The following is a 70,102-nucleotide window of genomic DNA, read 5'->3' on the forward strand; positions in this document are numbered from 1 at the left end:
TCAAGCCATTGGCTATAGGGATAGATAGCCACAAGGAAAGAACAGCTTGAAAAGCCACAGTTTCAGGAACAATGCCAGCGCACAAAAGCCAGACTTTTCCAAGGGACACGAAACCTCAGAAAAATCAGGCATATTCAATACTTCTGTAATGTGCAATACCTGATATTTTCTTTTTCGCCGGACTCTCGTCACCATCGTCCACAGGTATCCAAACGCTGAGGAAAGAACACACACAACAGTGTTTTACAGCCCTAGGGAAGCTCCCAGCAGGCTGACTTCCCTTCACAGGGCCCAAACTTTCAAAGTTACTTTTCCTATCCCGAAGGCCTCCCCCTCCAAGCGCCCCTGTGATCATCTCAGGCACATACACCTAACTGCAGCCCTCCTCAACACCCCCCAACCTCTCCCAGCCAACGACCGCTCGCAGAGAGCTAATTATCCCGCTGCAGCACATTAGGCCTCTTTTTCTCATTCTGTTAATGCTTCCCAACATTTTACATTTGTTCCTATCGCCAAAAAATTGAGTTTATATGTAATGTTTTCCTCTTTGCTCAGGGAAAGCAGCACACCAGAGATTACTACACCATCTCATTTCGTAAATCACTACACTGATTTGCAAAGAAAGGTCTAAGGAGGACAGGAAATAAAAGGTGGGAAAGCAACTCATGCATACACCCACTTCAATCACTTTTTCCTTTGGGAATGGAGCACAAAGGATGGTCCGAGGTGGGTTTTTGCCTCTATTTGCCCCCCCAAATGTCATGACAGACGGCAAGGATTCTTTGAAGAATTCTTTGGTCTTTCTTACACAAAGGAATTTCTTTTAAAATGTTATGCCCCCGAACCCTGATGATAGCATTGCTTCTGGACTATCTTCTCTCTGTATCAGGAGCACAAAGAAGTCCCTAACGGCACCTTTCATACAATGTCAAGAGTATTGGCTATTACTATGCTATTAAAGTCAGGCAGAAAATATCGGGGGGTAGGCATTAGAGGTAAATATCTTCCCATGAAAATGCATTCTTACTCAGCATATTTGATACTTCAGAAGGCAAAAGTAGAGAAGGCAAAATCTTTGTATCCTCCTGCTCAATTGTTCGCAGGAGCTAACTCCTTCTGAGCTGCTCTCCAGGCTCAAGGCTACGTCCTGAGAGAAGCGCAGTTTCAATACCTGACGGCACTTACGGCAACTGCCTGTGAACAGAAATGCCGCTTTCTCCAGCTTTACCAGAGCACCCGGCACCTGGGAGAGCCTTGTTTTGTCCTTTTTTACTTTACCAGCCACTTGGAGGTTTAGGATCAGTTTGAGGGCGAGAAAAGAGGAATTCTCTCCTGGGAAGTTGTACTAAGCTGCTCCCCGCTCCTTCACCACTCCAAGTCTCCACCCCCTCTTTTTCCCTTTTCAAGCCCCCGCTGTGCAGACGGAAAGCCAACGAGGGGGTGGCTTTGCCCACGGATTTGGGGGGAACATCTGGAAGCCACAGTCATCTCGGCATCACAGGGGAACGACTCTGACTGCGGCCCGGGGCGAGCCCACAGCGGCAGGAGCCACAGCCGCCGCACAGGGCCGGAAGGACGGGGCTGCCGGGCTGGGAGACGGCGGGGGGGGCACGGGGCTGCCGGGGCCCACCACGAGCCCCACCGCCCCGGAGGGGGGGCTCTGGGCGGGCAGAGGGGCCGAGGCCAGAGCCAGGGGAGCCCCAGAGCAAGACCCCGCCCTGCACCCGAGCCCACAGAGCGACTAACGCCGCTCCCGGCCGAGGCGCCGGGCGGGCTCCCGCCAGGGAGGCCCCGGGGGTCCCGCAGGCCCCAGGCGGGGGGGGGGCAGAGGGGGGAGTGGGCGCCGGGGCGATGCCCGGGGGCGGCCCTGAGGCGGCGGGGCGGCTCGCTGCCCTGGGGGGCGGCCTCTTGCGCGGCGGCGGGGCCGGGGGCGGCGAGGAGGGCGCCGAGGGCCCCCCGCAGCCATTAGTGGAGGGGAGGCTGAGGGGGGAGAGAGGGGCGGGGCGGTGGGTGCGCGCAGGCGCGCCGCCGTCTGTGCTCTGCCTGAGGGAGCCGTTAGCGGCCGCCCGGCCCGCTTCTGCCCCTGCCCTGCGGTGGGGCCGGGCCGGCGCCGTCCCGCCTCGCCCTCCTGTGTCTGGGGGAGGCGCTGGCCCTTCTCCGGAAGCCCCGAGCCGGGCCCCGGCTGGCAGCTGGGCGCCGGGAGGCGGGGGGTGCTCGGAGGCGGGGGAGACGCCTGTCTGCCCTCGGGGAGAGGCCCCCCCAGAGGCCGGAGGGGGCCCCCCAGAAGCCCTCCAGAGGCGGAGGGGCCCCCCAGAAGCCTCCCAGAGAGCGGAGGGCCCCCCCCCCCGAGAGCGGAGAAGCTTTCCGGCGTCCCGCAGGACTGAGGCGAGCGGCACCGCTCGGTGGCGCGGGCTCTTGCGCGCCCCCTCCTGCCTCCTCTGCCCTCGGTGGGTGAGGGAATGCCAGTCCCGGGCTTACCGAGCCCTTTCCTCCGCGCTCGCACGGCGCTTTGCGCCCCTCTGGCGCGGAGCTCCGGTGGCCGCATCCGGCTGCGCCATGGCTGCGGCGCGACTGGAAGGACGCGGACTGCGTTCGGCGTTCCACCATGGTGAGCGGCTGTGACGGAGCGGCGCCCGACCGCCGGCCGCGGGCAGCCCCGCTCGAGCCGCTGCTGCGGGGGCCGGCGAGCGTGTGGTGAGTGCTGAGCTGTGTGCGGGGGGTTGGCTGGCTCTTGGGGCACTGCCTCGCCCTGCCCTTGCTCCTAAGGAGGCTCTTCAATGCGGTGCTCGCCCGTCGTTAACGGGGGGTGGACATGTGCAGGTGTTGCTGCAGCCCCGTGGCGGAGAGGCTTTTCCAGAGGCGTTTTTAAGTGTAAGAGGAGCAAATGTCCTGAGCAGGAGCTGGTGTCTTGGGCTGTAGCTTCATCTGTGGAGCTGTAGAGTCGTGGGAAGGATGGAGGAGAAGGAACGAGCCTCCTGGTGAAGGGAAGGAAGTGAGGAGGTGCAGTGTCCAGCCCGGCGTCGAGGAGTGTCTGGGCAGGAGGGGACACGTTGGTGTAGGAGCCATGGAGCAGCCCGTGGCCCGAAGCAGAGGGTGGACACGGGGAGTGTGAGCTCAATGCGAGGAGGAGCACAAAACCTCGGCGTGGTGGGTTTAAATGGAGGGCTGGGAGCGAGAGCGGCGTCTAGGCTGGGCAGGGGAGCTGGGTCTGCTCGTCCTCCATGTGAGCAATGGTGGTTTGCAGGTAGCATCTGGTTGCACTTGCTGGAATGCAGAGCAGGAGAGAGTTGTGTCCTGGTTTTCCCCTACAAAGGCAGGACACAGACGAAAACATGGCAGTGGGGGGGGTGTGGGGGTAACTGGGAGCCCCTGTCTGCCTCCCAGCCCCATCGCGCTGGGTCGGGGCTGCAGCTCACCCCAATGCACCCTCGGGTGCACCCACGCTCTGTGAGGGGGGGTTTCAGGGCCTGAAGGGTTGTCCCCGTGTCCCTGCTGGGCTCACAGTGGTGGCACACTGCTCTGCGTGGGACTGGGAGTGGCCGGGAAGGGTCTGGCACGCTGGGGCTGTTGCTGACCCTCGTTTTCTCTCCAACCATAGGGCTCCTCGATGTACCTCTTGGGTGTGTATGGAGCCCCCCCCGGCCGGTGCCTTCCGCCATCAGCACCCAGTAAGTGCCTGGTACCCCTTTCCAGGAGATCTTCACTTGGGCACCTTGGGAGGGTGAGCAGCTACTACCATGGGATGGTAACAAGGGGACAGCCACCTCCCTTGTCCCTTGTCCGTCCGGTCCCCTGACCCTCTCGCTCTTCTGTGCCCCTTCAGCTGCCGGAGCAAGAGTTTGTGAACCTGTTCATCGGGATGCAGGCGGTGGGGGCCATCATCGGGAAGAAGGGGCAGCACATCAAGCAGCTGGTGCGGTTTTTGGGTGCCTCCATCAAGGTGAGGAAGGGGCCGCGGGGCTGGTCCTGTGTTTTGTGCCTCAGTTTCCCCTCCCCACTGCCGAGGGCAGGGAATGGGAGTCTGCGGGTTACAGTGTTGCTCCCCAAATTATCATAGAATGGTTTCGGTTGACAGAGACCTTGAAGACCATCCAGTCCACCCTGCTGCCCTGGTCAGGGACACCTCCCACCCGCCCAGGTTGCTCCAAACCCTGACCAACCTGGCCTTGAACACCTCCAGGAATGGGGCAGCCACAGCTTCTCTTGCCATCTCATGTTGAGCTTCTCATCAATCAGCACCCCCAGGTCCTTCTCCTCAGGGCTGCTCTCCATCCATTCTCCGCCCAGCCTGGATTTTTGCTGGGGATTGCCCCGACCCATGTGTAGGACCTTGCACTTGGCCTCCTTGAACTTCATGAGGTTGGCATGTGCCCACCTCTCCAGCCTGTCATTAGTAGAAGGCCAGGCCTGCAGCACCCTGGTTATCAGCCCAGCTCAGGTGGGAGGGGATGCTCCTGCATGGGGCGGTTGCCCTGCGTTGGGGGGGTACATCCCACCAAGGGAAGGTCTTGCTGAAGTGGGGGCTGCGCTCATGCTCCCTCTCCCTCATTGCTCCCCAGCTCGCCCCGGCAGAAGGTCCCGAGGCCAGCGAGCGGATGGTCATCATGGGGCTTCCCAAGGCTCAGTTCAAGGTGCGCTGGGTGGGGGCTATGGGGGGGGCGACAGTAAGGGACAAGTCGAGAGCATCCCTGTGGTCACCACTGTGCTGGCAGCCTGCCTTGGCCTCCCCCAGCGCCAGGGGAGCTCTTTGCTGGGTACAGTGGTTTTGATGCTGCTGGACATGGGGACATCGTCAGCTTTGGGGATGGAGAGGCACAGTGGGTGCTGCCTGATGGTTTTCCTTTCTGTCCGTCTCCTCCCCAGGCCCAGGGGTGAATATTTTGGGAAGATGAAAGAGGAAAACGCGAAAGACATGAAGCTTGAAGCCCACATCAAGGTGCCTTCTTTCGCCACCGGCCATGTTATAGGCAAAGGTGGCAAGATGGTAGGTGGTGGTGCCCCGGGGACGCAGAGTTGGGCATCAGCCGTCACCCCTGCCCACCCCAGGGGGACAAATCCTGGGTGCACAGTGGTTTCGGCAATGTCTTGACCCTCAGCCCCTATGTCCTGGTGGTGGTTCTTGTTGGTCCCAAGGAAGGGGGAGACACACAGGGTGCCTGGTGCCGTGGTGACACCGGCAGCAGAGCATTTTGGCTCTTCCACAACAAAACCCTCTTGTGGTTCGCTCCAGGTGAATGAACTGCAAATTTTAACCAGTGTGGAAGTCCTTGTGCCACGAGACCAAACCCTGGACAAGAACGAGGAGGTCATCATTAAAATCATTGGGCACTTCTTTGCCAGTCAAGTACGGTTTGGCCGTGGCTTTACCCAATATTCCCCGGCTGCTTCCGTCCACCGAGGAAAGGCGCAGTGTGTGCTGAGCCCAGCACCACCCGAGCGTCCTGCCACTCTTCTTTCAGGTGGTCCCTGTCCCCCCAAGAGGCACTGAAGGTGTTTCAGTAGCTCCCCCCGGCTGTGGGAGTGCAGAAATTGAAGATTGGCTCGATTGAGCTAAAAATGGGTGTTTTGAATGCTGTGCAGAGCGGCACCCAGGGTGTGAATGGACTCCTCGGTGCGGGCAAAGCCACGCGCATCCCACCTGGGTGCATCTTCCATAACCTTGTCTCCTGTCCACTCGAGAGGGATGGTGGCCCCCCAGAAAAATTCAGGTGGTCTTGAGGAGCGATGGAGGAAGCACAAGTTTAAAAAAAAAAAAAAAAAAAAACAAAAAACAAAAAACAAACAAACAAAAAACAAACAAACAAACAAAAAAACCCTTGAAATTACTTACAGCTTGTCCAGAGTGACAAGTTGGGAGTGGCGAGATGCTCGGTGGGGGCTTGGGGGTGGGTGGTAGGGGGAGAAACAGTGCCCTGACCCCCACCTCTTGCTTTTCCCTTCTCCTCCCCAAGACTGCACAGCACAAGATGAGGGAAATGCTCCAGCAGGTGAAGCATCAGGAGCAGAAACACGCTCCGGGAGCCCCGGCCTCGCAGCACAGCAAGGGAGGCTCCCGCAATGATGCCCAGCACTGCCCAATGAATGTAACCCCACTGCCAGACTTTGCCCCCCCTCCCCCACCCCCAGCAGGTCAGGGGAGCAAACCAAAGAGCCCTCCCAAACACACCTCCCCCCCACCCCCCCATTCCACGTGTCACTGTGAGGATGCGCAACCGAGGGGTGTGGGGAAGGCTCTCTCCATCACCTCCCGACACTATCCCTTTAGTTGGACTAACATAGGCAGAGAGAGAGAGAAAGAGAGTTGTTATTATTCTTTTTTAAAATTTTTTTTATTTCCTAAAAGCCACCCGGTTTTCATCCCAGGCATGGCCAGAGGAGCTCACCCAGTGTTCAGGGGGGGAGGTTGGGCTGCGTCACGCAGCGCAGCGGCTCATCAGTTTTTAGAATTAATGTAACAATAACGAAACTAACGGCGATTTTTAAGTTTTTTAAGGATTTTAATTCTTTATTTATTTCATTTCAGAGGGGGTGGGGGCAGGAGGGGGATGTTTGTTTTTTAGCACAAGCCGGCTTTTCTAGAGGTTAAAGGAAAGGCCGTGCTCGGCCGTAAACACTTTGGGGAATGATCCCGGTTGTAAGGAGAGAAGGGGGAAAGAGGGGCAGGGGTGGAAAGCCAGATTTCCAAGAGGTTGTCAGCCCAGGGCTGGGGGAAAAAAAAAAACACACTAGCAAAATAATATTTTTTTTTTAATTTCAAAAATAAAACGCATACAACCCTCAACCCCAGATGACACACACACAACCACACACAAAAACTACCTCAGGGTTTACCTCAGCACATTGCGCTTCTGTTTCCCTTTTAGAGATTTTGTGTGCCTTACAAAACTGATAGCTGGCACATTATTTTTGTTTCTTTTCTTAATAAAAAAAAAAAAAGAGTTGGAAAACACGCTCTACTGAGTGCGAGGCGGGAGAAGGAAAGCAATCCCACGGGTGCCAGAGCTCTTCCATAGTCTCCTTCTGCTGGCTGAGAGCCAGGGGCTGTTCCTTCGGAGAAAGCTTGAGAGATGTTTAAAAAGAGAAAAAGAAAAAAAAATAAAAGAAAAAAAGGGGGGGAGGAAAAAAACGAGGGGAAAGAAGAAAAAAGGGAAAAAGAGATAAAAAGGGGGGAAAAGAAAAAAAAAAAAGGGAAAAAAACCAACAACCCCAAATAAAAAAAAAGAAAGGTAGAAAGGAAAAAAAACCCTAAAAAAACCAAGCAAAGTAAGTGGTGAAAGCCGTTGGGCAAGAGGAGGGACGAGAGCCAGCGGTGAGGTGGCGCTGCCAGCTCCGGCCCCGGGGGCTGTGACACCACACTGCAAAGTGTTCTGTGAAAAAAAAACAAACAAATCCCATCCAAAGACAACAACATCAAAAAACAAAGAGGAATCTCTCCAGCTCACACGAGCCTGAGCTTGCTCTCCGCTGCTCTCTTTCCAGTGACTCGGGGGGGGGGGGGAGGGGGGAGGGGGGGTGGGTCATAGCTGAGCTGAGAGTGGGGTGGTGGTGGGAGTTTGCCCCATGGCTGTGATGGGGGGAGAAGGGGTGGGTGGGGAGTGGGGGATGTGGTGTGGGGTTTTTGAGGGTGGTGTGGGTTTTTTTGCCAGGTGTCGCTTTACCCAGTGGCTCGGGGAGCGTGACGAAACGGGAAAAAGGACTTCACTGAGAGGTTCAAATTAACAATTTCTTTGGACTTCACTCACAGGTCCAATACATCACTATTGCAAGTTCTGTGTGTGCGATGGCGATTGCACTATTGCGGTTTAAAAGAAATCAGCGGGATCCACTATTGCGAGCTACAAATGCCCCCGACAAGTAGCAACACAAACCACGAGGGCGCTAGATATTAATGCCTTAGAAGAGTGCACCAGTCACAAACTCAATCGCATGCCCTATACCGTACGGATGTTTCTTAGTCACTTACCCTCTCTCTCTCAGGTGAGGTCGCTCCATCCCGGGGAAGTTACCCTGTACAGCATCCTGGATGGGGGGGACAGATCTCCTAGGGGCCAGCTGTATCCTTGGAGGATTCCCCATTTGTCTCCCCAGACCCTGCGGTTTATATTTCCTGACTCGGTGAGGGTGCAGGATTATGCCCGAGTGGATTACACTGTCTGGGATATTTCCCTCTGGTGGTGCCATAGCGAAGTCTCTGTTGCCAGTTTGTGATGTCCGGCGCTCAATGTCACGGGAAGAGTGGTGGGATGGGACTCGGGGCATTTTGATTGTTAAGGGCCATTTGGTTTTGGTTGTTCTGTGCCATCTGGAGATAAGCCCGGGCTGAGCTGTTTTGCAGCTCCCCCCAAGTTCTCTCTGCACAGCCAAGGCACGGCGGGGATGGAGCTGAGTGGGATGGCAGCTCCCTGCCCCTCACCTCTGGTGCTCCGAAACCGGCTTGGCTGGCTGCTCCCACACAGGGAGGCGTGTGCATCACGAAGCCTGTGCTAAAGCGGGGTGGGGGCAGTTGGTTAGCAAAGCCAAAGTGGTTATTAATGGTGGTTAATGGCACACTAATTACGCCCGTGTAATGCGGAAGCTCAGATGCCCCCTAACCACCCCACCCCCCTGGTGCTTCTCTAGCCAGGCGAGCGCTGGGCGTCCCCCCCGCAGGAGAGGAGCGCACCTCCGGGATGGGTGGAAGGGCGTCACCCTCTTGTGGTTCGCTCCAGGTAAACGAACTGCAAAACTTAACCAGCGCGGCAGTCACTGTGCCACGAGACCAAACCCCAGACGAGAACGAGGAGGTCATCGTTAAAATCATTGGGCATTTCTTTGCCAGGCAGGTACGGTTTGGCCGTGGCTTTACCTGATCTTCCCCGGCCGCTTTCATCCACCGAGGAAAGGCGTGGGGCTTGCTGAGCCCAGCAGCACCCGAGCACCCTGCCACTCTTCTTTTGGGTGGTCCCTGTGCCCCCAAGAGGCACTGAAGGTGTTTCGGTAGCTTCCCCCCCGGCTGTGCAAGTGCTGAAATTGAAGATTGGCTCGATTGAGCTAAAAATGTGTGTTCTGGAGGCCGTGCAGAGCAGCGCCCAGGGTGTGAATGGACTCCTCTGTGCAGGCAAAGCCACCCGCATCCCACCTGGGTGCATCTTCCATAACTGCACAGCGCCAGATGAGGGAAATGCTCCAGCAGGTGAAGCAGCAGGAGCAGAAACACGCTCCGGGAGCCCCGGCCTCGCAGCACAGCAAAGGAGGCTCCCGCCGTGCCGCCCAGCACCGCCCGATGACTGTAACCCCACCGCCAGACATCCCCTCCCCCCCAGCAGGTCAGGGGAGCAAACCAAAGACCCCCCCAAACACACAGCCCCCCATTCCCCGCGGCGCTGCGAGGATGCACAGCCGAGGGGTACGGGGAGGGCTCTCTCCATCCCACAGCCTCCCCCTTCCTCCTCCGTCGCCTCCCGACGCTGTCCCTTTAGTTGGACTAACGTGGGCAGGTTTGGGTACCTCAGCACCTCACGCTTGTGTCTCCCTTTTAGAGATTCTGTGTGCCTTGGAAACCTGAGAGTTGGAGCATATATTTTTTTTTTTAATTTTTTAATAAAAAAAGAACCGAGTTGGAAAAGCGATGGGGAGAGGCAGCACTGTGGTCATTCTCTCCGGGGCGTTGTGGAGGAAGGCTGCCAGTCTTCCTCCCAGTGTACTTTTCCCCGTTGGCTCCAGACTGCTGCTGGGGCTGAGCTCTGAGCCGCCAGAGCGGTTCTCAGCAGACGGTCACTCGGCGCAGACAATGAGGCCCTGAATAGCCCTTCCTGTGCTCTTGATGGCTCCGGACGGCTCTGCTCCTCTGCTGCTTCTAAGGTGGGGCTGCCCCAGTGCCCTCACTCAGGAGCCTTTTGTCTGTGCAGGTCTCACTTGTGACAGGGGGTGGGGGTGTTGCCAAACTAACTGCTGTGCTGCGATGTGTGAGTGGGTGTTCCTGCCCGTGTCAGTGCCAGAGCTCTTCCGTAGGCTCCTTCTGCCAGCGGAGAGCCCGGGGCCGCTCCTTCGGGAGAGAGCTTGTTTAAAAAGAGGAAAAAAAAAAAGGGGGGGGGGGAGTGGGAAAAGAAAAAAGGGGAAAAAGAAAAAAAGGGGGAAAAATGAAAAAGAAAAACAGGGGAAAAAGGGGGGGGAGAGAAAAAAAAAGAGGGGGGGAAGGGGAAACAGAAAAAAGGGGGAAAAAGCAAAAAGGGGAAAAAGAGGAAAAAGGAGGGGGAAGCAAAAAAACAAAAGGGAGAAAAAAGAAAAAGGGAAAACGGAAAAAACCCCACATATTAAAAAACAAAGGTAGAAAAGAAAAAAAACCAAACAAACCAAGGAAGGAAAGTGGGAACAGCCGCCGGGCAGGAGGAGGGACAGGAGCCGGGGGAGGGGGGGGCGTGGGGGGAGGTGGCGGTGCCAGCGCCGGCCCCGGGGGCTGCGACACCACGTTTTTGTCCTCTACTGCAAAGTGTTCTGTGAAAAACAACCAACCAAATCCCACTCACCGACAACATCAAAACCCAAAGAGAAATCTCTGCAGCTCACAGGAGCCTGAGCTCGCTCTCCGTTGCTCTCTTTCCAGTGTCTCGGGGGGGGTCACGGCTGAGCTGAGATTGGGGGGGGGGGGGGTTGGGAGTTTGCCCCATGGCTGTGATGGGGGGAGAAGGGGTGGGTGGGGAGTGGGGGATGTGGTGTGGGGGTTTTTTGGGGGGTGGTGTTTTTTTGCCAGGCGCAGCTTTACCCAGTGGCTCGGGGAGCTGTTGGCATCAGGAAGCCTGTGCTAAAGCGGGGTGGGGGCCTCGCCGCAGTTGGTTAGCAGAGCCAAAGTCGTTATTAATGGTTATTAACAGCACAGTAATTAGGCCCGTGTAATGGGGAAACTCAGATGCCCCCTAACCAACCCCCCCGGTGCTTCTCTAGCCAGGCGAGCGCTGGGCGTCCCCCCCGCAGGAGAGGAGCGCACCTCTGGGGTGGGTGGAAGGGCATCACCCAACGGGGAGAGGACCAAGATGGGGCTTGGGTGTCCTTGCGGTGGCCGTGTGGCGGGGTAGGGCTGCTGGGGGCTGCCACGAGGAGGGACACCCCCACGCCTTTCTCCATGGCTCCCACAGCTCTGCTCCCTCCCTCCCTCCCTCCCACCCATCCAGTGCCACCAGAGAGGTGGTGTCCCCCCTCCCGGGGCGGGCAGGGGCTGTGCCACCCCATCTAACACATCAACGCACCAAAGCACCTCACTGGGGGAGGGACTCTGCGCCTGGTAGCCCCGTGCGCCCCAGCACTGTAAGGATGGGGCTGAGCCCCCACCACGGCCACCCTGTGCAAACCAAAGACCCCCCAAACACACCCCACCCGATTCCCCGCGGCGCTGTGAGGATGCACAGCCGAGGGGTACGGGGAGGGCTCTCTCCATCCCACAGCCTCCCCCTCCCTCGCCTCCCGACGCTACCCCTTTAGTTGGACTAACATAGGTAGAGAGACAGAGAAAGAGAGTTTTTATTATTCTTTTTTTTTAAATTTTTTATTTCCTAAAAGCCACCGGTTTTTCATCCCAGGCATGGCCAGAGGAGCTCGCCCAGCATTGAGGGGGGGAGGTTGGGCTGCGTCGCGCAGCACAGCGGCTCATCAGTTTTTAGAATTAATGTAACGCTAACGAAACTAACGGAGATTTTTAAGTTTTGTAAGGAATTTATTTATTTATTTATTTATTTCATTTCAGAGGGGGTGGGGGCAGGGGCAGAGGGGGTGTTTGTTTTTTAGCACAAGCCGGCTTTTCTAGAGGTTAAAGGAATGGCCGTGCTTGGATATAAATGCTTTGGGGAAAGATCCCGGTTGCAAAGAGAGAAGGGGGGAAGAGCCAGATTTCCAACAGGTTGTCAGCCCAGGGCTGGGGGAAAAAAAAAAAAACAACCCCAGATGACACACACACATCCACACACAAAAACTACCTCAGGTTTTCGTACCTCAGCACATTGCGCTTCTGTTTCCCTTTTAGAGATTTTGTGTGCCTTGTAAAACTGATAGCTGGAGCATTATTTTTGTTTATTTTCTTAATAAAAAAAAAAAAAAAGAGTTGGAAAACACGCTCTCTACTGAGTTCGAGGCGGGAGAAGGAAAGCAATCCCACGGGTGCCAGAGCTCTTCCATAGTCTCCTTCTGCTGGCTGAGAGCCAGGGGCCGTTCCTTCGGAGAAAGCTTGAGAGATGTTTAAAAAGAGAAAAAGAAAAAAAAAACAAAAGAAAAAAATGGGGGGAGAAAAAAAAAGAGGGGAAAGAAGAACAAAGAGAAAAAGAGATAAAAGGGGGGGAAGAAAAAAGGGGGAAACGGAAAAAAAGGGAAAATGAAAAAAGGGGGGAGGAAGAGAAAAAAAAAGGAAAAGGAAACAAAAACCCCAAATATAAAAAAAGAAAGGTAGAAAGGAAAAAAACAAACAACCAAACCAAGCAAGGAACGGGGTGAAAGCCATCGGGAAGAGGAGGGACAAGAGCCGGGGGTGAGGTGGCGGTGCCAGTGCCGGCCCCGGGGGCTGCGACACCACACTGCAAAGTGTTCTGTAAAAAAACCCAACCAAAACCCACCCAACGACAACAACATCAAAAACCAAAGAGAAATCTCTCCAGCTCACACGAGCCTGAGCTCGCTCTCCGTTGCTCTCTTTCAGTGTTTCGGGGGGGTCACGGCCAAGCTGGGATTGGGGGGTGGTGGTGGGAGTTTGCCCCATGGCTGTGATGGGGGGAGAAGGGGTGGGTGGGGAGTGGGGGATGTGGTGTGGGGTTTTTTTGGGGTTGCGGAGGGTTTTTTGCCAGGTGTTGCTTTACGCAGTGGCTCAGGGACTGTGAGAAAACGGGAAAAAGGGCTTCACTGAGAGGTTCAAATTAACAATTTCTTTGGACTTCGCTCACGGGTCCAATACATCACTATTGCAAGTTCTGTGTGAGCGATGGCGATTACACTATTGCGGTTTAGAAGCAATTAGCGGGATCCACTATTGCGAGCTACAAATGCCCCCGACAAGTAGCAACACAAACCACAAGGGCGCTAGATATTAATGCCTTAAAAGAGTGCACCAGTCACAAACTCAATCGCATGCCCTATACCGTACGGATGTTTCTTAGTCACTTACCCTCTCTCTCTCAGGTGAGGTCGCTCCATCCCGGGGAAGTTACCCTGTACAGCGTCCTGGATGGGGGGGACGGATCTCCGAGGGGCCAGCTGTATCCTTGGAGGATTCCCCATTTGTCTCCCCAGACCCTGCGGTTTATATTTCCTGACTCGGTGAGGGTGCAGGATTATGCCCAAGTGGATTACACTGTCTGGGATATTTCCCTCTGGTGGTGCCATAGAGAAGTCTCTGTTGCCAATTTGTGATGTCCAGCGCTCAACATCACGGGAAGAGTGGTGGGATGGGACTCGGGGCATTTTGATTGTTAAGGGCCATTTGGTTTTGGTTGTTCTGTGCCATCTTGAGATAAGCCCGGGCTGAGCTGTTTTGCAGCTCCCCCCAAGTTCTCTCTGCACAGCCAAGGCACCGCGGGGATGGAGCTGAGTGGGATGGCAGCTCCCTGCCTCTCACCTCTGGTGCTCTGAAACCGGCTTGGCTGGCTGCTCCCACACAGTGTGTTACTGGCTTGCCCAGCAGGTAAAGAACCCAGATTTGGGACGCCACTGGGGTGTCCGTAAGAGGTCCTGGGGGGGACTCTTGCAGGCCAGAGGGAGTCTGGGGCAGCCCTTCAAGGATCTGGGGGTCCCCTCTGGTGCCTCTGGGGAGGGTTTTGTGTCTGGAGAGGGCCGAGCTGGTTGCAAGAGATGCTTCCTCCCTTTCTCCAGCCCACCCAGCTCCCCCGACACCACCACCCCCCCAGGTTGGTGGGTGCCAGCAGTGCCAGCCTGTCCCACTGGGTCGGGCACTGAGGGGGGCACAGCCCCAGCCGCGGGATGGGAGGATGAACCACAGCACCAGGGATAGAGACCAACATTTTATTTCTTTAACATTTCCCATGGGGGGCACCCCAGGGTTGCGCGGCTGCACCGCAGCTGGTGCCAGGAGGGACTCCAACGTCCCCCCCGCAGCTCACCTGGCTCCGCTCGTGATGCTTTTGATGGGGCTCAGCGCGGTCTCTTCTGTGCTACGGACCAAGCGGCTCCAGGTAGGCGACTGCTGCACCGCACTGTGCCGCAGCGTGGGGTTGTGTGGGGGGCTGCGGCGTGGGGCTGGGAGCTGTTCCCGTCTCACCCAGCTCCCGGGGTCCTGCAGAGGGACTGGAAGAAGCCAAAGCAAGGGACGACGGACGCGAGAGCCCGCCCAGAGGAGCAGAGCAGTGAGTGGCCCTGGCACCGAGCACCATGCAAACAGCCCACACCCCACGGCAGCCCTGAGCCGGGGCTGTGCCGGGGGCTGCCGGCCGCTCACTCCGTCCCCTCCCTCAGCAGCTTCTCGGCTAGCAGATGAAGGATGGGAGCTCAAGTCGACACAGGAGAAGCAGGGTGTGGGAGACCCCCAGATCCTGCCCCAGACCCTCAGCCTGTGCCCTGCCCTGCCTGCGCTGGGCAGCCCTGCCCGCCTGCTGAGGAGGGGGTGCTGCCCGCGGGCCCCGACGGAGGAGACGGGGTGCAGCGGGTCTCTTCTCTCTCCTCCTCTGCAGGGCAACCGAGGAGGCAGCGAGGAGGAAGCACCGGGCCCCACAGGACCCACTGGGCTCCCTGCCAACCATATACCATCTGAGCAGTGATGCCTCTCTCTACCCCCTGCCCACCCCAAGCCCACAGGTCCCCCTGCCCTCCTCTGCCGCCTATAGGTCCTATCAGTGGGGACAGCTCCTTCTGGTCCAGGCACCCCCCGGGCTCCTGGGCCCCCCGAGGGCCACCGCAAGAGCCCCTGCAGCCTGTGCTCGCTGGACAACTCGGAGGACTGCAGCAGCCTGTTGAGGAGCAGCTCCTCTTCCCACAGCTCCCTCTACCACTTCCTGGAGCCCTGGCCCAGTGCAGCAACAGAGCCAGTGGTGCTCACACACTCAGGACAACCCCGCTCTCCCATGGCTGCTGGTGGGGCAGTGGGGAAATGGGCTGGTCCTCAGCCAGGAGCTGCCAGCAGGGGCCCAGCGCTGACACCCCCCACCCCATCTCGGGGGTACCTGGGGGACTCGGCCGTGGGCTGGAGGCGGGCGAAGGGGGCACGGCCGGGCTGACCTGCCGGGGGGGGCTGAGAGCGGAGCCCAGAGCGGAGCCAAGCGCCCGGCCAGGCCGGCCCCGGGCACCCTGCGCTGCGGCCGGGGCTGCCGCCACCTGCGGGGAGCGAGCGGTGGGTGAGGGGGCGGCAGCGGGGGACGGGAGGGGCCTGAATCGGCCCTGTTCTCCCCGGGGACCCCCCACTCGGCTCTGTCCCTCCCAAAAAGGCCCAGGCCGCCCCCCGAGCCCCCCAGCCCGGTCCCGCCACCCCACAAACCCCCCGAACTGGCCCCGGAGACCTCCGTACCACTCCTGCCGCTGCCGCCGCCGCCGCCCCGTCCCACCCCGCTCCCGCTCCCGCTCCCGCTCCCGCTCCCGCTCCCGCCCCCCTCGGCCCCGGTCCCCCCATCTCTCCCGGTACCGAATGCCGCAGCTCCCGACCACCGCCGCACAACGGAAACGTTCTCCTTCGCGTCCGCCCAACCGCGCATGCGCCGAGGGGCAGATCCGGGCCACGCCCCCCAGCGTCGCCGCGGCAACGGCGGACGAGAGGGGCGGGGCCGCGCCGAGGATGACGAGGGCCCCTCAGCCCCGCACCACCGCTTCTTTCCGCCCCGGGCACTGCGAGGCCGAAACCAGCGCAGCCCTCCCCCAAAATGCGCCGGGACCCCCCTAAACCAGCCCAATCCTCCGCAAAATGAGCCGGGACTCCCTGAAATCAGCTCAGCCCTCCCCAAAATGAGCCACACATCCGCCTGCAGAGCTCCGCCAGACCCCCCGACGGACATCACAGGGGTGGGGGGAAAGAAAACAACCAGAAAGGTACTGAAAATAACGTGGAGACGGTGCTTAGAGATCCTTCCGAGAGGCAAAACACGGGCTTTATCCTCATTTTTGAACACGGGGTTTCGCAGTGCTTCGCGGGCAGTGGTTATCCAGGGGCATCAGCTATCCCGGGAAGCGAACGTTCCCATCCCGTGTGGCAAAAATCCACTCGCATGAATAACTTAGACAAAACCCGCCCACAAAAGGACAAGAGGCACCTTTGGTCACCCTTTGCTTGAAGCTTCGCTAAAACTGTATACTCAGATTGGCCCTGTCCTGCAGTTTCTTTCCCAGAGTTTTGCCCCAAACCCACGCTTCTAGCCCCGCTCCCCAAGCCCTCCCTCGGGGCCCACCACCTTTCCCCAGCCCAGCCTGTCCTTAAAGCTTTTCTTTCCACACACAGCCCTTTCCACTCACCTCCCTCCGGGGCCTCCTCTCTCACAGGCACCTCACAGCCCTGCAAACCTCCTCTCCTTCTCCTCTCCCACTCACGAAAACCCCTTCCCCCCTCACAAACACCCATTCCCCTCACTCCCCCCTCACACGCTCACTCCCACACCCTCAACCCTTCCCCCCACCATTCTCCCCTCCCCCCTCGACTCTTCTCTCTTCTCTTCTCTTCTCTTCTCCTCCTCTCCTCTCCTCTCCTCTCCTCTCCTCTCCTCTCCTCTCCTCTCCTCTCCTCTCCTCTCCTCTCCTCTCCTCTCCTCTCCTCTCCTCTCCTCTCCTCTCCTCTCCTCTCCTCCTTTTTTCTTCTCCTACCCCTCTCTCTGCCCGTGGGCAGCCCTGGGACCCCTTTAAAGCCCACGGAGAGCCCCGGGGCCCCCTTGTCTCCCCCAGAGCCCACCGGGAGCCGTAGCTGTGGAGTCAGCTTAAGGAGTCTGCCCTAAGGACTGCTGCTTTTTGGAGCGTTGGGGGAGGGGGAGGGTTGGCGGTGTGGGGAGTGGAGGTGTGTGGGTCCCTTCTGCCAAAGTGCAGTGAGAACCACGTTCACTGAACCCCCATTCTACATGGACAGGGTCAGTTGGATGTATAGGACCAAGTTGTTGGAATAACCTCAGCTCTTTTATTAGCAATTCCAAGGCATTGGTATGTTGGTCAGTCCATTCCCAGGATTTTCCCTTCCTGAGCAAATCATCAAGGGGCGAGCAATGATGGAAAAGCCAGGGGTGTGTTTACGCCAACAGCTTAAAGTTCCTAGAACTTGCTGTAACTCCTTCACACTGGGTGGATTCTGCCCCTGTTCTGTTTTTTTTAGGGTATCTTGAGGGACCGAAGCAGCTCCTTTAATCCACCAGAGCCCCAGGAATTGCACTTCCTGCGCCGGTCCTTGACACTTGGTGGGGAACGGCCCCAGTTGCAGATCTGACCTTGGGGGATGAAACCAGGCTTGGGTCTAGTGGGAGGTGTCCCTGCCCATGGCGGGAGGTGGAACTCGATGATCTTCAAGGTCCCTTCCAACCCAAACCATTCCGTGAGTCTATGATGGTGTCTGTCCAGCTGATGAGCTCCCACCCGAGTTTCACTCGGCGAAAAGCAGCAGCCGGTGCTTGGGTACCCAAAGGCTTCTTTTACATTTTCCCTCTTCTTTGTTTCTTAACTTTTTCAACTCAAACCAAAGGTGTTGGAAAGGGTGGCCCCGTGGGCAGAGAAATCATTCCTCCCTGCGAGATGGGCTGTGGCACCACAGGGCCATCTCACCTGAAAGGAGGAAACCCACAGGTCACTCCTTTGGTCCAAAGAGTGGAAAAAAATAGAAAAGAGAACCACCACCACCACCACCCCCCACCACCCCCTACCCCCCCACCCCCAACCACCAAACCAGCCCCTCGCTGAAGGCGTAAGGTGGGAAATACTGCAACAACTGTATTTTTTGCAACAGCCCCACTTAAAAAACGCTGTAATGATTCATAACGACCCATCCGACTAAAACCAGGAGTAGCGGTGACCTACCCGTCAGCTTTTAGCATCCTGCTAACCAGCTTAAAGGCACCGGTGAGGAGAAGAGTTCAGCCACAACCAGCTCGAAGGAGGAAAAGAGGATCTTGCTTTTAGGGGAACGGCTGTCTTTGCAGAAGGTAAGTGCCCCCGCGGCTCGACCGCCCCTTCAAACCTCGATTTCTCCGGCTCAGTTTTCTCTGTAACTGCTCCCACAGCACCGCGGATCCTGCAGCTTTCCCTAAATCATAATAAAACCTTCCCTAAATCCGGCAGCAGGTTTCTGACGTCTCCAACGCCTCCGAGCATCGCATGGGGATCCCGCACGCCACCGGTCCCCCGGGATTTCCAGGCTCTGACCCCTGGCTTGGCTCAGGTGCCCTCTTTTTTCACTCAGTTCCTCAAGTTTTAGGTAAAAGGGCACTGGGGATGCGCCTGCCTGACCCCACAGACCTGTGCCAGAGGGGGGTTTGAAAGAAATGAATAAAAAAAATACTATATGAAAGATAACTACAATCTCTTTGGATTTAATGTAATGCTAATTAACTATTGCAAATGGGCAAAAATATACCCCCAAGAATGTAGGGAGGAAGAAATGCTCAATTTCTGTTGTGCGCCGGCCCCTCCATCCCCCCCAGTCCCCTTTCTGAGCTCCCTGAGCACCCCACGGTCTGGCAGAGGGGACACGTGTGACACTGCTGTCCCCTCCCTCCTGCAACACAGAGCTCATTGCAATTACTTGCACAGAGAAACAACCAAAATTATATATAAAAAAAACATTTAAAAACCCAAATTAAAGTAAACAACAAAATTTAAACCCCCAAATTTAATAACCCAAATTAAAAAAAAAATAAATTAAAAACCAAAACATAGTTAAGTCATTAAATTTTTCAACCCCCCCAAACCCGCTAATTTCAGCCCTTTCCCCAGTCAGCTGGTTCCCCACCCCCAGCCCCAGGCAAATGGGCTTTCTCCCAAAAATCAGTGCTGCCCACTCCTCCATCCCCTCCGCCCCCCCCCCCCCCCCTCAAAAAAAGCTCCACAGCCCCCTCCACCTCCTCCCCGCCCTCCCAAAGACACGGCAGCGGCGCAGTGAGACAAACGAGAGGTTTATTCCATTTTTTTTCCCATTACGTTCAATGGGCAACAAGAGAAAAAGGGACGACAGTCCCAGCTCCGGCGGGGGGAACCCCTCAGTCCACAGTGACGCTCCACCGACGGGACCCACACGACGGCGACAGGGATTTGTGTCATTTGTGTTCCACAGAATGAACCCAAAATAAATTAAAAAAACCCAATGAAACAAAAAAACTAAAACCAAACACAAAACCACACAAAGATTCAAAGTGATAACTAACACAGATTCGCTTGGGGGATTCCCCCACCCCCCACCTCCAGTTTTATTTACAACACGGAGTGTTTCCAAACTAGATCATCTCTTACAATAAAATAAATATATTTCAGCATCTGCGCAACAAAAATAATTGGTGTATTTCTACATGTAGCGCACTGGGGGGAGGGGGGGGGAATTAAAATAATTAAAAAAACCCACCCTTTTTTATTACCTTTTTACATTACATACACACACACCCCGCTTAAGGATCTCTTTTATGCGTATCATTTTAGGAAACTTCTTTCGAGGGGCCCCCGGGGGTGTGAGGAGCTGTTTGAAGGCACCGAAGCACACAGCAGCCCCCGTCCCGCCTCGCTGGGAAGGGGCTTTGCTGCCAACTAAAGCATTGCAGGTCACTGCAGGGATATCTCTTTTGATTCCTAAAGCGACTCCAGCAGCAGCTTTGAGAGAGATTTTTCCTCCCGACTCCTCCCCGTAAAATTCTCCTCTGCACAGGGAAATATTAAATCCTCCCAAAATACAGAGCCGGCCGTGGGATTACGGGGCACGAAGAGGGGGACAGGCGCAGCACTGGGTCCCACAGTCAGCCCGGGGGGTTACAGCCGCCTTTTAGGTGGCTCAGAGTCACGTTGTTAACCAAGGCCTCAGCTTTCATTTAATTAAAAATAAATACATAAATATATAAATAAATAAAAAATCTCACCCTGTAAGCAGCAAAAACCCCCGAGCTTCGAATGCAGAAGAGGGCCGCGCCGGGGAAATCTGCTTTGCTTTTTAAGTAAGGACTTTTGGAGGCAGCCGCCAAGGTTTTGTGGCCCCTGGGGAGGGGGGAGATGCAGAGCCGGACTCAGCCCACTCTGCCCCAAAACCGTCCGCGTTTTCCCTCCAGGGTGATTTTCTTCCTTTCTGTCTCTGCCGGAGTGATGCCCGGCACGTGCCGAAAACAATCCCAGGCTCTGGCCCCGGTCCCGGCCAGGAGGGAGTGAAGCTCAGCCCCACTCCCTCCTTTTACAGGCAGGAAAACAAAATGGAAAAAAAAACCCAAATTGCCCTATATTAGAAGTGTATAATTCCATTTTAAGGGCAGGGCAGCAATAGGGCTGGTACCACAGCCCCCAGTCCCACAGCCACTGTGGGTCACCAGTGTAACGATTAAATTAAAGTTTCTTTTGGGAAGGGGGGAGAGACAGGGACTCTCCTGCTCTGGGACCTTTCCCCTCCGGGGAGGCAGAGCCGGAGCAGCGAGCACGGTCCTGCCGGGAGGGCAGCGTGGAGGGGACATGCACGGGCATCCCGGAGGAACAGCAGCAAGGAAACCCCGGCGCTGCACCTTTCCCTTCCTCCAAGCCTTTTTCTTTTCCTCTTTTTAAGGGCTCAACCAGTTTCTTCCCCCTCCGACCGTCACCGTGGGGCACTGGCACCAGCCGCTTTGCAAAACCCCGTCCCGTAAAAGCCGCCTGATTTTGGCCCTGTTTGGGGATGTGCCGCTTCCATCCTTACAGAGCAAACTGATAGATGATTTGTTTTTCTCCCCCCTCCCCATTTAGCAAGAAGCACCAACGTGCCGTTGTCGTTTTGGGTCGGTTTGCTGCAGAAAAAGGCTCCCGCAGGGGACGGGATAAGCCGATGGCAGGAGGGTCCCTGCACCCATCCCACCGCTGCTGGTGGAGGGCGGCAAGGGGACCTTTTTTTCGGGGTTGTCCTCTCCTCCCGGGCTCCGCAGCCCCACGCCGCAGCCCAACGACCCCCCCGAGATGGGAAGAGAGCACGAGAACCATCTCTGCTCAACAGCTTCTTCCTGCAAAGGGGCAGGAAAAAGGAGGAGGAAAAGGCACCTTCCCACTTGCCTCCGGGCTCATCCCACCCTGTGAGAGAGACGCGGCTTTGCGAGGAGAGGGGAGGAGGAAAAAACACCACAGCGAGAGAGCCAGGGAGGGAAAAGGAAGGAAAGCGGAGGGGCAGCGGAGGGGCAGCCCGGGGACACAGAGCCCCAGGTCTCGCCTGGCCGCTCCCGCCACCACCCGACGGATTGGAGGGGTTTGATCTGAAGCGCTGCCTTATATTAATTTAACAGCCGGGGGAGGAGAAGGCACCATTTCTGCCTTTTGCAGCTTCCAGGCTGATGGCAGAGCCGAAGCAAGAAAAATAATTATCATAAAACAAACAAACAAACAAACAAAAATTCAAAAAAAACCCCAATGTAAAACTGGAGCGCAGGGAGCAAATGCTTTTCCTTCGCCTCGGCCCAACCGCTCGGGCGCTCCGCGCTGCCCCGCCACGGAGGGCATCCCTCTCCTGGCAGGGAGAGACAGAAGGGCGAACTGAAGGCAGGACCCCAAACCAGACCCAAGAACCTGGTCGCGATGAAGAAGAAAGTGGAGAAAGCGTCACATACAACAGAAACATTCAGAGTTTATTTTGGGGGAACAAAAAAAAAAGAGAAACAGAAGAGGAGGAGTGAGATATTAAAAAAATAGCACTGAACAATGAGGCGGCAGCAGTCCCTCTACTGCTAAAAAACGGCAACAACCAACACAAGAACACACAGAGGCGGAACACCACCGAACTCCCACTGACTGTCATGTGCGCCTCAGTTTGCTGCTCTGGAGAGAGGGAATGCCTGAAGCACACCAAGGACAGCTGAAACCATCGCCGTGGCTTAAAGGGGAATCCGCCAACTGGAAAACAAAATAAAAGCGGTTTCTGCCCATGTCTGCGTGGGCACATCCCCGAGTCACGTTCTCACGCCTCTCCTTCAAAGTCAAGATTCCTACACATGAAAACTGGAGTTGGGGGGAGGGAGGAGAGAGAAAAGGAGGGAGAGCGTCATCAGTGGGGCTGTTGCCCCGCTCGTGGGACCGCGCCGGCAGAGAGGAGCTGGTTCGTGTGCCGCAGCCCTCGCCGCTTGCTCGGCATTGCCGGCAAAAAAAAAAAGCCGTAGGCACGTGCCACCGCTCGCAAAGGAGCACGGCCACGTTCCCACGCGATCATTTACCTCTTTCCTCCCCAGATTCAGACTGTTTCCGTGCTCATAGTGAGAGCCTTCCACACGGTTGTTTTTGATATCTCATCCGAGATATTAATCTCCAAAGGATCAGTCCTGCAATAAATATTTGAGACAGCAATCTGTGACTGTGGGAACTGACGCCACCCAGCGCATCAGCACCAGCAAGAGGAACGGGGGGGAGGAGAACCAAAGCTGCGCATAAGCACAGCGGGTTGGGTGGGAGGAGGAGGTTTGGAAGGCGAGCCGGAGAGCCGCAGAGCTACAGCTCTGTGCAAAGGCTCTGCACAGAATCCCAGACTGGTCAGGGCTGGAAGGGCCCTCTGGAGCTCCCCCAGTCCCACCCCCGCCAGAGCAGGGGCACCTACAGCAGTGGCACAGGACACCTCCAGGCGGGTTTGGAATGGCTCCTGAGTGGGAGACTCCCCCACCTCTCTGGGCAGCCTGTGCCAGCGCTCTGCCGCCCGCCCTGCCCATAAATTTGCTCTTCCCGCCAAGCTGAGTGCATGGCGCTGGGATGCTCAGCAAAGATAAACGTGGAGAAAATTCTGCCAACCCCCTTCAGGCTGATCTTGCCGGGGGTCCTGCTGCTTGGTGGGGCTTTACCTGTCGCTGCTTGGCTTTGGGATATCCGCGCTGCTGGTCTTGCCCAGCTGCAGCCGAACGGAGTTTGCAGCAGCAGCTTCCATCATCTCCTGGGACTCCTGACATAAAAAGGGACAAATCAAAGTTCTCTGTCTATGATCGAAGTGGAGATAAACTAAAGACCCAGCAAAGCCCACGTGCTGCCCTCTCCTTCTGACCTTCTGTTAGCGCAGCCGGGGAAAGACCTTTCACTCCAAACACTTGGGGGGGGTGTTAAAACCACCCTTACGAGCAAATCTTTCCATCATAATTATAATGTTGATTATAAATGGCACCTTTAAAAATTATACCGCTATTCAAGTGTTAAGCTCACTGCTAATTTAAAAACAAGGTTATGATGCGGGATCCAGGCTGTCAGGATCTATTTCTATTGAGTTCGGATCTTCCCCCAACATTTCAAGAGAAGCTGTGACAGAAAGAGGCAATCTCAGAGCCTGAGGGAGACACCCACCCCCGAGCACCCAGCAAGCATCACCTCTTCTTCTTTGGCTTCATTTTTGGCATCGGCCAACTTCTTCCTGCTTTCTGGCATAAGGTCATCCAAAAAGCTGAGCTCCCGCTTTGAGAAGCAGAAGTCCATCACTTTCCGGACAAACACGAGAGCCAAAACCTTCACAAAATAAGAAGGAAGAGGGGGTGAGGTCTGAGATGATGTTACATCTCCGACGCTGCAAACGTCCCGCTGCTGAGCGGCACCGGCTCTTACCATCATGGGAAAGATGATGGCAGCACGGGACACCTTGATGGCCCAGAGCAGGACGAGGCAGATGAGCTGGATCAAGGTGAAGAAATGCACCTTCCGCAAGGGAACGTGCCGCAGGTAGATGAAATCCGGCTGGTGTTTTGCCGGCATCCAAAAGAGCTTCAAGCGGTCAAAGAACTGCAAAATAAAAGCAGAAAAGTTACCCCTTGGGGCTGTGGAAAGTTTCTGGCCCTGTTGGGACGTGGAAGGAGTTTTCAGGATCTCACGTGCAGTGAGAAATCCTGGATCCCACTTTGTTCCTCCCAGGAGCAGCACCCGTTTTCCCTTTGCTCCATCTATAAACCAGTGTGTCCATGAGAGCTGCCCACCAAATTGCAATTATTCCACATCCTTCTATTATAGAATCACAGAAGGGTTTAGGTTGGAAGGGACCTCGAACACCAGCCAGTCCCACCCCCTGCCCTGGGCAGGGACACCTCCCACCAGCCCAGGTTGCTCCAAGCCCCGACCAACCTGGCCTTGAACACCTCCAGGGATGGGGCAGCCACAGATTCTCAGGGCAACCTGCGCTGGTGCCTCACCACCCTCACAGGAAAAATTTCTCCCTGATATCTCAATCTGCCCTCTGTCAGTGTCAAACCATCCCCCCTCGTCCCATCGCTCCCCTCCCTCATCCAGAGTCCCTCCCCAGCTCTCCTGGAGCCCCTTTAGGCACTGGAAGGGGCTCTGAGGGCTCCCCGGAGCCTTCTCTTCTCCGGGCTGAACACCCCCAACTCTCCCAGCCTGTCCTCCCAGCAGAGGGGCTCCAGCCCACCCAGCAGCTCCGGGGCCTCCTCTGGCCCCACTCCACCAGGTCCATGGCTCTCCTGTGCTGTGGTCCCCGAGCTGGAGGCAGCACTGCAGGGGGTCTCCCCAGAGCAGAGCACAGCAGAGGGCACAATCCCCCCTCGCCCTGCCGGCCACACTGCTGATGCAGCCCAGGATGCGGTCGGCCTTCTGGGCTGTGATCGCGCATTGCCGGCTCACGGTGAGCTTCTCATCAGTCCGCACCCCCAGGTCCTCCTCAGACCATCTCACCCCCCCTCCCTGTTCTTCTATAAAAATATATGTTTAATATATTCTATTCTTCTGTTTGTTATTTGGCATTTCTCAGCCCACTGAATCCCCCAGCGAGGATTCCCACCGGCAGTAGAAAATCGCCTTCGCTTTGCACTGAATTCCCCCATTTTCACCACACCAAACAGTGCCCTGTCCCAAACCGTGACGCAGAGCGCGCTGAACTTGCCTGGTCCTCCCGCCCTACGTACCTCCTGTGCCCCCACCAATCTTTTCCTTATACAAAATACTTTCACTGCCTGCTTTTGGGGAGGTTTTCTCCCACACCACTGCTTTTTTCCTGCTTCTCTGGAGATGACACAGCAGGGAGCTGCACGCTGTAAGAGTCCGTACCTGAATCCCTCTGAGCGACGACACGCCCATGTAGAGAAAGACACCGTAAAGCACAGGCATGGGTATAAACTGGGAAATTAAAAAAAAAAAAAAGAATGCAATAATTTATTTTTTTAATTGCTTTTTCAGTATTACTGCTCTCTTCTAGAGGCACTGCCTAAAATTGCCTAAAGCTTTCCAGTTTCCACAGGGTTAGAGACGTTTCAGCTCTCAACCCGTAGAAGTTTTGTGCGTGCGAGTGAGTGAGTGTATGCTCTGCTTTAGGCAGAGCATTTAGTTACGTTTCATTAGAATAATCTAATAAATTTTTAGTTACGTTTCATTAGAATACTCCTGTTTTCCTGAAAGGTTGGAGGAAAATAGGTCATTTCACCCATGAAACTGTACGCCACGTTCTGTGATGGCAGAAGAACATTTCTACACATTTTTGTGGCAACACGCAAAAGCGAAGTGCCTCCTTTTAGCCAAGAGCTGCGGTGACTTTGTGGGAGGAGCACACAAGGAAGCCCACAGGGATGATTTTGGTGTGTTTAGCTACTGGGAAAGGCTGTTGGGAGGCATTTGGGGGAGCCAATTGCATCCCATAAGGTGCTGCCTGCTTGAAAGAGAGCAGTGTACTGGTCTGAATCCGCTTCGTCGTAACCCATAAACACAGGTGGGCCTGAGAGACACCTGGGAATTAAAGCAGTTGTTCTGCTCGCTTGCCTCGAGGACACCAAACTGGTGGAAAGGGTAACTGAGGCTGGTTCCCACCGTGGGCCAAGCCTCAAGGTTTGGGATCGCCTCCTCCTCTGCTCCACACCTACTCAGGCCTGGAGGGAGGGGATGGTTTTTGTCAAACCTCCAAAAAGCTCACGCTTGTTGGGCGTTTTGCATTTTCCTCTTACCTTTAACACCGAAGTGAAGAAGACAGAGCAGCCCATGAGCACAAAGATCATCAAGCCGGTGACTCTCTGCTCTCGTATCCCCAGAAACTTGGGTTGTTCTCCTGGAGCTGAGCAGCCAGACTCCACTTTGAGGCTATTGACGTGGGTGATGGACAGGACAGTCGCAGCCACAAACCAGGGCAGCCCCATCACGGAGCACACCCCGAGCATCACGGCCACCATGAAAAGGTCCAGGTGGTACCCGCATCCTTTCTGTGGGCAGCAAAACAAGGAACAGAGCATCTCACAGCACAAGAGCGAGGACAACGTCGCGACTCAGACTCAAACCCTACTTGGGCGCAAGTCACCCTCTTGAAAATTTAAGAGAAGAATTGGCAAAAATAAGGATGGATCCGGTCTTTGCGCAAGCACCTTGCATGAAAATCTGGCAGGAGTTCAGACCAAGTGGATTTGGGAGGTTTGTGCAATAGCTACTTCTCAAACAAACACACAAACAAACAGACTATTTTCATTCATAAAGAAATTTCTACTGCTTGTAAGCAAGATGTGACCGTGAGTTATCCCTGGCAGTGCGTCAAAACAGTTCGTTCCCCCAGCTCCTGCTGGCATTCTGAAACAAAAACACGCTTCTATAGTGCTCGAAAATTAATTTGTTCCTCCAAAAGATTGCTCATCTGAACTGCCCTCGTTTGCTCCCTGTGACATCACTAATCCAGCAGAGCATCCTGCCACACAGCCTGACATTGTCCCAAACCAACGCCTTCACAAAGTACTTGGCATAGGAGCTTCTCCCCACACCTGCAGCCCAGAGTGGGGTGGGGATGGGGTCAGCTCTTGCAGCCCCTTACCTTCAGCTTGTGCTCCTTCCTGTTGACAATGACAGACGTGATCTGCTGGTCCATGAATATCAAGATGGTGCAGAGCAGAGCTGGGATGGGCGCGGCCAACACCGTCCACCAAGGGTTGGGCCCTATGGGGTTGACCAACCACCCGCGGTCGTCTCTGGTAGGCTGCAACAAAGCCAAAACACACATCAGGATCAACTCCCAGCCCAGCCACTTCACTGGCTTTGATTTTCCTCTCCATCACTGTGCCGCCTCATCTCCTGGCCCTGCCTTCATGTCACCCTCTCCTACGGGGTTCAGCAGTGCCAGCGTCCTCGTCGCAAGCACCTATAGATACTTCTGTAGGTATCAAGTTTTGGGGCTGGCGTCTTCTTTCCAGAAGGAAACGATGCATTCAGAGGTGGAAGAGGAGATGCTAACACCACCAGCATCCCCAGACTCAGCCCTGTCCTGTCCCAGCATCACCCTGTGGCATCCCCAAGGGCCGAAAGCGGCTCCACACCAAAACACCCCATTACCTTGAACATGTGGGGGACGTGGAGCTTCGGCGATGGGATCCCAACCAGGAAGTCAATGAGGACCATGATGATGATGGTGAGGAAGACACCAAAGTCACTTACTGTGGACCGTACCTGGGGCAAGAAAGCAGAGCTGAAAGGGACAGCACAAACGGGGCCATACCATGAGATGGAAAAGTTAAAGACATCAACAGCATTAAGGCTGGTTAACAAATTCCCACCACTCTGAGAAGATGCAGCCAAATCCCTCGTTTGGATAGTGTTGCTGTGTTTGTACCTGCAAGATCTGGTGTCAGGCAATAAAAAAAGTTTAATTAGGTGGAAAAGGGTGGTTTAAATTCAAACTTTAAAAAAAAGCCAATAAATATTAAAAAATAACGAAACAGACGTCTGCCACTACAGCTGCACTCACAGCTACAATGGGAATAAGGCACTGAGGCATCATTTGCTCCTCAAAAGGAAGAAACAGTGTCTTTTGTGTCTTTTTCTATGGCAGTTCCTCATTTGAATCAACTTTCCCCTTGGGCACACAAGGTGAAAAAAACCACAAATGAAAATACAACAAACAACCAACTTTGGAAGACCGATTTCCCACTGCCTGGGGAAAAAACCACTCCGGGGCAGGTCACGAGGCAGGTGGGAAACGCTACGATCGTTTTGCACTCCTGGAAATGAGTGAGGGACATCCAAGTTTGGCCTTCAAGGTCCAATATTTCCCAGTTTGACCAAGCGGTGGCAAACACTGCTTAGTGCTCCGGGAAAGCCATTTTGGGAAATGAGTGTGGAGACTGCTGCTGGCCACCGTCTTATACCTACTCTGGTCGGGAAGTAGCGGCTGGTTTTAAACTTCTTCAATAAGCCCGACAGGACAAAGGTGGAGAAGAAGAGGATGCAGCACCAGAAGAGGACATCGGGCGTGTAGGGGCCATCGTGTCCACAGGCAGGTCCACGAAACTCTCCATGCAAATACCGACATTCCTGGGGAAACAGAGCATCAGGACACAAAGGTAGTGCACATGCGTCAAGGAAACCTCAGATAACTAGGGGGTTTGGAGGATCTTGCTCCAAGATCTGTGACCTCGGGACTGCTGCAGCTAGCGGAGATTTATATTTAACGATCAACAGCAGCTGAATAAGTGACACATGGAACTACACAGACAGCGGAGAGAGGAGATGTGATGGGACACTGTACCACAGACCTATGGCACATCCTCTGCTTGAACAGCAGGTAACCGTGGCTGAAGAAGACACCAGAGGGGAAGGAAACACTGGGAACTCTTGGGGAGAGTGAAAGAGGGAATGGGGAAGGAGGGCTAAGACAACAGTGACAGGAAAGGAGAAGAGACAAATTGTCCCTTCCCAGGGGCAGGCTCACAGGACACGGCCAAGGGGGGTGAAGATGTCCATAAGAGCGTCCCACCCTGTGCCTGAGCTCTGCTTGCAGCAACAATGGCCCAAGGGGCTGCTCAGACATGCAAGTTTATGCACGTACCTTCAGACAGCGCTGAGTAAGAAAGCAAGGCCTGGAGTTACTAGGAACCAATTAAGGAAGCTAATTACAGCCTTCAAGCATGAACTTAAGTCCTCCAACTTCTCCAATAACCAAAGCACCCACTGAACCTTGCTCCCAGACAGAACCGCTGTCCTGAGGATAACAGTTATTGCCCACCATGTCGGGGATGAGGTGGAGAGGTGGACTCTCCTTCCCAGGCCCAAGGAGGTTAAACACACTGAAGTAATGACTTTTCAGAGCAGCACTGGCACAAGTTGAAGCCCACCATCACCTGAAGGGCTCTGAGCTTTGCACCAGGCCAGTGCCCCTGGACCCCGCGGCCGCGGCACGAGGAAGCAGTGACTCGGGGCACTTACAGTCACCGTGAGGTTCTCCCAGGTGATGCCAGACACATTGATCTTGTTGCTCTCCCAGAACTGCAGGGTTTCGTTGCTGGGATGGGTCGGTGCCTCACACTTACAGCTGGGAGGAGAGAAGCCAAGACAGGGGTGAGGGGAAGGCGATGGAGGTGCAGCCCTGAGCTCCTGCCAAGGGGCAGCGGCACTTTAGGAGGAAGAAACCCACTAGGAGATGGTGAGGAAGTCCAGCTTGCTGTGCGTGTGCACAGGGTAGGTCTCTCGCAGGTGACTCAGCTTCTCCAGAGCCTCGTAGATGAAGATGATGCAGATGAGGGAGGCGAAGGCTTCTTCGGTGAAGCGGGTGATGTAGCACACCAAAGAGCTAGCATCAGTGGCCACCAGCACTATGCAGAAGAAGGCGGTCCACAGCCCGATGCATGCCCGGAGAGAGAGATAAGAGAGCGCATAGTCCCTGGGAAAGCAAAAGAAAACGCAGGGTGGAGAGGGCAGCAAGAGGCTCCGAGCCGTGCCTTCCTTCGGGGAAAGTCGGCAGCAATTCAGGAGCGTGTCAAGGCTGCGGATGGTAAATGCAGTTTCCAGTCCTACGACAGACAGCCTCAGGGCTGCGGCGCAGGGTGTGGGCCCACAGGAGGAGAGGCTAATTAATCCTTATTTAACAATGACCTTGTGTTAATGCCTCGGAGGCTAATTGAGGTCAGGTCCCTGTTGTGGAAGGTGGTGTTCTCCCACATCACCCCGATGCCCTAACAGCGAAACCGGCTGGGTTTGCACCCAGTTACCTGCTGCCAGCAAGTTGGGGCTTCATAATAAATTTAATTGCAATAAGGGGGTTAATCTCCCATCACAGTTGCCACAACAAAAAGACTGTCATGGAAAATATCCATTTCGCCTGAAAAGCTCCTGCTTTCTCAAAAATCATCAAAACATTGGACCAGAAAACTCTTTGGATATGTGGGTAAAATATATTTCCACTTCCAGCAAAATTCATGCAAAAGTGTGCCCGAGTTTGTACTGAGAGGAAAGCAAATCTTCCCTCATTCCCAAACCAGAGTCATTTGTCTCATCTTCCCTGTGCAGCCCAGCTCGGGCATCCACATCCTTGTGGTTTCTCCTCCTCCTGCTCTTTCACTTTAACCCTAAAAACCCCGAACCACCCATCCATCCTTCAGAGACCGAGGGCTCCTGCACCGTCACATACTAAAGCAGCAGCGCATGATGTCTGTGACACAGAAGACAACTTCAATCCACCAACTACCACTAAGAAAAACATCTTTTCTCCATCCCTGCCTTCTTCCAAAGGCGCTCGCAGCACCTGGCCGCAGCAGCCAGCCTTACTTGCAGAATTTGTAGAGGATCTTCTCGAACATGAGGACGGGGCCGGTGCTGCCGAGGATGGTGAGAGGTTGGCCAGCAAAGAGGGAATACACCACGCCGGTCATGGATGCGCCCAGCAGCGACTCCATGGCACTCTGTCCGGGGAAGAGAGGCAGCAGTGAGTAATTAAATCATTAGGGGGAAAAAAACAAGTGCAAATTCACTGCAGCAAGGACTTTTGCATGAGTTTTGTCCTCCCCCGTGCCACCCAACAGAGAGAGGTGCTCACTATGTGGCCGTTGGTCGCCTCCCCCAGCAGTCCCCCGAAGGTGATGATGGGGGACATGCAGGCACAGTAGAGGAAGAGGAAGGACGCCAGACACTGCAGGCTCAGACCATCCCGAAAGTCACTCCAGAACCAGGGGGCTTTTCGCTTCACATCCCGGATCAAACCTCCAAAGAGCCTGGAGGAAGGAAAAAAAAAAAAAAAAAACAACATTTTCGTGGAAGACAGCGTTAAATTTTCTTGGCTGAGGAAGGACAATCACAAGCACAGAGTAACTTCTGTTGCTAAAAAGAAGTCTCCTTCTCCCATTTTAGCCCCAGTAGAAACTGAGGCATACAAAAAACCCCTCCAACAAAAACAAAAGGAGACCAAACCTGAGAGCCCACCCCCTCTTATTGCAACAGTCCCTCACTTTGAGAAGCAGCAGAGCTCTACCTGGAGGTACTTACACATCTGCTTCCACCCCAAAGCAAGAAAACCTCTGTGCAACCACACTGCAGCTGAGCCCAGCTGCCCAAATCTCCCACCCACCCAGCCCAGGGGACCAAGCTGGGAACCTGGAGCCCCTTCACTGACCCAGTTAACCCCAAAACTCTGCTAGAAGGGAGGTGCGCACTCAGATTTTAGGGGCAAACAGAAAAACACCCCACCAAACTATTTCAGTTCACACCTTCCTGTCCGCTCCAGTTCAGGACCGCTGTGTTTCTCCGGCTTGCTGTGAGAAGCGCTGTCATCAAGAGCTTCTGGCACCTTCCTTTTTTCCTGTTAAAATGGAAATAAGATAAAGATATGTCTTTGCAGCCACTGGCTTGTTTTGCTTTTTGGGCTGGGTACGTGACCTGTGAATTTGGGCCCCTGAGCAGCACCCCCAGCCGTGCTGCCCTCCTGCCCGTCCCCATTGTGCCTCCTTCTGCCGCAGCACCCACCTGCGAAGGGACGTTTTTCGGGGGCTCAATTCGGATGGAGGGATCCCACTCTCCTGGTGGCAAAACCATGACCTGATCCAGAAACTCATCGATGCCAGCCACCAGGTCAGCCTGGTTCTTGGCTTTATAGGCAACGTCGTGGAAAACCTGCCGTAGGAGACAACCTCGTGAGAGGATGACCCATCTCGGATGTCCTAACCAGTGCAATAAGCTCTTGGCTAAATGCAAGGTCATTTCCCCCAAATCGCCTGTTGGAAGTGGCAGGAAATATTCCCCCAAAGGAAAAATCTGTGCATCACAGTATTTGTAACCATCTCCACCAGGCTCCCGTCCCCCATGGCACACCACAGCCTTCTGCTTCAAGAGGAGAAGTTTCACTGGCCCTGGCAATGCCACCACTGGGGACAGCGTGCTGGGGACCCTGGGGAGAAGGATGAGGCGCGGGCTGCAGCCCAGGTGGGATTTTAGCCTCCTGCAGGCAGCTAACAGGGACAACAAACCCTCTTCCTCACTACTACAGAGACAGGAAGAGGTGAAGAAAGCCCCAAAAAAATGACCCGGAGATATCTCTTATCTCGTCACACCTCATCCGTCATGATAGTAGCCATGGACCTGCCGATCTCGTGGTACTGATGGGCTTTTCCTCCTGGTCCAAGCAAAACAAACAGGAACCTAGGCAAGAAAACCAAAATGAGAGAGAAGAACATGGCCTCACTCAAAGGGCGCCCAAGGAAATCCCTGGGAGCTCCCACCCCAGAGCGTGGCTCCAGGGGGGACGTGTAGGCTCACCGACTCCGGTGATGAATTTGAAACGCATCAAAACCAAACGCAAATTTGAGTTTTGGGCAAACTTTCATTAAAATTGGCCAATGGGTTTAAAAGCTCCAGCAGGGAAGGGAGGAATGAAAGCACGGAGATGTGGGTGGGAGAAACCTGCTTGCTCCCACTGGCCGTGTTCCCCTGGGACGCCCAACTGATGCATGAATTTGGTGTTTTGTTGTGGTGGGTTTTTTTTAAATAAAAACTTTGCGCTTCTCATTCAGACCTCATTGGGATGGGAACTTCCGTCATGCCCGAGAGGAGGACAGCCGGGCTCAGGCGGACAAATGCCACGATGGGCTGGCGAAGGAAATCCAGCTCTCCTACAAGCACGTTGCACGCTTCAGCCCCGGTGGGAATTTTCTTCATGAAGCGCAGCTCAGCCTGGGCATGACAAAGGATTTTCAGGCCATTACCCCAAAAGCAAAGCCCACAGCACTCTGCAGAACACTCTGCAGCCAAGTTTGCAAGAGCAAATCTGGCCCTAAAGGTGTAAGAAAGCTATGAGTGACTCACCTTGCTTAGGTCCATTGCATTGGTGTCACGGTTCACCCCATTTTTAGCTTCTGCAGTGGTGGGAGATGGGTGAGGAGTGAGTGTTTGGGTTGGAAGGAGAAAGAAAGACACTCAGAAAGAAAAGCAAGGAGCAATCGGGACACTTCTCCTTTGCCAGGAGAAGTCTAATGGGGCCAAAGCCCTGCAGAAACCTTCACCTGGTGCCAAAGCCTGGCAGAAACCCTCATCGGGTACCAAACCCTGCAGGAACCCTCACCTGGCTTGTCGAGGGGATGCACGTCTAACTGCTTCTTGCTCATGTCAGGAAACGAGCAGACGATGGGGAGAAGGTTGTTTCTTTTCTTCTCGTTCTGATGGTGATGTTTCTTCAAAAGCACTTCTCGAACTTTCTCCCGCGTGCACTCATCAAACCCCGCGGACTGCTCTTGCTGGCCCAGGATCATATCTGGAGATGGCAACAGGAAACGAAGCCGTCAGAGCAGAAAGTCCCCAAGCCCCGACCCCTCAAGCCCCCGGCGAAGGCTGCGCCACGCAGGATACCCTAACGCGGGCTCAGCCTTGCTTAGCAAGACGTTTTAACGCAGTTCAGCCTTTGCAGCAAAAGGAAGAATTCTCTTTTGCTAAAAGCCATCATCAAAGTGCTTATTCATCACTCCGCTCAGATAATTATTCCCCATCCTAGATAATGACATTTTTTTGCCCGATCTGGCGTTTCTAGACAGACTCTCTAGACTCGACACATTTCAACAAATTATAAGCAATCTCTAGCACAGACTTTCCCAGAGTTTCCTTTGCCCATCGACTGCAATTTGGCAAGCCCGGGGAGAAACGTGCTAAGAACGGCTCCGACTTCTCCAGCTCTTGCAAGGGCTGAATGGAGACCTGCCAGTCAAAGATAATTTCTCCAAAGCTGCTTTTTCAATTAACTTCAATTATCTTCCCCACAGAAATATGCTGCTTGGTCACCTGCCAGATAAACTCTGCCTTTAAAGCTCTTAAATCCTGGATGTTAAGGCAATAGGAAAAAAACAAAACAAAGAACAGGAGGAAACAGCTTGTAGTAAGTAGCTTATTTAAGGAGGTTCAGCTCTTACGCAGACTCCGTGTTCCTGAGAGCAGCCTGCCAAGCCCTGACACTCCTTTCTGGCCGGAGAATATTCTCTAATCGCCTCTCTGACCCCACAAATTGCTTTCAAAAGGCTCCCATACTGGGAGAAAAAGCTGATGTGACTGTTGTACACCCAGTCTACATCCAAAAAGCAACCCACGATTTAAAAACACAGCGGAGGTTCTGGAAAAGGACGTGCCATTGGGGCAGGGTTTGATACGGGAGTGAAGGGCACCGCGGCAAATTGAGCTCGGCCGTTCCCGGCGGGTCGCAGCGTGCTCAGTACCTGCGATCTCTTCGATGCTGTTGGCACAAACATCCAGCAGCACCATCCCGTTCATGATGCAGCTCCGCAGCTCGAAGAGGCTGTGCAAGGACAGCGTGGCCACGTAGGGCTTGCTCCAGCGCTCGCCGCCATCTTCCACGTCCTCCTCAAACTTCAGCCACCTGCAGACATTGGGCACGATCAGCCCCGTTGCAAGAAAACAGCCTCAGCTCTGCAACCCCTTTGGTGCAGCTACGGGGCGGCAAGAGGAGAAGGCTCCGCGCATCGGCACCTGCAGCTGCAAAAGCTTCGCGTCCCGGAGAGCGGAAGGCAGAGCCCACGGCCGCCACCGCAGCTGGCAGCAGGGATTTACCTTGCTGTTTCCTTCCACTCGGCATCTTCACCCGCCTTCAGGAAGATCTCATCCAGCTCAGTGAACAAGTGGTGGGGAACGTGCTGCTCGTTCTCCTCGGTGCTGAGGATGAACTGCACCCGCTGGGATGGGGTGTCTGGGGGCAGAAGATAAATCCCGTTACCACACCTGCATTCAGCCCGTCACGCTCACACGCAAAGTGGCCATCGATTGGCACCAGTTCAGCCCTAAATATTGGGCTAGCCCCTCTCCCCCGGGTCTGGCCGGGCTTGCACAGAGCCATGGAGAAGGAGAAGCATCTATTGCACCTCTGCATAAGGACGGGCCACTTTCCTTCCCCACGTTTCCATTTTTAATGGCAGGATCCCTCCAAGGAAGACCAGCCTCAATCCATTATGCCTTCAACTGCCTCCCAAATAATGCCACTTTCCCTCAGAAGAACAGCAAACCACACAAATCAGCCACACAGACCGGCTTGCAGAGGACCCCGGCACCCACGCAGCCCCGAGGAGGCTCGTGAACGCTGCGGCGGGACTTACAGTGGTAGCCCTGCTCCATCGGGGCACAGTCCTTCTCCTGTTCCTTCTTCCAATGCTTCTGGCGGTGGGGTCGGTGGTGCCGGTGGCACCGGTGGCTTTGCCTCACCAGCGGCATCCGCATGCCCACGGACAGGGTGCGGTGGCCTGCAAAAAAAGCAGCGTTCTCATCACTCTCAATATTGCGGAGACGGTTGACGCCGCTGCCACGATTAAACCAGCGTATTCATCCCAGGAGGAAACACCAACTTCTCTTCATTTTAGTTTCACTGCATCCCTGAATGTCAGAGACCCGTCCCTTTTTCCAAGCCTGTTTTACTCTAACTTTGCAACAACAGAGCAACAACAAGCGATGGCTCCGGGTCACCTAAAAATGCCCTGAAAGTATCAACCCTCGTCTCAAATCCCAGCTTTGGCTGGACAACACTCAGACCTGCTCATTAAGCAGCGACAGAAGGTAATTATTTTTAAAATCTTTGTTGGCACAAGGCGACAAGAGGAGATCCAATCAGTCCCGTGATAATGAAGTCTGGAACAAAAAAAAAGAAAATCACAGCCCTGTGTCTGCAGCCATCAAATTATTCTCCTGACCTCTCCAAGCCAAGAGCAGCCTCTGAGAAAACAAGCTGGGAACTACCCAGCTCCATGGCCAACACTCACACCACAGATGCTGCGGGGGCTTTTTCCCCTCTGTCTAAAAGCCACAACATTAAAAAAAATGTAAAAATAACTGTGCTTGTTTATTTAGAAGCATGCCACGTTTCATGGCAGGTGATGCATACGCTGAGCACAGGACGCGGCAGGGACTTTGCGCGACGGGAAAACGCGTGGGGCTGGTGGCACCTCTCCCGACTCACCTTCCAGCTCCTCCTTCTCATAGTGAATAGTGACAGCGGCGCTCGTTCTTCCCTGGTCAATCACCGCCTCCTCGTCATGTCTCTGTTTAGCGAGGAGAAGAAGATACAAGTTGGGACCAGGTGAGGAGAGCTCCCTTATGTCCTCCCAGCCATCACCCATCCCTGCGGCCACGCGAGCCCACGAGCATCACACCTCTGTGTGTCTCCTCCTCCAGGCACAGCCCTAAAAACACGGATTTGGAGGAGGTTTTTATTCCCATACCCAAATAAAACCACCTGTAACGTCACCTGTATTGTATACACCGTGAGTCTGGAAGGATTTACTAAAAGGGGAGACAGTTGAGTGTTTCAAACCAAAACCAAACCTCCTGCTTCGTTCTTGTGGTTCCTTTCAAAAAACTAAAATAGGGATTTCCAAACTGGGGGTGGGGTGGGGGAACCCAACCCCACACTTTTGAGCACAGCCAGTTTCATTCTCCAAACGTGACACCTGCAGGACTCACTAGATGGCACTTGGCTACAGGACATGGCCACCATCAACCTCCAAAGGCCCTCAAGAACCTGCAAGGGTGAAGCTTCGACTTCAGCCCAACCAGGCTCGGGCTTCTCTTGCTGCAAGCCTGCTTTCCACACAAAACTGCGTTTTTCTCCTCAAAAGAAAAGCCAAAGGCTAACAGCTAATGCCCTCCTTGGCTGAAATACCACTGCCAGCGCTGCACAAAGAGCATCTGTGCCTTAAAAGCTGAAGGAGAACTACAGGAGTTCTCTTCTCCCCTTGTCCCTGGGCTGGGGAAGGGCATCACCGGGATCACCACGCTCAAAGAAATAAAAACCCAACCACGTCTCACACTCGAGTCGCAACTGCAGCTTTGAAAGGGCCTCCAGGAAACCCTTCTCTTTAGAGAAGAGCAAAACACCAGAGATCTGCTTTTTATCCCCCAAATCCCTGCTTCGACTGAATGGCATCACCTGCCGCCGCGCAGCAGCGACACTTGGGAAGGTCACACCTCCCGCTCACCAGCCAATTTAACGAGCAAAAGGAACAAACGTTCCCATCTGGGAATGAGTTTTTTCTGGCCCCCGAGTACTAATTTCAAAGCCGACTTGCTGCGACCTCCCCACCAGCTCCGGGCACTCGCCCGCGTCACCCGGCAGACAGATTATGACACGCCTGTGGCTTTCCTGTCCTCTCTCCCACGCCGACCTCTGCCACCCTCCGTCCCTTCTTAGCAATGTGTCTGCTCCCCTCCAGATTTACCGGAAAAAAAACTCAAAAACCCAAACCCCATCCTCAGAAAAGGCACAGGACAAAAGGGGCTTAATCAAATCGCTTTAAATGGCAATTTTAGTAAAATCGTTACTTAAGTAAAACACCAATTTGAATTAAATCGCAATTTAAGTAAAATTGCCACCGAAATAACCCCCCAATTTGAATTAAATCACTATTTAAATTAAATCGCAACTTAGATACAATCACACTTGAAATAAAATCGCAATTTAAATACAACAGCGAGCTTGAGTGTGTTACAGGGGTGTCAGAGTGGGAATAAACGGAGTGATTTGGGCATCACAGCTCCCCAAATTCCCCCCGAGCAACATGGGGAATGTCTGCTTCTCTCTCAGAAACCATTTTGGCTCCGTGCTCCCACCCACGATGCTAAACCTGCCCCCGGCAGGGCACAAAGCATCGTCCCCCCCGCATCCTTCCCTGCTCTGGCGACATGCCAGTGGGATTTTGGGAAGTCTCCCCCCCCTTTTTGGGGGATGCGCAGCTCCTCGGCACAGCCCTCCCACCTGTAACTCTTCCAGAAGTGTCATTTTGGGACCCTCCTCCTGCTTCATCCTCAAGTCGGTCACCGGTTTTGGGGGATAACTGAGCCTCCAGATCAATCAGAGGACCAAACCCTCCGACTGCAGCCCAGTGACTCCCAGTCTGCACCATCTCCAGCACATAAACAGCGACCGTTGCTGGGATCGGAATGTTCAGGGTGACCCCGGCAGTTATTTAAAGCCATACACCCCAATACTGATCCCGCTTGGAAAACTTAGCGGATGGGGAGAAACCTGCTCTGTTTTGAGGAAAAACTATCCAGAATAGAGAAAAGGGGTGGAAACGCTGCATCTCGGCAGGGCAAAAGGTGTTACACAGTGTTTGGGTGTATTTGAAAGCCCAAACTGCCAAAAGACCACGTGAGGCACAAACCGTTGGGGAAATGCCCGTTATGGGGCAGCCCTGATTTTCATCAACATTTCCTGCATCAAATCAGGGTGTTTCAGGGAGGTCTCCCTTCGGCACGGCCTCCGTCCCTTCGCGGCTTCCATAAACCCTCGTTAGCCAGACCAAGTCCTACGCCGTACGGAAATGGCCAGAGAAGCCCCATGTTTTACTCTCCTCGCTTCCGCCAGCTATCTCCAGCCTACCTTATTTTCCAAGCGGAGCTAATCCCTCATTTCCAGCCTACAGATTCATTTGCTGTCATGAACTTCCTCCCCGGCGCTGCTCAGCACAAAGGTTAACGGCCCCGGCTCGCCCTGAAAGGTGACATGGGATGTAAAAGAACACAGCGAAGGAGGGTGACACCGAGGGCTAATCCGTTAAAATCCCATCGGGATCCAAGCTCAGATCTCTGCTGCTTTTTTATTATTTAGTATTAAAGCTTCAGACGCAAAGACAGGAGGAAAGAAACCAAGTGGGTCCGTGGCAAGATGCTCCGAGCATCCCATCGCCCTTCCCCAGTTGTTGCAGCATCCCCGAAATCGTGGCAAACCTCGCACAGAGATGCCACCGAAGGAACCGGTGCCACTCAAAACCCTCTTTTTCCTGATTAAGCCACTCAAATGGACTCAGAAAGGTTATTTCATTGAGGAAATTGCTGGAGGATTTAAGAATTTAATAAGTCTATGGGATCTGTGGATGCGTGGGCTTGGGATGGGACGGAGCAGGACGGAGAGATGCCTCCAGAAAGCGAATTATCCCATCCCAGGATGGGTACCAGCACTCACAGACGCTTCACCTTCCCCCTTTGTCCTTCGCCGCCGCTGCTAGGCGCTTGGAAAACATCAAATCATCGAAACTGGGCTGGGAAAGGGGATGGCGAGCTCACTTTTGAGTTTCGGAGCAGAGGGTGTTGTTCCATCTCAAGAAAACTTCTCCAAATTATTATTTTGCTGCAGGGTTTTTTTTGTCCCAGCAGGAGGGAGAGGGACTTTTGACTGTCCTGCCTCAGTTTACCTGTCTCAGTGCAACTCTTCCGGTTAGAAAGAAAAATCTTTCCCTGGGGAAGCTTCGGTGTAATTGAGGATGAGGAAAAGTACAAAGCAGAGGTTCAGGTCTGGCTTTGAGTCCTCCCGGTGCCAGGGGAGGCCAAAAGCATCGCACGAGCAGGCAAACTTCCCACCTCGGCCCCCTCGTCCCGTCACACGCAAGCTGGACTGGCCACCAGCAGCAGGAGGGAGGACTAATGTAATTAATCTCACGCAAAGTGTAATTAATAACACTGATCCCAGTGTTATAAGGGGATGAGGGGCCAAACTGGGGGAGCTACTCTGGTGGCGGAGCAGGAGACCCCCCTCCTCACCCCTCTCCATCTCCATCCTACCCAGACGAAGCCACCGGCCCTGTGGCTCCCTCCTTTGCTATCGTGGGGGTCAGCACCATCCCCTGCAGGGACCCCTCCAGCTCCTGAGCCAGGATTTGGGCTGTGACGGGGACTGGACCCGGGAGAGGACACATCTCCAGAGCCCCAAAGTGGGGCTGTGAGGGGGGGACACACGCAGGTCACAGCTGAGCATCACCAGGACGTGACCATCATCCCTTGCTGGCGGAGACGCAAATTCCTCTCAGTCTTTCACCCGAAAGACTACACGTCACTAAAAAAAGACCGAAAATCTACATGTCACTATCACCTAAGGGGGAAACACTATTAAATACAATACCTTATTCTCTGCTGTTCTTATCTTCTGGGTCTTTCTGGAGCGGGGGCGACCTCGTGGTGGTGGACCCTCCGCAGAGCTCAGGTGCTGCCGGAGGCGAGAGATGGTGGGTGGGTTTTCCCAGTGGAGGAAAGGGACCTGATTGCCGGGCTGAACCGGCAGTTGCCCAGTTGCCAACTAGAGGCGGTCACCCTCTGGGCTTCTGCCGGCTTCATCACCCTTTAAAAACGCCTCCGGGGCCTTCTGAACCTCCCGCGGGTGATGGTATTTCACGTGCACTTTCCTTCCATTGACCGTCCCAAACACCCTGGAAGGGAGAAAACAAACGGGGATTTTTAACTCCTTTTTTTAAAAAAAAAATAAATCCTTAGATGACACTTCATTATTTCTACTTTTGTGAGTTTCTTGTGTGTTTTGCTGCGTGGTGCCACAGAGTCTCTGCCAGTACCCCCGGCTTGGTGGGACCTTGGTGGTTAAACACAGCAGATTGTTGGGGATTAAAATAAGAGAAATAACAGCGAGACGGCTTAAAATCAGGTTGCACTGAAACTCGAGTGGCTCTGCGTGGCACAAGTGATGTCGCTTGGCACGAGCAACTGCAGCGCAGGAGCCCTCGGGCCGCAAATTGCAAAAAGGAACTTCAGTGGAACCTTTTTCTCAGACAGAAAAAGGAGACACGCTGAGATTCTCGCCCGAGGAGATGAACCGCCCCAGGCCTGTAATGGGAGGAAAGGGCCTTCAAAGGGAGAGAGAGACCCTTGTGGCTGCAGTCTCGGAGGAGCCCCAAGTGCGGAGGAGATGGGAGGAGGATGGAAATGCCGAGTCTCCATCGGTTTGAGCCCAAAGCAGCGGGTTTCGAGAAGAAAAAACGAGCGGCTCACCTTCCACACTGCCCGCAGGGAAACCCAGCCACATCGCCTGCGCCCCCAGCCCCGCACGGAGCGTCCCCGGGATGGCGGGAGGGACTGCCTGTGCCACGGGGCGTCTTTTCGCTGCTCTTCTGCTTCTTGGTGAGCTTTTCATTGGGCCCGAGCCGGCGCCTCTTCTTCGGGCTGCAACCAGCCTGCAAAGCAGACAGCCTGTGCTCATTTCTCCTTCTCCTCAGCAAGGGGGACAGCTAAAGCGAAAAACTGGCTGGAAACATCCCCAAATGGCCCAGGCAGTGAGGGGTCTATTTGTGTGCCGGGTGGAACGTGTTCTATCAGCCCCAGCCTGCCCCGGTGAGCTCCTCCGAACGCTAAAACAGCCCAAACAATGCTGAAACTCGGCGGGGAGGATGGGGTGCGAAGACAGATGGTGAAAGAAAAACCGTATTATTTCTACCGTCCTCAGCGGAACAGCACTTTCCTCCACAAAAGTCTGTAAAATGGGTTTAAAACGTAGAATTACTGAGCACTGAAGGGACATGGTTACCCGGTGTCTACCACCAAAAAAAAACCTAAATAATATGTGTTTCTGTGAGCCAAAGTCCCATTTCCTGGCAAGGAAGGTTTTGGCAACACCCGCGCAGAGGTGGGTCACCAACAGTTCCTTTGACGGAGCACTGGGACGTTACGAAACATCCCCAAAAATCATCATCAGCAGGTTTAACACGAAGTGGATCGTTTCCCAGAGCCTGGGACGAAGGGTTCATGGAGGAGCGGCATCTCGCACCCACCCCCGGCAGTTTTCCTACCTTCTCTTCGGCCTCCTCCACCTCATCCGTGCCTCGCTGCAGCCTTTTGGCTGTCCATCCTGGTCGGGTGGCGCCAAACCTGACGTGTTTTTTCCAGGTGTAGTAATATTCCACACACTGGGCCACGGTCTTCGTCTGAATCTGTCGGGAGAAAACCAGAAGCGATCGATGAGGGAAATACCACAGGAAAACAATGAAGGCACAGACCCAGGACGGATCTATCCAGCACTGTTTGTCCTCCCCTGTGTCTGCGGTTCCCACAGCGCAACGCACGGGTGAGATCAGGCTGAAAACGAGCCCCCTTCTTCTGAAAGGGCCGTAAAGAAGCCTTGGGAGGGCAGAACTGTACGTTTCGTGCCGATGGTCAGCGGAACGTGTCAGTATTCTTCTAGTATTTCCTGTATTTTGTACTGGAGAGATTAAATATTCGCTTGATATTCGGGCAAATTCAGTAGACATTAGAGCCAATTATGTCTTGTACCGGTATCTTTTTGGAATGAAGCGGCATCCCAAGGACAGGATTACAATGCACCATTCAAAAGACGACTTTTCTGGGTTAAAACTCCCCTCCACGCTACCAACCCGTGACCCACCTCGGTCTAACGGCTTTACCTTCTTCTGGATCAGGTGGAAATTCTTCTTATGCACATAAAAAGCCTCTTTAAACAACTGCTCCTCCAGGGGCGTCCAAGTGTCTGAGCCTGGGAAGAAACAGCCACGTGCAAACGATTAGACCCCTTGCAACCTCACGGAAACGCGCACGATGTATTTGTCACGCGTCCACATGTCTCCTCCTTCGCAAAGCAATTAGCCAACACCGCAGGCAGTTTGTTAGCACGAGCAGTTATGGCTGCCAGCAGAGCAAGCCCTGCACGCAGTAAAGCCGGGGCGCGAGGGAAAGGAGGAGCGTTGGGCGGCGTGGGGTGTCACCGCAAGGGACAACAGCAGGCTAGAACACAGGGACGAGGCATTCCCCGTGCCAAAAGGCCCCCAGAACAGATTAAAAAGACTACTTCCCTGCCCCAAAGAACACGAGCCACTGCTCGCACGTTTCTAAAAATCACTTCTTTCAATCAGAACAAAGGGAACGGCAGTACCCGCTCGCATTCCCGGAGAAGCAACAAGCTCTGCTTCCAGTTTACCTGCGTAATGATAATCAGCCAGGGGATGGGATTCAGGTCGCTGGGGTGCCCCAGACTGCAACATCTCCAGACCCTCCTGCGGGAGTTCAGAGAACAAGACTTAGATTCCCCCTCAGCAGGGGCCAAAAGATCAACTCTTCAGCCCACTGTGGGAAGATGGTACTCAGTCGACGCTCAGCAACAGCGTGTCGGGGTCACCTCCGCCCACGGCAGTTGATGAGAATATTTCCTAGTCCAGTAGGAATTCGAAAAGAGCTGCTTCTTACCAGAGCTTCATGCAGGCGGTGCAAGGCGTGCTCCAGGTTGGCTCTTCCCCCCGGCATGACATTGGAGCAGGCGAAGTTGAGCAGATTTGTCACTAGAAATGCAACAAAAACCAACAGAAAGTCAGTTTTCGTCAAGAAAGGAGAAAAAGTGCGATACAAGGCAGAGGGCAAACAGAGCAGACAGACTGGAGACCCAGAAAAGGCACCGAAAAAAAGGCAGGTTATCCGGTATCGCTCTCTCTCCCTTCAGAGCAGCTTTGGGACCGGTAGCTCCAGAGACAGATCTCCCCTCTCCCGAGGTCACTGCAGCTGACGTGGGACAGCTACAAACGCCCCTGACCGTCTCTCCCAGAGGACGCGACTCAGAGCACCACCGGTTGTTATCTGTTCACTGTCCCACCAGATCTGAGCCACCCTCGGGTGCTACCAGCCACGAATGCTGTCAAGGAAAAGAGGGAGAGGGTCCCAACGGACAAACAGCTGCTGTGAAAACGTGCAGTTTTCGACCCTTAGTATCTCGGGGGGGACCTGGGAAGAAAAGCGTTAAGAGAAACCTCTGTCCTGTGTTTCCGGGTTCGTTGCGATGTCTCCCCAGGGCTTCCACACTAGCGATGCTCCCTCCTCCTCCTCCTCCAACCGGGATCTGTCCTGGAGGTCTGGGATCTCGGCCTGAAATTCACTGCCGACGTTGACGTGTCTGAAATTGTTAAGGCAGAGGAGGTGAGGAAGGAGAGCTGGGAACAGCACGCTAGCACGCACCCGCTTCGAAGGAGGGGACGTGTCAGGTACGGCAGTTATTTCCCAGCACAGCGTCACCAACTGCCCTCTAACAACTCCCACAGCCCCTTCTCGCCACCAACAGCATTACCGTTCCACCACGTGAGCCCTTTTGCGCCCCATCGGGCAAGAAAATTGCCACTTCCTTCCTCAAACGCTGAGCAAACTGGCGAGGTTCACTCTGAGACCGACAGCCAGCAGCAGAAGAGCTGCGACGGTGGGCCAAGACCACCGTTGGAATGTTGTGTAGAACGCGGGAGGCCGGCAACCGGCATCATGAGGTCAGCCTGAGTGGCAAGCCCAGCCTGGGCTAGCACTGGCCATTTCTGGCAAGCACGGGGGTATACTCCAGCCAAAATAACCCCTCTGTTACCCTCTGCAGCACTGCGGGGCAGTGGGAGAACTGGCCAAGCCATGGGGAGCAACAGCAAGGACTGGCAGAGCCCCGGTGCCGAACCAACCGTGCACCCGCTCCTCAGCCCCCTTTCCCCAGGGTTTGCGGTTATTCTGACCGCTGGGCCGGAACTCACGGCCCAACGCTGATTTTAGGGTTATCCTTCTTCGGCTAAACCCAAAGTCCCCATCCATTCTGCCCAAAAGATGTATAGAAAAAACAGCACAAGTTAAAATCGTTGAGATCATCCTTTAGCCTTCCTCACCGCCCTCATCATCACACACCGCTCCCCATTCTCCCAGAATTTCCCTCCTTTCGGGGAAACTGCTCACTGGACACGGAAGCTGTGGAGATGGACCCTCTGGATCTCCTGGCACAGCTGCCCCTCACCCTGCTCAGAGTTGGCCCCACAGGGATCAAACCGTTCAGGGCTTTTTCCAAGCCAAAGCCAGGAGCGGAGCAAAACCCCCGTGGGTTGTTTCCATCCCCTCTGCCACAACAGCAATCCCAAAGGAGAAAGGCACCTCCTTTTTCACTTTTCCAGACTTTCATTAAAAGGAGGAACCTCTGAACAACGTAATTTAATTACCGTCAACGTTGGATCCGCGCTCACATTCCTGCGTAGAGCTCACTGCCTGTCTAGCTGGGAAATCTCTGCCGCTCATTTAGTGGCAAAAGGTGGAAACTGGAGAAAAATCTCCAGCGCGACATCAATCCCCGGCATTATCACGATACAGCCTAAAATCAGAAATGCGGTTAAGATCCCTTCTCCTGTGAGCGGCTATGTGAATTGTACCCGTTGACAGATGCATACAAATATTCATTTCAAAGTTACAGACATCACGTTTTAACCGCTACACCAAAAAAGAATGACCTGCATTAAAAACTCCAGGAGCGTTTTCTTTCCATAACACGCTGGAATTTCTGAAAAATCCATTTCCTGCACGGAAAAACACGTTGTTTGTGGATAACAAATGGCAAACTCAGCGTTTGGGGAAGGTGAGCTCCCAAGTGCTGCGGATCCATCTCTCCATCTGGAAGACAGCAAAGGCAGTCAAAGCTCCCCAGCACAGCATCCTTACTGCCTCCCCTTTCCTACAGCCCAGGAGATCCTCGGAGCCTTCCCACAGGGAAAGGGAGGAGCGGACTGATCACCAAGGCTGGCTGGACCAGGTCACCATTGTCACCACATTCGTTTGTTGCCAAAGAACGATGAAATTCGTCCACCTAACGATATAGCAGGTCCCTTCCCTGCCATGGTTCCAGCGCTGGAGGAAAGGTGCCTCTCCCGAGGCCACATTGGGACGGCACTGCTGCACAGAAGGACAGAGATTTTTAAATCTCTTTATTTCTTCCAGGGAAAAACTTGCTTTCTCACTCAGTAAAGGACAAGCTCCCCAGGCCGGGCAGGAAGGCGGCACAGCCACAATTTACTTACCGAGAAACGTGCAGAGGGCTGTGTGGTCCCTGTGCCCAAGGAAAGCGGCCATTGCCAAAGCAGAGGGAAGGACGTGTCTCACCTTCAGCACAGAGAACCGATTCACAGACTCACTCTGAAAAAAAAAAAAAGCATTAACCACAAAATTAGCTAATGGCTTCCCAAACCTGAATTCAGGGCCTCCCTCCGTGATTATAAAGTAATAATGGTCTTAACAGGCAGGCAGCTCACCAGGAATGAGATGGAGAGTGACCCCCATATTCCCCTGGAAACCCTTCGATGAGGCAAATCCCTGAACGCCCTCCCAGATTGTCGGTTCTTTACCTCCACGAGGAACTCGTGGCCTTTTATTGTCATAGTGTGTGACCAGAACAAGCCCCGCCATTCCTTATTCCAGCCTTAACAGCCTTCAGCGTTTCACTCCGGTCACCTCCCTGTCCCACTTCCGTCCCTGCACAATTTTTAAGATGGCGACTGAGAAATTAGGTCTTGTGGTTCCCATTGAAACACCCATTAATTCATACAACCAAAAGCTAGGCAAATGAAAAGGCCGTGTTAAACCTCAGCCCCCAGGGAAAAGAAATGTGCCCGACGAGGTGCTAAAAGGCGCTCTGGCAAACCACCCCCCTCTCCAAACTGCAGTTTGCTCCAGGAAACTGACAAGTTTTCTTCCTCTGCGGCCTTAGCGAGGCTGTAGATTTTCCCACCCTGCAGGGAAAGAAACAATCCTCAAAAGCAGATGTCATTCTGCCTGCAAGGAAAGCTTTAAAATATTTTTCTTTTTTTAAAGGCAGAATGCCTAAACGGAACATCCGAGCTGGTTTCTCCATGAAAATAACACTTTGCACTTGCACAGCAAAGCAACGCTCATTAACCAATCTCGTAAATCTTCGCAGGCATTAAGAAACACTCCACGTAACACACATGCGTGCACCCTGTAAGCACATGTGCAAAGAGGAATCCCCGTTTACGCACCCCGGCTATATCAAACCGCACTATTTCCCTCACAAGCTGTGATGGAAATGGGCCACGCTCCCATTCCTTGGCTCCAGAGCTCCGGCGATGCCGGGATCATGCCGACCCTCAGCCGCTGCGGGCATCAGCTCTGCTAACACCCCGCTGACGGGTCAGTGACAGGAATCTGGGAGCAGGAAGGGGATTGTACCACCCAGGCTCCCCAAAATCCCCCGCACTTAAGAGGAATGCAAATCTCAGGCTCCCCTAAGCCAACACATTTCTCACCGTGACCGCCGCACTAACACCCAGAGCAGCTTTTAAGCAGCACGCACCAGGTTTAACCTCCGCGCCTGAGAAAGTCCCTGTCCTGAGGGCTGCCGGTCCCCTCGGCCCAATGCAGGAGGCAGCAGCAAACCCCTCCAGACAGGGCAAGAGGTGCTTCTAAGAGTGACATCCAGCTAATAACCAAAAAGCACTTAAACCAATCCCAAACTTTGGAGACATTTAGTCTCGGGCCAGCAGCAGCATGTTGCTCAGTAAGGCACACTTCCACGACTCCCCTCAATTAACCATCACCTCCAGAGCGCGACCTCTGAAGGTGAGAAGTTCCTTTAGGTTGACTCTTGACGTCCCTTTCCCTCCCACAGGCAACGAGACCCCAAGTATTTCCACTTGAGAGTGCGGTTCCCCTTCCACGGGCACCCAGCTCGCTCTGCAGTTTTGGATTATCACCGACCTCTGTGCCAGCTCCACCAAGAAGCCAGGTGAGAGGCTCCGAATCACATTACTAAAGATCCCAAGGCTTGACCTTGTTCCATTTATTTCTAAACCTTTGGCCCTGGATCAATGAGTTCATTGTTTTCAGGGAGTTCCAGATGTAAGCGCTGAGCACTGTTATTGGTGAATCCAGAACTGTCAACAGTGATAAAAAACAGAGCGCAGGAAGACAGTAAGGCCTCCGAGTCCCAAACTCAAATAACAGATGGCTAAAAAGGAAGGAGGAGCACACAGACATATTCGAATCCTGCTGAAAATAGTCAGCCATGGCCAACAGGAGCCGAGGAGGCAGTGGCCGTGGACACCTGGCTCGGGGGAGCCGCGCAGCTCTGCACGTATTTCGAGAGCTTTTCAGAACAAGTAATAAAAGCTTGACAGCAGCAGGGAGTGCGGGAGTCGCGGCAGCAGTTGCATCGATAGGCAATCTGCGCAACAGTTCCTAAAACAGGGGCTGCCCACAATCAGAAGTTGACTCTTTGGTACAAACTCCCTCCACACCAGTCATCACACAGGGGAAAAAAAACAACCAAGCTATTGTAGGGCTCAGTATTACCCATTTCTCTGCAGCTGGACAGAAATACACACTTCTGCGGCTTTTCCCACACTGGAAAATTCAAAGCACCCAAACAGGGCGCGCTTTTAGAGACATCAGCAATTAAGTTCTCCATCCCCTCCAGAAAAGCCTTTTCCTAAAGGCGTTCTCCTCCCAAGGGCAGACCCACAAAAAGAAGCCCTCTCTGCTTAATCCATTTCACAGAGAATTTGAAATGCAAACAAGAATTAAACAGGACGTCTTTTCCCCGCTTCAGGGAAAGCCACTAATATAGACCTTGGCAACATATTTAGCAAATCTATCATTGTAATGCCTTTGCATTGCCCATTTCCACCTGGAGAGCAGGCTGAAAGGACTCATAAAAAAACCTCAAACCAACCACAAAACATATTCCTGTCTAGGGGGTAATTTTATGAAACAATTTGAACACCTTAATGATTTGAACATCTTTTTACAGGTACAAGGCAACAAGAAACATTCTCGAGGTGAAAAAAAAACAAACCACCTATTCACCTCTTTACCCCAAAGATCTTTTCACCACACGGATTCCACCACCAATACACAGCTGCTAAATATCCCCGGCTGCTGCCGATCCGTAAGAAACCCTTCAAAATACAAGAGAACGCTGAGCCCAGCGCGCTGACGGTGCTGCCAGGGCTGTGAGTCGCAGCCCCTGAGGTTGAAATCAGCCCCACACTTAGGCACAACCCGGGGTTTTAAGCCTCACTACAAACCAGCCCCCCGCTTCTCAAGAAAAACAGGGAGATTCACCTCAAAATAAACCACGTTCTCGACGCCAAAGGGGCGCTGGTCCATGGCCGCCGCCGCCCTTAGGGCCAGTTCCATGGGGCTTCGCTTCACCTGGAGCAGAACTCGCGGGCGTGAGGACAACGAGCCCCCTACACAAAATCTGAAAAAAAGGAAAAGTTCAATAAGATTTGCTGTTACTCACCCACCAAAGCCTAACCACTACAACTGGCCCTTTCACAACCATTCCTGATCGCAGAAGAAAACTGAAATATCCCAATTCCCGCTTCAAACACAAGGCGTGGAGCTGCCCACACCCCACGTGTGGGCTGGGAAGACAGGGGGCTCTTCTCAAAACCCGCAGGAAGAGAAAGGGCAGGAGTGTTTTCCCAGCCCTGGAAGAGCTGTGGGGAGAAGGTGGGAGGGAGGAAAAGGCTGCCCAGGAGTGGGGTAGGGGGAAGGAGAGGGCTCCATCCATGGGGGAAACGCCGTTCCTGGCCACACAGGCGGCTGTGGGACCACCCTGGGGATGGATTTGGGGGCTCTCCCTGAGGGAAACACTGCTCCCAGCCATGCAGGAGGCTGTGGGACCACCCTGGGGATAGGTTTGGGGATGAGGGGGGATCTATCCCTGAGGGAATCACTGCTCCCAGCCATGCAGGAGGCTGTAGGGCAATGACAGAGATGGATTTCGGGACTCTCCCTGAGGGAAACCCCATTCCCGGACACACAGGAGGCTGTGGAGCCGCCCAGGGGACAGATTTGGGGGCTCTCCCTGAGGAGAGCCTGTGGGGAGGAGGGAGGCGGGGGCCGCCCCAGGGCCGGGGCCACTCCTGGAAGGGGAGGGGGGGATCTCCAGCCGCCCACGCGGGGCTGCCCGAAGCCTGAGGAGATGAAAAGAAGAGGAAAAAAGAGGAAAATTCCCTCACCGCCATCGCCTCTCACAGCCCCGGCCCTCCCCGCCGCGCCTCATGGCGGCTGTGTGCGGTGTCACCTGAGCGGGGGGCGGGGGCTGAGGCAGGAAAAGGCGAGAGGGGAAGGGAAGGGCCATTTTGAATGGGAGGAGAGGGGAAGGGGGGGCGAAAGATGGGGGGAGGGGGAGGAGAGAGGAAGAGAGGATGGTGGGGGGGGTGGGAGCGAGTGTGTGAGGGGAAGAGGTGTTGCGTGAGGGGGGAGTGAGGGGGGAATGGGTTTTCGGGAGAGGGAGGTTTGCAGGGCTGTGAGGTGCCTGTGAGAGAGGAGGCCCCGGAGGGAGGTGAGTGGAAAGGGCTGTGTGTGGAAAGAAAAGCTTTAAGGACAGGCTGGGCTGGGGAAAGGTGGTGGGCCCCGAGGGAGGGCTTGGGGAGCGGGGCTAGAAGCGTGGGTTTGGGGCAAAACTCTGGGAAAGAAACTGCAGGACAGGGCTAATCTGAGTATACAGTTTTAGCGAAGCTTCAAGCAAAAGGTGACCAAAGGTGCCTCTTGTCCTTTTGTGGGCGGGTTTTGTCTAAGTTATTCATGCGAGTGGACTTTTGCCACACGGGATGGGAACGTTCGCTTCCCGGGATAGCTGATGCCCCTGGATAACCACTGCCCGCGAAGCACTGCGAAACCCCGTGTTCAAAAATGAGAACAAAGGCCGTGTTTTGCCTCTCGGAAGGATCTCTAAGCACCGTCTCCGCGTTATTTTCAGTACCTTTCTGGTTGTTTTCTTTGCCCCCATCCCCGTGATGTCCGTCGGGGGGGCTGGCGGAGCTCTGCAGGCGGACGTCCGTCTCATTTTGGAGAAGGCTGGGCTGGTTTCGGGCCGTCCCGGCTGATTTTGGGGAGGGCAGGGACGGTTTCGAACTCGCAGTGCCCGGTGCGGGGCTGCGGTGGGGCCCGGCCCCCTCGTTCTCCTCGGCGCGGCCCCGCCCCTCTCGCCCGCTTTCGCCGCGGCGACGCTGGGGGGCGTGGCCCGGGTTTGCCCTTCGGCGCGTGCGCGGTTGGGCGGACGCGAAGGAGAACGTTTCCGGTGTGCGTCGGCGGTCGGTACCGGGAGAGACGGGGGGGACCGGGGCCGAGGAGAGCAGGAGCGGGAGAAGGAGAGCAGGAGCGGGAGAAGGAGAGCAGGAGCGGGAGAAGGAGAGTGGGCGGGCGGGGCGGCGGCGGCGGCGGCGGCAGGAGCGGTGGTGCGGAGGTGTCCAGGGCCAGTTCGGGGGATTGTGGGGTGTCGGGACCGGGCTGGGGGACTCGGGGGGCGGCCTGGGCCTTTTTGGGGGGGAGCAGAGCCGAGTGGGGGGTCCCCGGGGGGAACAGGGCCGATTTAGCTCCCCCCCCCCCGTCCTCCGCTGCCGCCCCCTCACCCCCCGCTCGCTCCCCGCAGGTGGCGGCAGCCCCGGCCGCAGCGCAGGGTGCCCGGGGCCGGCCTGGGCGGGCGCTTGGCTCCGCTCTCAGCTCCCCCCGGCAGGTCAGCCCGGCCGTGCCCCCTTCGCCCGCCTCCAGCCCACGGCCGAGTCCCCCCAGGTACCCCCGAGATGGGTCGGGGGGTGTCAGCGCTGGGCCCCCTGAAGCGGGGGTGGGTGGTGGGCACGGGCATTGCTGGGAGCCCGTGGGCAGCCCTGGGACCCCCTTAAAGCCCACGGAGAGCCCCGGGGCCCCCTTGTCTCCCCCGGAGCCGACGGGGAGCCGTAGCTGTGGAGTCAGCTTAAGGAGTCTGCCCTAAGGACTGCTGCTTTTTGGAGCGTTGGGGGAGGGGGAGGGTTGCGGTGTGGGGAGTGGAGGTGTGTGGGAGGAGTCCCGTGTCTTGAGGGAGCTTTGGAGGTGTTGGGCAGATTTGGGGGAGTGGGGGAGGGGTCCCCTCCTTTGGAGCTCCCTGGTTCTTTTCTTCTAGACTGTGGGAGGCAGCGGGCGAAGGGGGAAGGCAATAGAGTGGGTTGCTGTATTTCAGTCCTTGGTTGAGAGTCAGCGACTCTGCTCCCTTGCTGCTCAGCAGACTCTTAGCTCCGTGGGGCTGTTTCTCCAGGCAGGCTACGACAACAGAAACGGCCCCACTTCCTCGGAAGAGTTGTTAGCAGTGAAGTCTCCTGGGAACGTACTGCCTGACGTTGGATAGACCTGGCACCACGCAGCAGCTCAGAGCCCCGCAGCGTATGCTGCCGCTCTCAGTTGGCTCCATCAAATCCTCCGACCTGAGAATGCCAGAGGTACAGAGTTGAAACGGGCCCTTCCTCACCCACTGAGTCAGATGAACCTTTTTGCGCCCAAGTTGGCTGGAGACTGCTTCTGCCTCGCCGCCTTCAGGCGGAGCATGGCTGTGAGCAGGGGAGCTCAACACAGAGTGCTTGCTGATTGCAGCCTGCTCCCTCGGGGGAGCATCCGCAGCCATGGGACGGGAGGAGGAAGGACAGCACGAGGGCTAGAGACAAACATTTTATTTCTTTAACGTTTCACATAGGGGGTACCCCAGAGGGGTTCCTGGCCCCACACCCCACAGCCGCTCAGTATTCGGGGCACTGTTGGTCTTCTGGGCCTGGCGCTGTCACCGCTTGCAGGGCTGGCAGAAGCAGACACGGCTAGTGGCATCTCCACCAGCCCTTCAAGTAGCCCCACAGCCAGGCGCAGCCCTGCCGCGGGCACCTTCCTGTCCTGCACAGCCCTGGGTCTGCCTGGCCACACTCCCTGCCCGTGGTCTTGCAGGACTCCTCCGTCTTTGCCTTCAAGGCCTGGAAAGTGCGGGTGATCTCCAGCACCCGCTCCACCTGGTCCATGTCCATGGCTGGGGGCCTTCCGGGGGACAGGTGCTTGTCCGTGGGCCTCTGTGCCCTGTCCATCCCCTGCCTGGGAACCCACTCTTTCTCGGTCCCTGCTGGCAGCTCCTGGCTGAGGACCAGCCCGTTTCCCCACTGCCCCACCAGCAGCTGTGGGAGAGCGGGGTTGTCCTGAGTGTGTGAGCACCACTGGCTCTGTTGCTGCACTGGGCCAGGGCTCCAGGAAGTGGTAGAGGGAGCTGTGGGAAGAGGAGCTGCTCCTCAACAGGCTGCTGCAGTCCTCCGAGTTGTCCAGCGAGCACAGGCTGCAGGGGCTCTTGCGGTGGCCCTCGGGGGGCCCAGGAGCCCGGGGGGTGCCTGGACCAGAAGGAGCTGTCCCCACTGATAGGACCTATAGGCGGCAGAGGAGGGCAGGGGGACCTGGGGGCTTGGTGGGGGGGGGGGCAGGGGGTAGAGAGAAGCATCACTGCTCAGATGGTATATGGTTGGCAGGGAGCCCAGTGGGTCCTGTGGGGCCTGGTGCTCCCTCCTCGCTGCCTCCTTGGTTGCCCTGCAGAGGAGGAGAGAGAAGAGACCCGCTGCACACCGTCTCCTCCGCTGGAGCCCGTGGGCAGCACCCCCTCCTCAGCAGGCGGGCAGGGCTGCCCAGCGCAGGCAGGGCAGGGCACGGGCTGAGGGTCTGGGGCAGGATCTGGGGGTCTCCCCCACACTCCCTGCTTCTCCTGTGTCGACTTGAGCTCCCATCCTTCATCCGCTAGCCGAGAAGCTGCTGAGGGAGGGGACGGAGTGAGCGGCCGGCAGCCCCTGGCACAGCCCCGGCTCAGGGCTGCCGTGGGGTGTGGGCTGTTTGCACGGTGCTCGGTGCCAGGGCCACTCACCTCTCTGCTCCTGCGCGTGGGCTCTTGCATCCGTTATCCCTTGATTCGGCTTCTTCCAGTCCCTCTGCAGGACCCCGGGAGCTGGGTGAGACAGGAGCAGCTCCCAGCCCCGTGCCGCAGCCCCCCACACCACCCCACGCTGCGGCACAGTGCGGTGCAGCAGTCGCCTACCTGGAGCCGCTTGGTCCGTAGCACAGAAGAGACCGCGCTGAGCCCCATCAAAAGCATCACGAGCGGAGCCAGGTGAGCTGCGGGGGGGACGTTGGAGTCCCTCCTGGCACCAGCTGCGGTGCAGCCGCGCAACCCTGGGGTGCCCCCCATGGGAAACGTTAAAGAAATAAAATGTTGGTCTCTATCCCTGGTGCTGTGGTTCCTCCTGCCATCCCACGGCTGGGGCTGTGCCCCCCTCAGTGCCCGACCCAGTGGGACAGGCTGGCACTGCTGGCACCCGCCAACCTGGGGGGGTGGTGGTGTCGGGGGAGCTGGGTGGGCTGGAGAAAGGGAGGAAGCACCTCTTGAAACCAGCTGGGCCCTCCCCAGCCACAAAACCCTCCCCAGAGGCACCAGAGGGGACCCCCAGATCCTTGAAGGGCTGCCCCAGACTCCCTCTGGCCTGCAAGACCCCCCCCCCCCCCTCCCCAGGACCCCATAAGGGCAGCCCAGGACCCCTTATGGACACCCCAGTGGCGTCTCAAATCTGGGTTCTTTACCTGCTGGGCAAGCCAGTAACACACTGTGTGGGAGCAGCCAGCCAAGCCGGTTTCAGAGCACCAGAGGTGAGAGGCAGGGAGCTGCCATCCCACTCAGCTCCATCTCCGCTGTGCCTTGGCTGTGCAGAGAGAACTTGGGGGAGCTGCAAAACAGCTCAGCCCGGGCTTATCTCCAGATGGCACAGAACAACCAAAACCAAATGGCCCTTAACAATCAAAATGCCCCGAGTCCCGTCCCACCACTCTTCCCGTGACGTTGAGCACCGGACGTCACAAATTGGCAACAGAGACTTCGCTATGGCACCACCAGAGGGAAATATCCCAGACAGTGTAATCCACTCGGGCATAATCCTGCACCCTCACCGAGTCAGGAAATATAAACCGCAGGGTCTGGGGAGACAAATGGGGAATCCTCCAAGGATACAGCTGGCCCCTCGGAGATCTGTCCCCCCCATCCAGGACGCTGGAGGGGAGCATTTACATCTGAGCACGGCCTTTCCTTTAACCTCTAGAAAAGCCGGCTTTTGCTAAAAAACAAATGTTCCCCTCCCGCCCCGGCCCCCTCTGAAATGAAATAAATAAATAAATAATTAAAATCCTTACAAAACTTAAAAATCACCCTTAGTTTCGTTAGTGTTATATTAATTCTAAAAACTGATGAGCCGCTGCGCTGTGCGCCGCAGCCCAGCCTCCCCTCCTCAACGCTGGGCGAGCTCCTCTGGCCATGCCTGGGATGAAAACCCGGTGGCTTTTTGGAAATAAAAAATAAAAAATTAAAAAAAAAAGAATAATAAAACCTCTCTTTCTCTCTCTCTCTGCCTGTGTTAGTCCAACGAAAGGGATAGCGTCGGGAGGCGAGGGAGGAGGAAGGGGGAGGCTGTGGGATGGAGAGAGCCCTCCCCGTACCCCTCGGCTGTGCATCCTCGCAGCGCTGCGGGGAATGGGGGGAGTGGGGTGTGTTTGGGGGGTCTTTGGTTTGCACAGGGTGGCCCTGGTGGGGGCTCAGCCCCATCCTTACAGTGCTGGGGCGCACGGGGCTACCAGGCACAGGGTCCCTCCCCCAGTGAGGTGCTTTGGTGCATTGAGGTGTTAGATGGGGTGGCACAGCCCCTGCCCGCCCCGGGAGGGGGGACACCGCCTCTCTGGTGGCACTGGATGGGTGGGAGGGATCAGAGCTGTGGGAGCCATGGAGAAAGGCGTGGGGGTGTCCCTCGTCATGGCAGCCCCCAACAGCCCTAACCCGCCACCCCAAGGGACACCCAAGCCCCATCTTGGTCCTCTCCCCGTTGGGTGACGCCCTTCCACCCACCCCGGAGGTGCGCTCCTCTCCTGCGGGGGGGACGCCCAGCGCTCGCCTGGCTAGAGAAGCACCGGGGGGGGGTTGGTTAGGGGGCATCTGAGTTTCCCCATTACACGGGCCTAATTACTGTGCTGTTAATAACCATTAATAACCACTTTGGCTCTGCTAACCAACTGCGGCGAGGCCCCCACCCCGCTTTAGCACAGGCTTCCTGATGCCAACACCTCCCACAGCCACTGGGTAAAGCGACGCCTGGCAAAAAACCACCACCCCCCAAAAAAACCCCCACACCACATCCCCCACTCCCCACCCACCCCTTCTCCCCCCATCACAGCCATGGGGCAAACTCCCACCATCACCACCCCCCAATCTCAGCTCGGCCGTGACCCCCCCCGAGACACTGGAAAGAGAGCAACGGAGAGCGAGCTCAGGCTCGTGTGAGCTGGAGAGATTTCTCTTTGGGTTTTGATGTTGTCGTTGGGTGGGATTTGGTTGTTTTTTTCACAGAACACTTTGCAGTAGAGGACAAAAACGTGGTGTCGCAGCCCCCGGGGCCGGCGCTGGCACCGCCACCTCCCACCACGCCCCGCCCTCCCCCGGCTCCTGTCCCTCCTCCTGCCCGGCGGCTGTTCCCACTTTCCTTCCTCGGTTTGTTTGGTTTTTCCTTTCTACCATTCTTTTTTAATATGTGGGGGTTTTCTTCTTTCTCCCTTTTGTTTTTTGCTTCCCCCTCCTTTATTCTCTTTTTCCCCTTTTTTTCTTTTTCCCTTTTTTTTTGCTTTTTCCCCCTTTTTTCTGTTTCCCCTTTTCCCCATATTTTTTTTCTCCTTTTTTTTCACTTCTTTTCCCCCTTTTCTCTTTTCCCCTTTTTCCTTTTTCCCCTTTTTTTTTTCTTTTCCCCCCTTTTTCTGTTTCCCGTTCCCCCCGTTTTACTTTTTCTCTTTTTTTACTGTTTTCCTCTTTTTCCCCTTTGTTTTTTCCCTTTTTTTTTGCCTTTTCCCCCTTTTTTCTCTGTTTCCCCTTTTTCCCCCGTTTTCACTTTTCTCTTTTTTTACTTTTCTCCCCTTTTTTCTTTTCCCCCCCTTTTTTTTTCCACTTTTTTTTTCCCTTTCCCCCCCTCCCTTTTTTTTTTTTATTTCTTCTCTTTTTAAACAAGCTCTCTCCCGAAGGAGCGGCCCCTGGCTCTCCGCTGGCAGAAGGAGCCTACGGAAGAGCTCTGGCACTGACACGGGCAGGAACACCCACTCAGACATCGCAACACAGCAGTTAGTTTGGCAACACCCCCACCCCCTGTCACAAGTGAGACCTGCACAGACAAAAGGCTCCTGAGTGAGGGCACTGGGGCAGCCCCACCTTAGAAGCAGCAGAGGAGCAGAGCCGTCCGGAGCCATCAAGAGCACAGGAAGGGCTATTCAGGGCCTCATTGTCCGCGCCGAGTGACCGTCTGCTGAGAACCGCTCTGGCGGCTCAGAGCTCAGCCCCAGCAGCAGTCTGGAGCCAACGGGGAAAAGTACACTGGGAGGAAGACTGGCAGCCTTCCTCCACAACGCCCCGGAGAGAATGACCACAGTGCTGCCAATTCCCATCGTTTTGTCCAACTCGTTTCTTTTTTTATTAGAAAATTAATAAAAAACCCTCCAACTCTCAGGTTTCCAAGGCATACAAAATCTCTAAAAGGGAGACACAAGCGTGAGGTGCTGAGGTACCCAAACCTGCCCACGTTAGTCCAACTAAAGGGATAGCGTCGGGAGGCGAGGGAGGAGGAAGGGGGAGGCTGTGGGATGGAGAGAGCCCTCCCCGTACCCCTCGGCTGTGCATCCTCGCAGCGCCACGGGGAATGGGGGGCTGTGTGTTTGGGGGGGTCTTTGGTTTGCTCCCCTGACCTGCTGGGAAGGGGGAGAGGGGGGATGTCCGGCGGCGGGGTTACAGTCATCGGGCGGTGCTGGGCGGCACGGCGGGAGCCTCCCTTGCTGTGCTGCGAGGCCGGGGCTCCCGGAGCGTGTTTCTGCCCCTGCTGCTTCACCTGCTGGAGCATTTCCCTCATCTCGCACTGTGCAGTCTTGGGGAGGAGAAGGGAAAAGCAAGAGGTGGGGGTCAGGGCACTGTTTCTCCCACCACCACCCACCCCTGAGCCCCCACCGAGCATCTCGCCGCTCCCAACTTTTCACCCCGGACAAGCCCTAATTAATTTCAGGTTTCTGGGTTTTTTTAACTTGTGCTTCCTCCATCGCTCCTTGAGAGAGGCTCAATTTTTTGGGGGGGGGCCGCCATCCCGCTCGAGTGGACAGGAGACAAGGTTATGGAAGATGAACCCAGGTGGGATGCGGGTGGCTTTGCCCGCACCGAGGAGTCCATTCACAATGTCCTCACGTCCAGCAGCATCAAAATCATGGTACCCAGCAAAGAGCTCCCCTGGCGCTGAGGGAGGCCAAGCCAGGCTGGCAGCACAGTGCTGACCACAGGGACGCTCTCAACTTGGCCCTTACTGTCCCCCACACCCACAGCCCCCACCCAGCGCACCTTGAACTGAGCCTCGGGCGGCCCTGTGATGATGACCATGCGCTCGCTGCCCTTGGGACCTTCTGCCGGTGCAATCTGGGGAAGTATGGGGGAGAAGGAGCGTGAGTGCAGCCACCGCTTCAGCAAGACCTTCCCTCGGTGGCATGTCCCCCCACAACGCAGGGCAATCCCCCCATGCAGGAGCATCCCCTCCCACCCGAGCCGGGCTCATAACCAGGGTGCTGCAGGCCTGGACTTCTACTAAACACAGGCGGGAGAGGTGGGCCCATGCCAACGGGTACAGGAGAGCTGGGGAGAGACTTTTTACAAGGGCATGGGGTGACAGGACGAGGCGGAGTGCCTTCAAAGTGGAAGAGGGGACATTTAGAGGAGATAACAGGAAGAAATTTTTCACTGTGAGAGTGGTGAATCACTGGCCCAGCTTGCCCAGAGAAGCTGTGGCTGCCCTAGCCCTGGAGGTGTTCAAGGCCAGGTTGGACGGGTCTTGGAGCAACCTGGGCTGGGGGGAGGTGTCCCTGAACAGGGCAGGGGGGTGGGACTTCATGATCTTCAAGGTCCCTTCCAACCTCAACCGTTCTGTGATAAGTTGGGGAGCAAAACTGCTCCCCGCACACTCCCATTCCCCGACCTCGGCAGTGCAGAGGGGAAACTGAGGCACGAAGCGCAGGACCAGCCCCGCAGCGCCTTCCTCACCTTGATGGAGGCACCCGCAAACCGCACCAGCTGCTTGATGTGCTGCCCCTTCTTCCCGATGATGGCCCCCACCGCCTGCGTCCCGATGAACACGTTCACAACCTCTTGCTCCGGAAGCTGCGGGGGCATGGAAGAGTGAGAGGGTCAGGGCACCAGCTGGACAGGGGACAAAGGAGGTGGCTGTCCCCATCCCACCATCCCATGGTAGTGGTTGCCCACTCTCCCAAGGTGCCCCAGCAAAGATCTCCTGGAGAGGGGGGCCAGGCACCTAAAGGGTGCTGATGTGGGAAGGCGCTGGCTGGGGGAGCTCCGCCGAGAGCTGGCTGAGAGCTCCGCCGAGGAGCTCTATGGTGGGAGAGAAAATGAGGGTCAGTGATGGCCCCAGCATGCCAGACCCTTCCCGGCCACCCCCAGACCCACGCACAGCAGCAAGATACCACCATAAGCCCGGCAGGGACACGGGGACAACCCTTCAGGCCCTCAAACCCCCCCTCACAGAGCGTGGGTGCATCTGAGCTGCATCCAGCGCCATGGGGCTGGGAGGCAGACAGGGGCTCCCAGTTACCCCCACTCCCCCCACGCTGCCACCTTGCCGCCCGTGTCCCGCATCTGCAGGGGAAAACCACGACACAACTCTCTCCTGCTCTGCATTCCAGCAAGTGCAACCGGATGCTACCTGCAAACCACCACTGCTCAGCTGGAGGACGAGCAGACCCGGCTCCCCTGCCCAGCCTGGACGCCGCTCTCGCTCCCAGCCCTGGAAAAAAAGCCTCTCCAGGACGGGGCTGCAGCAACAGCCGCACATTTCCACCCCACAGGAAACAGCTCGTTAACGAGGGGCGAGCACCGCATTTCAAAGCCCCCTTAGGAGCAAGGCAGCGCCCCAAGAGCCAGCCCAACCCCCCAGCACACAGCTCAGCACTCACACACGCTCGCCGGCCCCCGCAGCAGCGGCTCGAGCGGGGCTGCCTGCGGCCGGCGGTCGGGCGCCGCTCCGTCACAGCCGCTCACCATGGTGGAACGCCGAACGCAGTCCGCGTCCTTCCAGTCGCACCGCAGCCATGGCGCAGCCGGGTGCAGCGAGCGCAGCTCCCCGCCAGAGGGGCGCAAAGCGCCGTGCGAGCGCGCAGGAAAGGGCTCGGTAAGCCCGGGATTGGCATTCCCTCACCCACCGAGGGCAGAGGAGGCAGGAGGGGGCGCGCGAGAGCCCGCGCCGCCGGCCGCTGTCGCTTGCCTCAGGCCTGCGGGACGCCGAAAGGCTTCTCCGGTCTCCGAGGGGCCCCTCCGCTCTCTGGGAGGCTTCTGGGGGGCCCCTCCGCCTCTGGAGGGCTTCTGGGGGGCCCCTCCGGCCTCCGTGGGGGCCTCTCCCCGAAGGCCTCTTCCCCTCCTCCGGGCACTGCCCGGCCTCCCGGCGCCCAGCTGCCAGCCGGGGCCCGGCTCGGGGCTTCCGGAGAAGGGCAAGCGCCTCCCCCAGACAGAGCAGGGACGGGCGGGACGGGCGGGACGGCGCCGGCCCGGCCCCACCGCAGGGCAGGGGCAGAAGCGGGCCGGGCGGCCGCTAACGGCTCCCTCAGGCAGAGCACAGACGGCGGCGCGCCTGCGCGCGTGCACCCACCGCCCCGCCCCTCTCTCCCCCCTCAGCCTCCACTCCAGTAATGGCTGCGGGGGGCCCTCGGCGCCCTCCTCGCCGCCCCCGGCCCCGCCGCCGCGCAAGAGGCCGCCCCCCAGGGCAGCGAGCCGCCCCGCCGCCTCAGGGCCGCCCCCGGGCATCGCCCCGGCGCCCACTCCCCCCCCATCTCCCCGGCCAGAAGCAACGCTATCAGCAGGGGTCGGGGGCATAACAGTTCAAGAGAAATTCCTTTGTGTAAGAAAGACCAAAGAGTTCTTCAAAGGATCCGGCTGTCCTGACATTTGGGGGGGCAAAGAGAGGAAAAAACCCACCTCGGACCAACCTGTGTGCTCCATTCCCAAAGGACAAAGTGATTGAAGTGGGTGTATGCCCGAGTTGCTTTCCCACCTTTTATGTCCTGTCCTCCTTAGACTTTTCTTTGCAACTCAGTGTAGGGATTTCCAAAACGAACTTAATTTGTTGGCGATAGGAAGAAAGGTAAAATGTTGGGAAGCATTAACGGAATGAGCCAAAGAGGCCTAATGTGCTGCAGCGGGATCATTAGCTCTCTGCGAGCGGTCGTTGGCTGGGAGAGGTTGGGGGGTGTTGAGGAGGGCTGCAGTTAGGTGTATGTGCCTGAGATGATCCCAGGGGCGCTTGGAGGGGGAGACCTTTGGGATAGGAAAAGTAACTTGGGAAGTTTGGGCCCTGTGAAGGGAAGTCAGCCTGCTGGGAGCTTCCCTAGGGTTGCAAAACACTGTTGTGTGTGTTCTTTCCTCAGCGTTTGCATAGTTGTGGATGATGATGATGACGAGACTCCGCCGAAAAAGCAAAAATCAGGTATCGCACATTACACAAGTACTGAATATGCCCGATTTTTCTGAGGTTTCGTGTCCCTTGGAAAAGTCTGGCTTTTGTGCTCTGGCATTGTTCCTGAAACGGTGGCTTTTCAAGCTGTTGGCTTCTTGCCTTGTGGCTCTCTATGCCTATAGCCAATGGCTTGAGGGTGTCCGGTAGGGCTTAGCCCTATAGATGACGGACGTTCTCTGCGGTGACTGTGGCAGGGCCCAATACTTTTACTGCCAGCAGGAGATAGCCCAGGTCTCTGGCGCTGAGCCCGCGCCTGTCAGCAGAAAGAGTATCTTAAATCCAAGCTGTGTGCTCCCTCCTGTCTGTATTCGCAATGTACCTCTGTTGGTTTTCTAGCCTGTTCTTATACGGCCTGTCTTTGTTTTTTAGATTATTCCATCTCTGAGCAGAAAGAGAAAGTTGACGTTTCTGCAGTGCTGCAGTTGCCGACCAAGGCAACCAAACGCCCGGCGGCTTCCGTCAGCGAAGATGCTGCCGGCACAGAGTCTGCGGAAGAGGTTAGCGAGGGCTTTGAAATGTTAGGGTCTGTGCAAGGTGCGAGAGCAAGCGGCTCTCCCTACTGCATCTTGAGGTTGAGCCTGCTCTGAGCCTGTACAGCAGTAGGTGGTTCTTTTGCATTTCTAGCAGGCAGCTCTAATGTGGGCTGGGTTTGCCTTACTCAAGCCTGCGTCCTCTGCTCCGGCACTGGCAGCTGCGGGAGGAGCAAACTGTTTGTTGTCTTCCAGATACTTGAGAATGGTTCAAGTTTATAGTTTTAGTGTGTTTGCAAACTGTTATTCTCTTTCTCAAGCTTGTGGTTAAGGAATCAATATACACTACCTGACAAGAAAAACTGCATACTTGCTCTGGATAAACCACTTTCTGCTCATTATCCACCAGTCCAGGAGAGCGTTCCTGTAGGACTTTGGCTCTGTAAAAATGAGCCACCTTGACTGCCTAGTTTGGTTCAAAGGTGTAGTGCAGTTTTTCTTATTGCCCCATGGGATTAGAGGGCTAAGAGACTGTCGGGCTCTAGTTCTTCGTTCCTGAGAGAGTTGTTAACTCTTATTTGTACAAAATATATTTCTCAAGGGCCGAACTATCACCCTTTGGAATGTTTAGAAGCCGACTGAGTGATAACTCAGTGACAAGACTGTATTCTTTTAATTGCTGCACATATGAGAGCCTGTATTCAAAATTTAAAGCGTACCTGTCAAAGGTCCTGCCAAGATTTGCCGCCTTCTGCAATCTGAACAAGCAAGTCATGGTCCCCAAGTCATAGTAGAGCTGACTAAGCCTCAGGAAGTGTGTTTGCTGGGATTCACATTCAGGTTACACTCACGCTGGTGCTTTTTTGTTGTTTTCTTTTAAGCCTGGGTCCACTTCTTTAGAGCCTTCCACTAAAAGACCACGATTTTCGTCACTCGAGGTAGCCGTGCTGCAAATTGGTAAGGCTGACATCAAGTTATACGACTTGTTTCATTTTCACCCTACCTTGTGTACTGTCCAAGTCTACCCCTAGGGTTCTGTAGGGATTATGGCAGGCACGGGACGAGGCAGCATCTGGGAATACTTGAGCGTGACCTCTGTTTCTTACCCGCATCCTTGCATTGCTTCTGGAGTGGAGCCGGGCGTCGATCTGGTCGTCTCGGTACCAGAGCTGCCTTGGATGCAGTCCTTCCGTTCTGATAGGTCCACTGTTAGCTTGCCAGAAGCAAATTGTTTTCAATGCTCCTTTTAGGTAGTAGATCCTGAGGAGCCTTTTGTATTTCAGGTTTCGGCTGGCAATACCTTGTGTGCGCAACTTGCTGCAGTTGCCGGTGTGAAAACCTGAAAATGTCCTAAAGTGACATAACACAAATCATATGATGATGTGAGAGAGAAAATGACAGTTTATCTTTGTTGAAGCTCGTTACTGTAAACTCATAAACCTCTTCAGTTTCCTTTTATACTTACCGATGCCTTACGCTCTTCTCTCGTAGGTCAAATGCCGTGTGGGACCCATGCTCGCTTGACTAAGGAACCACTCTCTCGTCCTGACAAGACAATTCCCCGTCTGAGGTAAAAATCCTTCCGTTTTCTTTGACTTCTTCCCCGAAAGGTTTACTGCCTATGGTAAGGGAGGTCGTCAGCTGCTTCCCCCCCGAAGAACCAATATTAAACTTTTTCTTTAAATCCAGCTACTTAATTGACACAGGAGATTAACTAGAGATTAAAGGTCTGCGGTAAGAGGAAGCGTTGAACTTGAGAGGAGGCTGAGGACACAATCAACAGCGTATCTTCAAGGCAGTTGTTGTGATTTTCACTTTTACTTCTCTCTACTTCCCCATTACCCTGAGTTTAAGCGCACTGCATTTGAGAGCAGGTCAAGACTCTGCTGTCGGCGTCTCATCTGCCAGTCGTTGCTTATTGTGGTTTGGCTCATATTTTGGAGCAGATCTGGAGCCTGAGAAAGAGATTCCTTTCAGAGGAAGCTAAACCAGAGAAGGTTCCTGGGGAAGGTGTCTAATGCACTCCAACCGCTACTGAGCATATAGTCCCTGAGGTCAGAGCAGGGCAGGTCTGAAGTAAAATGTCCCAGCAGTATGGATGTTGTGGACATTGCCATTCTCAGCGTCAGCATAACCTTTAACAAATAGATTGAGCAGAATTGGTCAGGGCTGGTTGAAATGAACGCTGTCTTGTCCCACAGAGTAAAGTGGCCTCCTCAGGTTAATGCAGATATTTGTTGGATGTGCAAAGAATATTTTGTTCTTCTTAAAGAAAAACCCCAAAAGCCAGCGTGAATTGGTACGCACTGATAACAAATGCCCCCCGTATAAAAATTGTGATTCTCCTCTGTTGTTTGTTTCCTGCCCCAAAGTGTTCAAGCCTCCTCCAAGGAACCAGTGGCGACTGTGAGTCACCGGGAAGAACCAAAATACGGAGGAGACGTCTATCCACGTGCAACACTCAGGACCGGTGAGTATCCCCATGATTCCAATCCGTTCCACTTTGTAGGTAGACGTCAAATCCGAATAGGGCATTTCTTACACACTCGCAGATGACGTTCCGAGTTCAAAGTGCTTGCCAGAATTCGAACTTCCTGACCATACCGTCATCCTTCAAAGTTTTTCCTTTTTTTTTATTTATCACTCAGAAATGGAGAGCTGTGTACATCTGATGGTGATTGAAAGTCGACTTCTTGTTTTCTTACTACTGCTTTTCTGTGCAGGTGTCGAATGTATAGATGTTTGCTGCCCGCAGCGGTCGCAGAGAGGTGATACGATCAGGTAGAGTCTCTTCTAATGATGCTTCTTGTTCCTTTTGGCTCTGCGCGTGTATCTCTTTCAGCCGCTGGTAGAGTCTCGAAGATGACCAACGGTCTTTGATCGTCTCAGTGCTGTGAAAGAGAAGTAGCTAGCTTGCGGCTCCGGAATTGCTTGCAAGCCAGTTGCATCTCCAACACAAGCGAGAGCCGTGCTGCGTGACAAAGAGGGTTGTGCTGGTGTGGTGTTTGCTGTGGGAAGAAAGCCAGTAAGGGTGCGAGTGGTGGCCGTCCCAAGTTGTCCTTGGATGTGCAGAATCCGTTTTTGTTTGTGAGTCGTTCTGCCGAGCCATCAAGGAGCTGACATTTCACTTCTTTCACTTGGAAACCCGCATCCTAAGCAGAAGGATTAGAGAGCTTGTAAAGCCTGGTGGGACTTGAGGCAGTTTTGGGGACTTTGTAAGTCCCAAAGGATGCCTGGGGTTTGCCTAGGAGGGGGAAAAAGGCAGCGTGCAGTTGGGTTTGAGAGGCCAGCGGCCTCATTGGTATTGGCTGTCTGAGCTGGCAGGACTGTGAGTTGCGACGGCTTTGCGGTCTTTATGGAAACAGGTCTTGGTTTCCCGAAGCTCACTCTGTTTGGGTGCAAGTCTGGGAAACAGGTTTTTGGGGGCAGTAGGTGCAGCTACAGGGAGAGATTTTGTACGGCGGTAAGATGCACGCATCTTTCTGCAGTGACCTGCCCTTACATGAGAGAGGAGAAAGCGTAGATGGGAGCAGAGGGAGGTTCAGTTGCAGCAGTCCTGTTTTGTAGCTAATTCTGTCCCTATTCTTCTCCCCGCTTTAAAAACTAGTGCTGTATTTAGCCTTGCAAAAGCCTTTCTTGTCCAGAGGGTGAATTCTTGAGAATTCCATGGGACAGGACGGATATAGAGCTCACTTCTCTCTCTCCCTCTCCTGGCAGGTACTGCACACCAGAAGAAAACTCTGCGGAAGAGGAAGGAGCAGTGAAAGAAACCATCGCAGGGGTAAGCTTGTGTTATTCCCAAGGAAAATAGAGCTCTTTGTGATGAGAAACTTCAGCACTCTTCACATGACTTCCTCAACAATATCTGTATTTGCCCAGGTTGTTTTTCCCCGGGAAAGCGGGAGCGTTATTTGATGAGTAGCGCTATCGCCAAGTGTTTTCCGCTGCCGTTAATTTTGTTTCTGGACTATTAGGAGCACACTACACTATACGGTTTTGATTCTTCCCCTTTCACGTGTTGGGTATAGCCTCAAAATCTTTAGCGCACAGACTTGGTTGACCTGCAAAGCTGGACTGGGGTGTCTTTAGTCTTATCTTGTTTGCTGGGATAGGAAGTACGTCTCTTTGACTTTCACCTCTGGTCAGGGTTGAGGTCAAAAATAAAATTTTAGTCATGGTAATCAGAAATAGTAGTCTCAATCTCAACTTGATACCTACACGTGGAGGCTTTGCTGGGGTTCTTAACGCTAGCCCAAGGCAAAGGAGCTTTCTGCCTCTCTTGCCTCCGAGTGCAGCACTCCATGGGTGCACAGTTGGAATGCAGTCGTCAAGAAGAAGTAACTTTGGAGTTTGCTGGTTGCATGGGTGTACAAAAACCCTTCCAGTTTTCTATATAAGCAAGATTTTCTGTCCTGTCCCCAAGGAAACAAATCTGTGCTTGATTGCTAGCTTAACGTCCGTTTGTCTAACAGAGGCAGCGTGGCACAGAAATCTTAGAAGATGCCTTATTCCGAGGACACCCTACACCTGTTCCGTCCAAAAAGTCAGCCAGCCTCGATGTGGAGGAAAAGAAAGTGCCAAGATTGGGAAAAACAGCGGAACGCTTTCCTCCGCTCACAGAGGTACCGTAGGCGACAGTCTGTGAGACAAAAGAGAAGGTTGTGGCAGAGCTGCAAGGAAGTCCTCTTCTTCTCGGTGGTTCTTAAGGCGCTTTGAAATCTGAAGAACTTGCATTGAACCTGTTAGCGAGTGGCTGTGGTTGTGGCTTCACAGTGCGAGGGTCAGCACTAAAGCTGCTTTGAAGGATTTTGTGTGCTCCCCGCGCTCCTTCAGTTGTGCTGCCCTAAGGGTTTGTGGGCCTTCTGTTAGCGGGACGTCTGCCTCAGTTTCCCCCTTTGCCGTTCCCTTTGAAGTCCCCCACCTTCACGTTCTTTCAGGCTCCTGACTTAGCTGCCTCGGTACGGAGGATGCCCGCTGGGGTTGGCTTAAACCTGGGTATTGCGAGGGCCGCAGCAGCACCTGGGAAAGGGGTTTGCCAGAGTTGTGTTCCATTTTCAGCTGCTTGAGCGTGTTTGCTAAGTTGACGGGTTTTATCCCCACGTCCTTGGTGAAAAGAAACGGCAGCAAGCCTGGGCTGTGAAGTTCAAAGTTAGGATGCTGAAACCAACCAAGCAAGGCAAAAGCGCTATCGCTCACTGAGCCAAGAAACCGTCGAAGGCAGTTGCTCTGTCACCTGAGCTGAATTTACAGGCCGTGTTTCAGTGGAAAGCTGCCCCCAGGTCAGCGTGCTCCATGCTCTGTTTCACAAGTCCTTCCCCATTGAATTGTTCCTTTCAGGCCATGGAGAGAGAGGTCAGTGCCGCATTTGGCAGAGGTGAGCCAGATGAGATCATGAGCAGTGCCTTCAAACTAAAGGTCACTCGCGAAGACATCCACACGCTCAGGAACCTTTGCTGGCTAAACGATGAGGTAAAACCAGCTGCAGCACAGGGCTAGTCTCACTCAGCCTTTATTGAAAAATACCCCTCCGCCCTGTACAGAAGTCGCGTCAACGTTCTTTGACGACCTCCGCTGCAGAGCCTAGAAATCTCTGTATAGGTCTTATTTGAGGTATTGAAGGGTCGAGCGTTTCGGGAAGTTCCGTTACTTCTTGTATGACGCAGCTTCCAGGAGTTCGTCCGGGTTATTGGCGTGGGGGGCAGGTGTTTTGATCAAACTGCCGATGTAGCCCCGTGTGAAATCCTGGGAACAAAAGCCTCCAGCTGAGGCTGGAGTTCTCTGCGCTGCGTGCTTAAGGGTGGCCAGAACAGAGGTGGTGCTGTATTTTTCGTTGGGGAAGGCAGCGTCTTATTTTGACACCTCACGTTTCCTCTTTATGGTGCAGGTCGTTAATTTCTACATGAGTCTGGTGATGGAAAGAGGGAAGAAGGAAGGCTATCCAGCAGTCCACGCGTTTAGTACTTTCTTTTATCCGAAACTAACATCTGGGGGCTACGAGTCGGTCAGAAGGTGGACCAAGAGTGTCGATGTCTTTAAGCAGGACATCCTATTCGTGCCTGTGAACTCGCGAGCACACTGGACACTAGCCGTGAGTCCCACGGGCTTTTTCTTTAGAATTGGACGGGGAGCAAAAACTGGCAAGAGAAGTCATGTAGGTGTTGGGGGGTGTGCGGCACAAGGTTGTGCTTTGCCTAACGGTCACCTTTTAATAACAGGTCATAGATCTGAGGAAGAACACGATCACGTACTTGGACTCGCTTGGGCAGAAAGGGGACAAGATTTGTCAGACTTTGCTGTAAGTAACCGCTCCGTCACTGCTTTTCTGGTGTGAATGAGGAGAGGGGTTTTAGATTTAGTCCCTGTAAGGCGACTGCCAGTTTTCACGTGGCTTGTAGATAACCAAGCAGGAATCTTGGAGTTGCTTGCTGCGACTTGTCTGGCATCGACTGCTTATCTGCTGTCACAGCGTCCCCTGCACCCAGGGTCTGGGGTGCCTGGATTCTGCCACCTTCCCGTGAGAGGCACAGCCAAATACGCCATAGCCCCGTGGCACACGTGTGCCGACTTTGTTAGTCGGAGCCCAGGATGTGGGATGAAGGCACCCGGTGGAATTACGGCATTACAGTTCCTTGCTTGGTTTGTCTCTTTGTGCTCTGATAACATGTGATTTGGGGCTTTTTGACCTCTCCGAAGCAATGGAGTCGTTGGCCTCGTTCTTGTCCATTAGCTCACAGCCTCTCCCCGTGTTTGTAAGTTTCAGATTGGGATTTTTCCTCAAAATCAGCCTTAAATCAGCTGCGGTGAGGATCCTCTGACATTTTACCGTCCTGCCGTCTGTCTTCCTGTGATCCTTCAGCCGCTTTATTTTGTTGTTGGCCTAAATTACAGAGATGAAAAGGGATTTTTTTTTTTCCTTTTGTTTTAACCAGCCAATACCTGCAAAAAGAAAGCTGGGAAAAAAGACAGCTGGAGCTGGATGTTTCAGAGTGGACTCTTCACAGCATGGAGCCACGTGTACGTGAGCACCCCTTGGGTTTGAAATGGGAACTGTAAGTGCTTCTTTGGGGCCCAGATCCTGGCCCGTGGCAAAGAAAGGGTTGAGCTGATGTTCCTCGAGGAGTTGATAGTAAAAAGCAGTCCCTAAAGACCGGATTTAAGAAAGGTCACTTAAGAAAGAGGCGGTGCGAACCTTGAGACACCTCGCAGGGGGGAGGGCTGCTGCGCCTTCTGGGCCTGCCAAAAATTTGGATCGTAGTGTCCGAGTCCGGGAGGCAGAGGGGAGGGATGGTGAGCAGTGAACTGGGTCTGTTCCTCATGGGCGGGAGTGGGTATTGGGGATTAGGCAAGTAGGGTCAGGAGTGTGCGGTGAGCGCAGTGTCGGTGTGGGGAATGTGCGCTGCTTCCAAGTTGCTTTTCTTTTGAGACAGAGGGAAATCCTCCATCTTCTTTGCATTCCTTAGGAGATCCCTCAGCAGCTGAATGGAAGCGACTGCGGCGTCTTTATGTGCAAATACGCAGAGTACATCGCCAGAGAGAAACCGTTCAACTTTACCCAGGTGAGTGAAGGTCATAAACCCCTCCAAGCCCCTCTCGCCCAGGGACAGGAGCCAGGGAGGTTAGGCAGCAGCTCTTCATTGTGTCCGGGGCAGGGGCTGAGGTTTCGTGCCCCGTTTCGGTGCGTAGTTGCTGGGATCAGAACCTCCAAGTGGCCTGGGCAGGGCAGAGCTGTGGTTCTCCATCCCCGCCTTTGGGAGCTGCTGCCGGTGAGATTCCTCTTGGGCAAGGTACTGCTGCCAGCGGGTTTGGCATATCTGGGCTCGGTATCTTTTGGAGAAATGGCTTCTACCCTTTGACCAGTCAAGACACCGCTTCTTTTTCTTGATTTCGTTTTAGACGGGTCTTTTATTAGCGTGCTTGTAAGCTGTCGCGCGGTCAAGTCAATCTGGTTTTGTCGGGTTGTCGTGTCACCCTCTTAGGAGCCGCGTGGGGTGTTGTACCCAAACGGTTGACAGTTCCTAAAGGGAACTTCCTATTAAGGACTCCGCTGGGCGTTTATGTGTGTTTGCCGCCTCTTTCTACCGTGACGTCATTATTTAATTTCTCTTTTCTTTCTCTTCTCTTTTCAGACTCACATGCCATACTTCCGCAAGAAGATGGTGTGGGAGATAATCCACCAACAGCTGCTGTGACACGTGGACTCTTAGAGCTCTTCTTTTGATTACGTTTCTTCGACCTTAGTTACTTTTCTTAGGCCTTTAGTTAGTTTTCTTAGACCTTTAGTTACATTTCTTAGACGAATTTTCCTCTTTAGGTTATGAAGTAGAAGTTAAGATGGTTTATTCCCCCCACCTCCCTTATTTTGGAGACAGTAACTCTGGGGTTTTGGTACACAAGTTTTCCTCTTCAAGTTATGAAGTAGTGGTTAAGACAGTTTATTTCCCCACCACCACCCCCCACCCCCCC

At 54.8% G+C, this 70,102-nt stretch overlaps 1 protein-coding gene across 1 annotated transcript; it reads right to left on the reverse strand.

The window, feature by feature from the left end:
- Positions 1 to 23,116: 23,116 nt before the first annotated feature.
- On the reverse strand, positions 23,117 to 36,111 carry LOC309685423 (electroneutral sodium bicarbonate exchanger 1-like; the record flags this gene model as incomplete). Its single annotated transcript, XM_082501188.1, has 17 exons — positions 23,117 to 23,128; positions 23,404 to 23,538; positions 23,635 to 23,808; positions 25,081 to 25,149; positions 25,968 to 26,219; positions 26,816 to 26,977; positions 27,331 to 27,444; positions 28,147 to 28,290; positions 29,455 to 29,653; positions 30,538 to 30,671; positions 30,806 to 30,973; positions 31,735 to 31,875; positions 32,313 to 32,400; positions 32,774 to 32,913; positions 34,495 to 34,618; positions 34,810 to 34,945; positions 36,105 to 36,111. 17 exons carry the CDS (start codon positions 36,109 to 36,111, stop codon positions 23,117 to 23,119), a joined length of 2,199 nt encoding a protein of 732 aa, XP_082357314.1.
- Between the last annotated feature and the right edge of the window lie 33,991 nt (positions 36,112 to 70,102).

The sequence above is a fragment of the Vanellus vanellus genome, assembly GCF_965231255.1.
Source record: "Vanellus vanellus genome assembly, contig: HAP1_SCAFFOLD_100, whole genome shotgun sequence".
Taxonomy (NCBI): Eukaryota; Metazoa; Chordata; class Aves; order Charadriiformes; family Charadriidae; genus Vanellus; species Vanellus vanellus.